At 37.1% G+C, this 72,089-nt stretch overlaps 6 protein-coding genes across 7 annotated transcripts; 1 reads left to right on the top strand and 5 right to left on the bottom strand.

Moving 5' to 3' along the window:
- Nucleotides 1-12,152: 12,152 nt before the first annotated feature.
- On the top strand, nt 12,153-14,824 carry LOC104118620 (uncharacterized). 2 transcript variants are annotated; one of them, XM_018778328.3, is made up of 2 exons: nt 12,153-12,284; nt 13,893-14,824. In XM_018778328.3, exons 1-2 carry the CDS (start codon nt 12,215-12,217, stop codon nt 14,519-14,521), a joined length of 699 nt encoding a protein of 232 aa, XP_018633844.1. In that variant the 5' UTR covers nt 12,153-12,214; the 3' UTR covers nt 14,522-14,824. The 2 variants fall into 2 exon arrangements, with proteins under 2 accessions (XP_018633844.1, XP_009628204.1); XM_009629909.4 differs by having other exon boundaries at nt 12,184-12,284; nt 13,959-14,824.
- A 4,703-nt stretch (nt 14,825-19,527) lies between these two features.
- On the bottom strand, nt 19,528-19,857 carry LOC108948889 (uncharacterized). The gene has a single exon (XM_018778324.1). It carries the CDS (start codon nt 19,855-19,857, stop codon nt 19,528-19,530), a length of 330 nt encoding a protein of 109 aa, XP_018633840.1.
- A 4,675-nt stretch (nt 19,858-24,532) lies between these two features.
- On the bottom strand, nt 24,533-27,898 carry LOC104118638 (uncharacterized). The gene is made up of 3 exons (XM_009629929.4): nt 27,102-27,898; nt 25,243-25,314; nt 24,533-24,967 (listed from the first exon to the last, which is right to left on the bottom strand). The coding sequence occupies exons 1-3, from the start codon at nt 27,687-27,689 to the stop codon at nt 24,965-24,967; spliced, it is 663 nt and encodes a 220-aa protein (XP_009628224.1). The 5' UTR covers nt 27,690-27,898; the 3' UTR covers nt 24,533-24,964.
- A 566-nt stretch (nt 27,899-28,464) lies between these two features.
- Nucleotides 28,465-35,444, bottom strand: LOC104118644 (protein ROLLING AND ERECT LEAF 2). The gene is made up of 4 exons (XM_009629941.4): nt 34,205-35,444; nt 33,641-33,816; nt 30,190-30,413; nt 28,465-29,645 (listed from the first exon to the last, which is right to left on the bottom strand). The coding sequence occupies exons 1-4, from the start codon at nt 35,229-35,231 to the stop codon at nt 28,853-28,855; spliced, it is 2,220 nt and encodes a 739-aa protein (XP_009628236.1). The 5' UTR covers nt 35,232-35,444; the 3' UTR covers nt 28,465-28,852.
- Nucleotides 35,445-38,680: 3,236 nt separating this feature from the next.
- Nucleotides 38,681-45,092, bottom strand: LOC104118657 (uncharacterized). The gene is made up of 9 exons (XM_009629960.4): nt 44,774-45,092; nt 44,219-44,329; nt 42,108-42,181; nt 41,712-41,814; nt 40,870-40,920; nt 40,145-40,295; nt 39,858-39,996; nt 39,063-39,168; nt 38,681-38,966 (listed from the first exon to the last, which is right to left on the bottom strand). Exons 1-9 carry the CDS (start codon nt 44,967-44,969, stop codon nt 38,809-38,811), a joined length of 1,089 nt encoding a protein of 362 aa, XP_009628255.1. The 5' UTR covers nt 44,970-45,092; the 3' UTR covers nt 38,681-38,808.
- A 6,938-nt stretch (nt 45,093-52,030) lies between these two features.
- Nucleotides 52,031-55,299, bottom strand: LOC104118666 (vacuolar protein sorting-associated protein IST1). Its single transcript, XM_009629965.4, has 6 exons — nt 54,947-55,299; nt 54,670-54,802; nt 53,940-54,043; nt 53,700-53,844; nt 53,451-53,588; nt 52,031-53,192 (listed from the first exon to the last, which is right to left on the bottom strand). Exons 1-6 carry the CDS (start codon nt 54,985-54,987, stop codon nt 52,275-52,277), a joined length of 1,479 nt encoding a protein of 492 aa, XP_009628260.1. The 5' UTR covers nt 54,988-55,299; the 3' UTR covers nt 52,031-52,274.
- Between the last annotated feature and the right edge of the window lie 16,790 nt (nt 55,300-72,089).

Here is a 72,089-nt window from a genome sequence, read left to right as displayed (position 1 = left end):
TCTTGAGAAGGATTGCACCGTACTCCCTTTGAATTGCAAAATCTCGTTGTTATTACGCAATGCAATTTCGTATGAATTTCTTTACAAATCTAAGAACTGTCGTAGCTATTGTAACATGAAGTCTCATATGAATTCCACAATTTCCTCACTTTCGTTCCTTGTTTTGCCTTTCTATATAATTCCCTTGCCAAAAATGAATTTGATATCCCTTCAAGATAAGTTAGAGATGACTAATATAACTCCACTTCTTACGTGTAAATGGCTTAAGAATGTTGTCCATATGCCTACTAATTAAATTGTCTAAGGCAAGAGCCACTTAAATCTTACTCCACTTGCTGCCACGGGGGGGGGGGGGGGGTTGTCCCCACCTACAATTATTCACAAATCCTTAATTACATGGTTAATCTTCCATTAAACTAATAATTAACTAATTACCCACATAATTAAGAATTGTCTCAAATTACTTAAAATATTACTCATTTTTAATACACTTTATACATAATACTATAATGGTCATATGGTACCTTGTATGGTACTAGTCCATAAATACGGGGTATTATAGCTCGGATCGTATTTTATCCCAAATTGCCAAACTTTGACGAAACTTATTTTCTTCGATTCGCTTACCCTCTTACCTTCACAAATTTACTTATCCCTTATTTGAAATAGCATAATACTTGTAATCTCAAAATAATTTTCTTCCCGAACTTATGTCGATTAACTTGCTTCGAAACTTTAACGTATGAAAACGCGAGATGTAACATTCTTCCCCCCTTACCATAGTCTTTTTCGTACATTGGGAAAATTTTACCGGAGTCTCTTCCGTACATTAAATTAAAACCAACCTGTATGCAACCAGAAAACATACTATACATGCCATACATGGCCAATGTCTATAAATAGAAACACTTGGCTTTACACAACTGTCCATTATAAATTCTGAAAATCAACAATAAGAGCTTACATGATGACCTACTGGCCTGAATAGAGCTGTGCTGAGGTATCCCACCTCGAGCCATATCTTCAGTTTGAAATAGGTGGGGGTATTTAGACTTCATTTCTTCCTCCGCTTCCCACGTCATCTCTTACACATTCTTTCTTCTCCATAAAACCTTCACGGAGGCTACCTCCTTATTCCAAAGCTTGCGGATTTGTCGGTCTAGGATGGAAACCAGAATTTCCTTGTATTACAAGTCCTCTGTAATCAGTACATCATCCGTGGGCACCACCCGGGTAGGATTGCCAATGCACTTCCGTAACATAGATACGTGAAAAACCGGATGGACAGACTCCAATTCTGACGGCAATTCTAACTCATAAGCTACTTGGCCCACTTTCCGAATGATCCTATAAGGCCCAATATACCGTGGGCTAAGCTTGCCTTTCTTGCTAAACCTCATCACGCCCTTCATAGGCAAGACTTTTAAGAATACCCAGTCATTAACCACGAACACTAAGTCTCGTTGCCGCACATCAGAATATGACTTCTGACAACTCTGAGCTATCAACAGTCGCTCCCGGATAAACTTTACCTTTTCCATGGCCTGATGAACCAGGTCTGGCCCATGTTACCCAGATTCTCTAACATCAAACCACCCTATAGGAGATCTGCACTTGCGCCCATACAAAGCCTCGTACGGAGCCATCTAGATATTGGAGTGGTAACTGTTATTATATGCAAACTAGATAAGAGGTATATGTTCATCCCAACTTCTTTTAAAATCCAACACACATGCTCGTAACATATCCTCGAGCATCTGAATGGTGCGCTCGGCTTGTCCATCAATCTGTGGATGAAAAGTTGTGCTGAGATTCACCTGACTCCCTAGACCTTTCTAAAATAACCTCCAAAATATGATGTAAACTGGGCCCCACGGTCAGATATAATAGATACTGGTACCCCGTGTAGCCGCATTATCTCCTTAATATATAACTTTGCATAGTCTTCTGCTGTATATGTAGATCTGACCGGCAGGAAATGAGCTGATTTCGTGAGCCTATCGACTATCACCCATATGGAATCGTACTTATGATGAGAACGAGGTAAACCCGTGATAAAGTCCATGTTTATCGCCTCCCATTTCCACGTCGGGATCTCTATAGTCTGCATTAGCCCTCCGGGATTCTGGTGCTCTACCTTCGCCTGCTGGCAACTAGGACACTGAGCGACAAACTCAGCAATGTTCTTCTTCATATCGTTCCACCAGTACACATCCTTAATGTCATGGTACATCTTCGTCGATCCAGGATGAATGAAGTACCACGAATAATGTGCCTCTGACATAATCCCGTCTCGTAGTCTTGCTACATCTGGAACACACAGACAACCCCTATATCTGAGAACTCCATCTCCCTTGATCTCTAACAACGGCTTCTTCTGCTGCGGAACTCGCTCTCTCAACTCGACCAACTCTGGATCCTCGTAATGCCTCTCCTTTACTTCAGCTATGAGAGATGATTTTGCAGTATTTTGGAGTAAAACTCCACCATCGCCAGAGTCTACTAACTGAACCCCCAAACAAGCCAATTGATGAATCTTTCTAGTTAATTTTCTTTTTTCGGCCTCTACATGTGCTAAGCTACCCATAGATCGGCGACTTAAGGCATCTGCTACCATATTAGCTTTGCCTGGATGGTAGAGAATATTAACATCGTAATCTTTCAATAACTCAAGCCATCACCTCTGTCGCAAATTCAATTCTTTCTGCTTGAAGATATATTACAGGCTTTTATGATCTGTAAATTCATCAACATGAACGCCATATAAATAATGCCGCCATATCTTAAGTGCATGGATAACTGCAGCTAATTCGAGGTCGTGGGTCGGATAATTCCGCTCGTGCTTCCTTAACTACCTTGAAGCATATGCAATTACTTTCCCATGTTGTATCAGGACACATCCTAACCCGACACCTGAGGCATCACAATACATGGCATAACCATCTGGACCCTATGGAAGTGCTAGAACTGGCGCTGAGGTCAACCTGTTCTCAAGCTCTTGGAAACTCTGCTCGCAAGCCTTTGTCCACTGAAACTTAGTTGCTTTCTGTGTCAACTTTGTCAATGGTGCCAAAGGGAAGAAAAACTCTCTACGAACCTCCGGTAGTATCCTGCTAAGCCTAGAAAGCTACGAACCTCTGTCGAAGTAGTAGATTTAGGCCAGGATTTCACAGCCTCAATCTTCTGATTGTCTATATTTATACCTCCATCGGATACAATGTGCCTCAAGAATGCTACAGATTTCAACCAGAACTCACATTTAGAAAACTTAACATATAATTTACTATCACGGAGGGTTTGGAGCACCACTTGCAGGTGGTCTGCATGCTCATCCTCTAAACGTGAATAAACTAGAATATCATCAATAAATACTATCATGAACAGATCTAAAAATGGACTGAATAGGCTATTCATCAAGTCCATAAATACGGCAGGTGCATTCGTCAACCCGAAGGACATGACAAGGAACTCGAAGTGGCCATATCGGGTCCTGAAGGCTGTCTTGGGAATACCTTTCTCCCGAACTCTGACCTGGTGGTACCCCGACATCAAATCTATCTTTGAAAAGCATCTAGCTCCCTGCAACTGATCAAACAAGTCATCTATCCTTGGAAGTGGATACTTATTCTTAATAGTTACCTTGTTCAGCTGCCTATAATCGATTCACATCCTCAGCGAGCCATCTTTCTTTCGTACGAACAGTACCGGTGCACCCCAAGGTGAGGTACTGGGCCTGATAAAATCTTTCTCCAGCAAATCTTTTAACTACTCCTTCAACTCCTTCAATTTGGCAGGTGCCATTCTATACGGAGGGATGGATATTGGTTGAGTTCTCGGAAATAAATCGATGCCAAAATCAATCTCTCGCTCTAGAGGAATACCTGGAAGCTCATTTGGAAATACATCTGCGTACTCTTTGACTACTGGAAAAGACTGAAGTGTAGGTATCTCAGCATTTGCATCTCTAACTCGCGCAATATGATAAATGCACCCTTTTGTGATCATTTTCCTTGCCTTCAGATAGGAAATAAATCTACCTCTGTGTGTCGCTGTATTACTTACCCATTCAAGGACTGGCTCACCCAAAAAATGAAATCTGGATGTCTTTGCTCAACAATCAACTGTGGCATAGCAAGCTGCCAACCAGTCCATGCCCATGATATCATCAAAATCCAACATCTCTGGTCTGACGACTACAAACTGTCACCGTACAACCTCGGTAAACCCGCCTAGCAATAATCGATTCTCCGACCGGTGTAGATACCATAAGAGGATCCCTTAGTATTTCAGGCACTATACCAAACTTCCCCGCGACGAAGGGGGTAATACACGAAAAAATAGATCATGGGTCTATTAAGGCATAAGCATCGTGAGAGCAAATGGTCAACATACCTGTCACAACATCAGGTGAAGACTCCTGGTCCTGTCGACCTGCTAAAGCATAGCTACGATTCTGGTTACCACCTGAACTGGAACTTCTACCTCTGCCTCAACCTCTACCAGCCAAAGATTGAGACCCGCGCCCTGAAGGATGCACAAACATAGATGATCATGTTGCTGAATTCGTTAATTGTGCTATACCCCCAGAATCTCTATTTGGGCAATCTCGCATCATATGCCACGGACGTCCACATGTATAACAAGCATCGAAACCGGCTCGGCATTGGCCCAAGTGTCCTCTACCATAGATGTTACACCACGGAGGAAATGACCATGTCTGCCCTGAACCTCATTGTCGCTGTAAACCCGACTCTCGTGAGCTCTCACCCGGTCCTGACTGAGTATAACGGTCATACTTGTAACCCTGTAACTGAGGTGGCGGAGGCCTAGGTGGTCATTTGAAGTACTGGGGCCTATAACTACCTTGAGACTGCTCCTGAGACCTGGCAAATCTCATCCTCTTATGCTGCCCTGACTCAAGCCTCTCCGCACCCAGCTGCTGACGCCTACCCCTTTCTATATTCTTGGTGAATGCCTGAATCCGGGATATATCCATACTATCCTGCAGTGCAGCGGTGCCACATGTCTCCGTCAACTCTGGGTCCAACCCTGCTGTAAACCTATGGATCTTGTCCTGCATAGTAGCAACTATGGATGGTGCATATCGGGCCAATGAGTCAAAACGGAGACTATACTCTCGAACACTCATATTGCCCTGCTTGAGGGCTAGAAACTGATCGACTCGAGCCTGTCGGATCTCCCACGGTAAGTACTAGTCAAGGAAGGCATCCGAAAAATTCTCCCAAATAGCTGGAGGTGCATCACGTCCCCTAGACCTCTCCCATCCCTCATACCAAAGGATGGCTATATCTCGGAGTCGAAAAACTGCTAGCTCAACTGCCTCTTTCTCCGTGGCATGCATAACCCAAAAGATCCTGTGAAGCTGATATATAAAATTCTGCGGGTCCTCCCTCTGATCTGTCCCCGTGAACTCTTGGGGACTCAAAGTAATAAACTCTCAGACACTTGAACTCCCAGACCCCTCAGAAGATCCTGCACTAGCGGGTGCCCTAGCATGTTGCTGGGTAGCTACCAACTGTGTCAACAAATGCACCACACTCCTCAAGTCCTGATCTGATGGAAGCGGAGGGAGAACTGGATGTGCGGTCTCCCTAGGAATCTCCTCAGGTGGTGGAGGAGCCGGTAATGGCTGGGTAGGGGTCTCTCCCTGAGCCTCCGATTGGGCCTCACCTATTGGGGGTACCCTGCTAGTCCCCTCACCTACTGTTATATCTCTTCTCTGGCTAGCCATAGTCTTCCTAGTCACCGTCATCTGTGAATGCAAACGCCAACACGTAAGTTTAACTCAAATTTTCTATAACTCAGTTCTACAACATGATTTAGATTTGAAAGAAGGGTAATCAACTCCTAAATGCCGTGTAGTCCCCTGCTTATATAATGTGGTGCACCACACATCTATAAACAAGACCCTACTAGACACGGCTTGTAGACTCCCTAGGACATAACTGCTCTGATACCACTTTTGTCATGCCTCGAGCCTGGGGGGCGAGACCAGCACCTGGTGCCTCATCTATCCTTGCGTACCAACTTGCGACTAAGGGTCTCTGAACATATAATGTCATACTTTGGCCATGGGCCACATTGCAAGAAAATTTGCCAAGTAAAATATAAAACTGAATAGAAACCAACGCGGACTAAACATCAATATAAAGCTGGGCGGGCAAGGCCATCATAACTACTCAGCTGACAAACCAACAAAATATACATACAAGGCCTACAAGCCTAACATACTGAACTAACTGACAGGTTATGTCTACAAGCCTCTATTGATGGATATACTGTGATCGGAACAGGGCCCCGACCTACCCATAGCCTATATACATATATACACAAGATGTATACTAAACTTCTAGATCCGGCAACTCCGAAGGACGTGGAGCTTACCGATAAAGCTGAACTCGGGAAACACCTACTGAGGAGGTTTACCCGTCTGTCTGTCTGAACCTGCACGCATGAAATGCATCGTCCCCAGAAAAAGGGACGTTAGTACGAAATAATGTACCGAGTATGCAAGGTGATAAAATAACTGAAAGCTGTAACTGAACTGATAATATAATAACTGAAAGTAACTGGGAGTCAAAGAAGATCTGGAGGTATACTTACCTGCTGATACTGACTCAACTCTCTCAATATAGTAAGTAAAATAAATGTTCGGCCTTACAAGTCTCAGTATATATATAACTGCTCTGCCGTAGTAGGCTCTCTCATAGGCGCTCGGCCAGGCTAGGCTCTGTATCTCGACCAACTGAGCTCGCTCATAAGCGCTCGGCCATAGTAGGCTCGGTATATAACTTACCATCTGATCAGAGGTTTCCCAATAGGGGCCTTCCCATCGATTATAGCTAGATGGTAATGAAAATACTGTAATACTGTATATATAGGCTCTATGATCTCTTGACTGGAAGAAGACAATACTCAATTAAATATGAAGTCCCGATAAGGAGAATACTGTAATTTATGAGACTAGGATAATGTATATAAATTCGAGAGTATGAACTTCTCTTTATGCCTCGTTATCAAGCACATGTAATTACGAGATCATGCCAAAATGAAGGAAGGGCTTAGCCTTAACATACCTAGAGTAGAGAAAAATCCGTATGATATTCTGAGAAGGATTGCACCATACTCCCTTAGAATTACAAAATCCCGTTGTTATTATGCAGTGCAATTTCGTATGAATTTCTTTACAAATCTAAGAACTGTCGTTGCTATTGTAACATGAAGTCTCATATGAATTCCACAATTTCCTCACTTACGTTCCTTGTTTTGCCTTTCTATATAATTCCCTTGCCAAAAATGAATTTGATATCCCTTCAAGATAAATTAGAGATGACTAATATAACTCCACTTCTTACGTGTAAATGGCTTAAGAATATTGTCCATGTGCCTACTAATTAAATTGTCTAAGGCAAGAGTCACTTAAATCTTACTCCACTTGTTGCCACGTGGGGAGGGGGGGAGGGGGGGGATTGTCCCCACCTACAATTATTCACAAATCCTTAATTACATGGTTAATCTCCCATTAAACCAATAATTAATCAATTACTCACATAATTAAGAATTGTCTCAAATTACTTAAAATACTACTCATTTTTAATACACTTTATAGATCATACTATCATGGTCATATGGTACTAGTCCATAAATATGGGGTATTATAGCTCGTACCGTATTTTATCCCAAATTGCCAAACTTTGACGAAACTTATTTTCTTCGATTTTCTTACCCTCTCACCTTCACGAATTTACTTATCCCTTGTTTGAAATAGCATAATACTTGTAATCTCAAAATAATTTCCTTCCCAAACTTATGTCGATTAACTTACGACGAAACTTTAACGTATGAAAACGCGAGATATAACATACAATTAAAAAAAATAAAAATAAAAGAAAGCAGTAAAGCTGGGTTGCCTCCCAACAAGCGCTTGATTTAACGTCGCGGCACGACGCGAATCACTTTCTGCCTCCACTTTGAACTTCTGAATTGGATCCTAAGTTTTGATTCCGCTCTATGATCATGCTCCTGGGGTGGTGGAACGAATCTGACTGGCCCAATAAAATAATGTAGTATTCTCCACTTCTTGGCCTTTAGACGAGGTGTGTAATTTCGACTTTCTGGCAAGAAGAATTCTAGAATGTAGGCACCTTGTTCCTCATTCCTTGACTCCTCAAGTGGCTCGGATGACTCTACTTCTATATCATCATCCAAACACAATGTGAAAAAATATTTGGAGTATGGACCAATGCGCTCAACTGCATGAACATTGGGACTGTCCACACCCTCAACACTAATGACACTAGAGTCAACTAAATATGTATCATCAATGTCCTTGGTTAACTCTAGTGTCTCTTTTACAACATCGACATCCTCAAATTCTAGTTTGATTGATTGTTGGTGTTCTACTATGGACCCCTCTATTGGTACCTCAATTTCTGCATCTAATGCATGCTCCTTTTGGCTACTATCCACAATATCAGCTTGCTGAGAATTAAATGCTTCAACTAATTGACTCACTTGTGCCTCCAGGTTATGAATAGTTGCCTCTTGCCTTTGGATAGTATCACATAGCCTTTGTATTTGCAGTTGTTTCTCATTACTTTGTTCCATGAAACACTTTAACATATCTTTGATCTCATTCAGGCCGGCTTCCCTAGGTTCTTTGTTCCTATTAACTTCACCAAAAAAGTAGAACCATCATAGTAAGTGATTGGGGAGGATAAAAAATATAAACACAACCATGAAAGTAACCATCTTGACCACCACACATATCACACACATTCCAAACATAAGATTGAGTTGGTGCACATAACTCACTCTCGGAAATATTTTGATAATTTTGCCATGGGTGGTTTCCTCAACAATATACATAAGGATGATCAAAAGTAGAATTACCAACATCAAAACTCTCATAATTCCAAGATGCCATGTTTCTAAAATAAACAAGTAAAACAAAAATATAAAAAATCAAATACAAGAAAATAAAAATAAAAGTTCAAACTTGCAACCTAGCAATATGTACACCTACAACTACACCGTTAGTTCTCCAGCAACGACGCCAAAATTTGATCACGCACAACTATGCCTTATAAAAAGGACTAAGCAGTCGTTGCAAATATAATCCGGTTTACAAGTTCGGAGTCGAATCCCACAGAAAACTAAGGCTTAGCTACAACGGTTCAATATTTCTAAGAAACACAAGTCCAAATAATTTCCTAATTATAGAGATTATAATATTTATTTCTAACTAATTAACTAACAACTATTATAAAGCAGTAAAATTATCAACTAACAAGGATGAAATTTTAAACAAGACTAAGGAGGTCTAGAGTTATGATTTCCCCAATTATTGGAATCCTTCCTACTATGCCTTCTATAATTTCGCCTAAGTTTTCTCTACCGATCATGAGCGCTCTGAGTGTCGTAACTCTCTCTCGAGTAATTACCATAATTTACTAGACATATTCTCCCGAATTTTGCTAGCTGGCATTAAGTACGACTCACTCGAATCGCACCAAGGTTTTGTTATCTCTAATCCCACATTTAAGCCCTCCGTATTGATCCCTCATATACGTTAGGAGTGATATTGTTCAACAACTACCTAAATATGCACTCTCTCCCGAGTAATACACACTAAATAGGCATAGTCGATTGAGAGCTCTTCAACCAACCACAATATAAACGTAGTTGAACAAATAGAGAAATCCAACGGCTCAATTATATAAAACCATAACAAGAATTAATCCTACAAAAGGTTCTATCAAAATTCTAGATAACAAATTAATTATTCATAATACTATGCATAACTACAATACTATAATTCATAACCAATAATGAAAATAGGAAGAAGGAAGTGAAAAACTCGTAGAAGAATTTTCCGCCTTGCTCCTAGTGTGTTCTTGCCTCCTTAGGTCGAATCTCCGGTCTAATGTCGGTCTCCCTCTCAAAAATTATGTTTAATAACTATTTATATGTGTATTGAAAAGGTTTAGACGAAATAACCAAATCCAAAATTAAGTAGAAGACAAAATAGATTTTAAAAATCCGAAACACGCGTCGTCTCGCGCCAGACCACGCCTAGCCTGCTCAAACGCACTCTCCAGCTCGCCGCGAGCTCTAACGCGAGCATTGAGTCTCGCGTCGCCTGGAAGGCTGACTTTGATTTGCTGCCTAACATTCCATTTCATCGTTGTCCTTCTTTTTCAACTTCTCAATTCTTTCACCTTTTTGTCCTCCTTGTTTCTTTTTCAATTGTTCCCTTTTTTTTTCTTTTTATTTGTTACACTTTAATCCATACATATCCACTAATCAATAATCATAACTCGATTTTTGTAGTGTATAAAATACACATAAAATCTCTACTTTGCTCAATTTTATTTTCGACGTATCTACACATAAAATAAACTCAATTGAGCACAAATATAATATAGTTTAGTATTAAAGCACCTAAATATAAAGTAAATAATATATTAAAATAAGGAATTATAGTCAAACATCACGGATCATGAATATAGTGGAGTCTAAACTATAAAATTATTTAACTTGTATGAGTTACTACCCTATATTTAGAAATGAGCAAATTAAGCCGCTATATATTACTAGTATGATAATATTTGGATGATGCACAAAATACTAATTTGGTCAAAGAACATTCGGAGAAAGACTATTAAGCGAGAGATAGAAATGTGAATTGTTTAACAATATTTAATTTTAAGTGATTCCCATTTTATGAGTTAACTTTTGGGATTAATTTATTCTTTTTAAACTCAAGAGAGAAGCTCTAAATTCGTAAATGAAAGTATCTAAATGCAAGTAAAGCAAGGAGTCATAGATTCAAGTACAACAATAACAAACCCACGAGTCATAGATTCAAATGAAAGAATAAAAAAAAAAGAGTTGCAAACAGGACAGGCAAATAGAATGAAAAAGGGAAAGTTACACATTTGTCCATTTAATAAAAAAAAAATTATATTCTCTAGTTAATATATATAATTATATTTGCCGGCTATTATCTTTAGGGTCGTTCAAAATCGAACCGAACCGAACCGATGACTTATTGGCTTATTGGTATCGGATTATCGGGGTAATGGATGGTGGACGAATTGAGATTTTATAATTAACGGCTTAACGGTTTGGGGCAGATTACTCAATTTTCTTATCGGGTAAACCGTTAAGAATTTTTATATTTATACTTTTACGGATATGTATATAAAGTACTATTGAAACCCTAAATAGCTAAATCCCTAATCTCTATTTTCTAATTCTCAATTGTCTGCAGCCACCAGAGGTAGAGAAGTCGTCAGTCTCGTCTCTCATTCTTAACTGAGAACTGAGAATTCGAAAAATCAAAATTTGAATGATTAATACGTGTATGTTTGTATGAGTAGTCTTGATGGTATTAAAAATTTTAATATTGATTTGAAACTGTTTAGTAATGATTGAATGATTGTTCAAAAATTTTCTATTTGGTTTAGCCGATAAGCCGCCCGATAATTGTTAATCTGATATCAGTCTGCCCGTTGTCTTTGGATGGCTAGCGGATTATTACATTTATAATCCGATAACCGTTAACGCGAACCGTTAAGCATAATTATCCGCCCGATAAGCACCCCTAATTATCTTAGGAGCCGTAGTTTTTGGAAAAAATTCAAAAATAGCCAGATTTACAAGTGGTAATTGAAAAATAGCCACAGTTTCAAAAGTAATCGAAATTTAACCAACATAATATACCGGAGTTCCAGTATAATATACCGGTCCAGCATAATATGCTGGAAGTTACACAAGTGCTCCAATCTCCAGTATATTATGTTGGAACTTTTCGCGTGTTGGAGTTCTAACATAATATGCTGGAAGTTCATACACAGGTGTACCAATCTCCAATATATTATACTGGACCGGTCCGTGTTGCAGCAAAATAGTGGCTATTTTTTTATGACTTTGCAAATACGGGCTATTTTTGAATTACCAGTCCGAAAACTGGCTAGCCCGTGCTATTTAAAAGGCCGGATCACAGTTTGTTGGGCCCCCAACTAAAAAATCTTTACTCGACAGTCGACAGAAAACGGCCCAATTTGAAACTAGCCTACACCGGTCTCAGAGATAACCGGAGAACACGACACGAAGCACATAGAAACAACAATACACGTCAACAAATTTTTGTGTTTTTGTATTAAGGATTGACGGATTGGGTTATATTATGGAAAAAGAAGAAAGAAGGAAAAATATAATGGAGAAAGGTTCGGATGGTATAGCACATTTATCATCTGGTAATTACCTCCCATTTCATTCTCATCATAATTTGTTTTCATGAAAATGGATCCTGGAAATTTGCTTATCTTTTGTTGAATTATAATAAGATCATTTTTTTGTGTGTTTTTATATTTGAATAGATGTAATTTGGTGCAATTGTATCTCATGACATTGTTTATGACGGGGGTCTGTAATTTGCATGGTAATTAGAATTTAACTTTTTAAGATGAAGTGTAATTGTAAGAGTTAGGATCCTTCATGTCCTTTTTTTTGGTCTCAATCAAGAGCTTGTGCTTGATCAAAATATAAAACTAGTTTATCATATCAAAGTCACCACACTTTCTGTTTTGTTTATCATTTTTTTTTTAAATAAAAAAAAAATCTGTTCTCATTCTCTCTATTATGAGGCTCACAAAAATTCAAAATCAAAGATTTTCTATACCTTATTCTGACTAAGAAGCTTGCTGATTGTCCAGCTTAGGCAAAATAAGAGGTTGTAAGAGTTATCCTATTGCTCATTTTCGTGAAGCTTACGTTGTTAACAGACATGGAACAAATGATCTTTCTAATTCTATAGTTGTAACGGCGTAGAGTTTTTCATTCCATTTTAATTGGAAGCTCGGTCTTTTATTTCAATTTCCAAATTGAAAAATAGTGGTCATTAAGTTCTATATATGTCTGTTTATTGGTGTGCTTAGCTACTTCAGTTTGAGCATCTTTAGCAAACAGTAGGTGATACTGCTTTATTCATTCGATTAGTAATATTTGGTTTTGTGTTAATTTAATCAGATCAGCTTCTCTTTAATGAGCTCCGTTTCGCTTCTTAAACCACTACCTCGCGTAAGAGTCACCTCCTCGATCTCCTACTTAAGTTCTTTCCATTAAGCGTGGGAATTCATTTCTTCGTCCTGTTAATACTCATGAATGGATGGATATAGAGTCTTCATTGGCTTTTATGGAGTACCTTTTGCTATAAAGGTTGGAGATACTATTTTGGTTCTTATATAATTTTTGGTTAGTCTATTTTAGAGCACCTTAGTTACAACCAGTGGCGGAGCCGGGATTTTCATTAAGGGAGGTCAAAATATAAAGAAATAAACTCACCAAGAAGTCAATGAGTGTCGATACATAGTATATATACATTTTTTTAAAAATTACCTAGGTAAACAGTATAATTTTCGGACAAAGGGGTGTCGGTTGATACCCCTTGAGTGCATGTGGCTCCGCCACTGGTTACAACTACTGAGAATTGTAGATGGAGAGATACTGAGGTAGAAAGGGTTTATCAGCGCATCCTACCAAAGCTTGGCCGAGCATCCTGTGTGTAATGTAGCAGGATTCTAATTCATTATTCTGCTGTATTTGTTTCTTCATGTCAGACGTGGTTCAAATGCAATTTTGCACTGCCTTATATCAGGGTACAACTTGTCCTCATTAAGTTCCTTGTTTTATTCTTGAAAAAATAAAGGATTGCTGGAAAATAGTGAACTGTTTATTATCAACTTCAATTAAATATCTTAGTGTTGCCAAATTATTGCTAGGAGAAGATCTTATAGTTACAAGAAGAGTAGGATGTATGTTGAATAAATGATAGTCTTATCTAGTGGAATTTGTTGGTTTTGCAGCTAGCTTAGAAGGTGTGCAGGATTATGAGATAGAACAACTTTCTCAACCAAATAGTTCTGATTTAGTTGCAGGAGTGGAATCTCAAGTGCAAAATTCTGATGGAGAAGTCGAAGCTAAAGGGGCTACAGCTTCACAGGCTAAGAATGAAGTAGAATCATTGTTAGTCAAGCCATCAGTAGCTAAAGCATCAGAAGATGCCGAGGTGCTTCCAAGAAAACGCAACGGTTTCCTTCATTTATTTTCTCTTAGAGATATCAATTCTTGCATTTTGATATCTGAGAATAAAAGAGTCATTTGTTCTGTCATGATTTCGTTTTTAGTTGTCCTGTCTTATGCCCATCTCCCACATAGTATAGCAAGGTCAAATAGCTTCATTGCCTCAAGGCCCCTTTATATACTGTTGCTAACTGATTTGACGATAGTAATTGCGCGAATTATTCGCAAGGAAGTAGTTCCTGATGAAGAAAGACGCGAAGACAGACAAAGAGTGAATGATTTCGGACACAATTGGGATGGAGCTCTAACGATATTGGAATACGGTTTGGTTCTCTATCAAACAATTCGTGCCATCTTCATAGACTGCAGTTTCTATTTGGTCATTGTCATATGTGGTCTGTCTCTCATATAATTGTCTTTCATATACTTTCCACAGAGCTAATTTTGCTAATTCTTTTTAAGGTAGTGAAGGAGGAGTTCAAGAGAATTTGCGTTTTACCATTTATTCACTAACTTTTTGCTTGTAAAATATGACATCAGACCTCATGTTGTTTGTAGTGGGATCTGTTTTCTTTTGCAAACTTGAGCACTTTCCAAAACTGTTCTTTCGTCTTTTTAACTTTTCTTTTGTAAAGACAAAATCAGTGTTTCAGCGTTTCAGGACATCCCCTGTATCATGAATAATCATCTAGCATACCAAAATATGCTCAACACAGCCTTTTTCTCTTTTTTACTTTGTAGATTCATATTTGAATAATTTATAGAGGTGACTGAAGTCTTTGTTGTTCTATTACGCATTTAATATTCAATCAAATAAGCATCTCACATTCGTGACTGTATCTGTATATGACGTATTTGAGGCAACATGTAGTGGCAGATTAAACTATGGGTTCGTGGATTGGGTAGTAATCACTGTTTTGAGGTCAAGCCTTATATTATATGAAAAAAAGACAAGTATATACGTAGTTGGATATACATCTTCTTAACTCAGAATGTACGTCTAAATTCTGCATAGTGTATCTACCTTTATATCTTGAGCTTGAAGCTTTGTTGCTATGAGCTTGAAGCTTTGTTGCTAGGTAGTATTCAGTGGCGGAACCACCTTATACGAAGGGGTGTCAAATGACATCCCTTCGCGGGAAAAATAAACTGTATAGTTAGGTAAAAAAAAATAAATTATATGTGTATATATACTATGTATTAACTCCCCTTAATTTCATGGTATGTTTAATTTTATATATTTTGACACCCGTTAACGAAAATTCTGGCTCCGCTACTACTAGTGTACTATATGATAAATTGACAGATCAGGAGTATGCATGTCAGGGTTAGTTGCAAGTGTCAGATATGTATAAGAGGACAAGATTGTTGGTAAAATTTCCAGGTTTGATTAAATGAAAATGGGGGACCATTAGAAACCATTTGGACGATTCAAAGATGGTGGAAACCCAAGCTGACAACTGTATGATAAAAGGGGAAATGTTGAGCTTTTAATTAATGCGTGTAAAGTTGCTGGTAAAAATTACAATAAGAAGATCAAAGATTTAAATGCCTCGACTACAAAATAAATCGATGTAGTTAAATTCAGCGACTGGGAAGGATGAGAGGGGATGCCTAATTGTGAGTTATGCAGATATTATGTACCAAATTGTTGAAAATTGCATGAAGAAAGAACAACTGCAAGAGTTACTGAATGCAAAATTATTGCTCGATATGCTAAAACGTGATCAATTATATTCTTTATATCCTATTTTATACGAATACTATTATTATTTTTAAGTCAAGCAATTTTTAAAATATCCTGTCTTTTAAAGATTTGTAATTGTTAAATTTATTTATAATTGTTTTACATTGTTTGTTTTGTATTGTAAAAGAAATTAAAAGTTAATGTCCAAATGCACATTGATGATTAGTTACGCCAAACGTTAGATTGTTTGACCCTTGTACTCTAAAATCCCTCATCCTTTATTTTCGTCCATTTTCTGAGACAAAAAGGTTCCAGCTTAATTATTCTTTGTTAAGAAAATTCCAAAATTGGACAATATTTTTGTCGTCCACTACTCTTCTACGCATGAGATGTGACGTTTTATTGTCTTAGGACATCAAAGAGAACACATTTCAAGTCTTAAGAAAAAGAAGAAAATAACAATTAAAGCCTTATCTTCAAAGTTCACGGGAGAGAGGGAGGATAGTGGACAAATAGACGCGAATTACTTAAATTGTGATACATGTTCCCTATGAGTCTATGACCTACATCTCTATCACATTAGGCTGAGAAACTTACTTGCTCTTGGTCTTTATGATGTATGTATTCTTACCTAATTTTATTACTTAACTATGATAATTCATATGGTTTGGTAGAAATATCAGGAGGTTCAGACAATTTTTTCGGCACCCGAGTATTTAAGGGGTCGTTTTGTACGCGTACAGACTAAATTATCCCGGGATTCTGGACTAATTTATTCCATCCGGGAGGTAAAATAAAATAATATCAAGTTTCATGGAATAAGATAGAATATATAGAATTAAACATGAGATTATATTTATACTATATTTGGCCGTCCACGATTGGTGTTTAGCAAAAGCCATATTCTGCGATACAAAGGGTTAGAATTCAGTAGAAATTAACGACCTTTCTGGTTAAGCAAAGATTGATTAGTCTTTTCCGAGGTTCAAATTATAGGATGAATGCATAATGAGATTCAGGATGTCAAACCTTATCAAGTTGTTACCTAGTACGTACGTTGACAGATGATTAAATATAACAAAATCTTTTCACAAGAAACAACACTTGGCCATGCCCAAATAGTAAATAGCCCTACTCTTAAGGAAAACGTCAAGTTCACTGAACTTGGTTTGTTGCCTGTTGGTCCGGTCCTTTCAGATAGTGAATAGCCCTTCTACTTTTACATCTACTATTGTTCTAATTACGCCTTAATCACAAATAGCCGTAGTCAATTATTGTATTACTATTTTGCTCTATTCATACATTAATATTTTGAAGTAAACTAGAAGTTACCTCAAATTATAGATTCTTTAAGTATCGAGTCTTATACTGACATACAAATCTCTAATCGGATTAAAAAGATTTTTGGCATACACACAAAGCTTATACCAGAGTAACAAATCCTTAATCTTAAGTAGTTATTGGTCTCACCTATGTGGATCTTTTTGCTTCTATCATTTTCTACTTTTAAACAAACCATGCATGTATCTTCCTAAATTGAAACTTTGACGCTTGCATTTTCAAACTCAATAAATTACACTAAACACGTATTATATTACAAAAATAACAATATAATTATTATACCTAAATCTTAAGTAAGTTGATCCTGATTATATAAATATACTCATTGACCATATCGCTACATTTAAGCTATGTTAGATTCAATTAGCTAGCACTATTAAAATAAGAGGGAAAATTATTAGTTAATGGTGACCATTATATATTACAAATGGTTTAGTTTTCTTACTTTCACAAGCCCTCACATGGCCACAAGCACTTCTTTGGGATGAATCTGCCGCTTGACCGAACCCACCCTGTCTACCTTCTTTCTAGCTATGCTCCTACTTATAATTATGAGTGTACATATGTCGGATTGGTTCAGATTTTTCAATTATCAAACCAAATCAATGGTATCGGGTTTTTAAATTTATAAACCAAACCAACAAAGTTGGGTTTTTCAATCTTGATTTTTCTCAGGTTTTTCGAGGGTTTTCGGATTTTCGGATTTTTTCCCGATAAAGTTTTCATAGCATAAAATATGTAACTTGTGCTTCAAATATTTCTTAAGTCCTAGTAAAATACAACTATATAATGTGTTTTCCAAAAACTAACACAATAATATGAGATAAGTCACAGCATTGTACTAAAATATTCAATAACAAAGATAAAATAATAAAATTACATAAAATAAATATTGTTAATTAATAAGCCATAATGAAAATTAACCTAATCTGAAAATACTATATATGTCATGCTAAAATAAGTATGGCTAATAAATACTAATATTAAGCACTAAAGAAAAAGATAAACTAAGTTATGCATTTTCATTATAAACCATTGTAAAACTAAAATAATTATCCAAAACTTTCGTCATTCCTAGTATTGAATTGAATTTTTTTTGTTAGCATTAGTATTGATTTGAACTTTGTTTGAGTTACTACATTTATAAGTTATAAAATTTATTTACCATTCAAGAATATTAAGTCTAAACTTGAAATAATACGTTAAAAGATAAAACTGTGAAAAAGTTTAAGAAATATTTATAAATTACATTATAATAAATATTATATGTATAAAATATTTTTAACAATTATATAAATGTACTATCGGGTTGGTTTGGTTTCGGTTTGACTTTTTAAGTTAAAACCAAACCAAACCAATTATGATCGGGTTTTATTGTTCAATACCAAACCAAATCAAATCAAACCGGGTTTGTTTTTTCCGGTTTGACTCGGATTATTGATTTGGTACGGTATATCGGTTTTCTTTATACACCCCAACCTGTAATCACACCTACTATTAAATTCCAAATTAACCATTTCGGCTGCCGAATTCATTCTCCTATTAGCCTATTAATTAAATAGTAGGCTATACCCTATAAGATAATACTAAAAATAGTGCCTTAAATTAATACAAATTTAACGGCCACGACTCGTGAACTAATAACTTCATTATCACCTAATCTTGTTGAATACTTAATTTAGGCAATAATTCTTCTAACCAGTGGAAGTGGATTAGTATTGTTCCGTTTAGACTTCATAATAAGAAAATGAAAGGAAAAAAGAGAAAATTTCACGTTTGGTCTTTTAACTTTATTCACTATGACATTAAAGTCAACAATTATTTTTATCACAAAAAAATAATTAAACTTTATCCAGAATAACAGTAAAGTTATTAAGGTTATCCACTATAAAGACAAAAAAATTACTATTATAAAGCGCAAGATTTTATGATTTAACTGTTATAGGAAATAAAATTTGGTTATTTTAACAAGGAAAACCAATTTTATTAGCATTTATTGTTATACTGAATATATAAAATAACCATACGAGAAAATTTATCCGAAAAAGAGACTGAAGATTCCCATTGACGTTATGGGTCGGTACCTTCAATATCAATAGAGAGAAAAAGTCAAGATTAAGAGGATCCAATGCAAATATTCCTTTAAAAGCAGAGCATCGAGACAAAAAAAATCCTAAAAAGCAGATTTTATCTGTAAAGCATCTTCCTTTCCTTGTTAATGAAGGGAAGACTTAAAATCACTATGTAAACAAGTAAAACAGAGTCAACACATTTCTAAATATTTTTCACTAACACCGAATTAAGAAAAATTACATTACTATTACAATCGAATGGCAATAATGCCACACTTGACTCCTTTTTTTTTTTCTCCATCAAATTAAACCACTAATTCATTTTTTGGGGAAAATCCTAGAAGGAACAGCAAAACGAGCAGAGAATGATCTAGAAAGTTCATCATCATCAGCAAAAATAGAACCCTGCTCATCAAAATTCTGTGAATAAGAATGCGGATCGTAAGTAAACCGCATTGAATTAGAGCAATCGAAAACTCGCCTTTTGTCTTTCCTGATCTTCTTCCATAGCAATCTCCAAATAGGTCCTCTGCTCGATCTGCTCACCGGAAACCTATAGGTGACGAACGGATCATAGTCTCTGCCGGAGTAGCTCCGCCACCAGCAGATGTTAACGGCGTCGGAATCGCACCAAGCTCCGATATCCATAAGAGTAGACAAAATGGATTGTATGTTTTCTGAATGTGAATTGAAGTTTTTTTTTTTGACTTGTGAGTTGTGAGTGAGTGAGGATTTTAATGGATTTAAAGAGATTAAAATGTTAAATGCATGGTGGGGGAACAAAGTGGGCTATTTATATAGAGGAAAACGGTGTATAGTTACACTCCAATTGTATAGTCTTGTATAAAATGGTCCAGCTCAGAAATAGCACGTGACTTGTTCAAGGGTAAACTAGTCATTTTAATACGTTATACTATGGGCTGTGGCTAACATTTTTTAATGATATTTATTACATTATAAACTTATTTACCCTCACTGTTTAGGTTTTAAGTTAATTACAAGTTGGTATACAATTTATTAATTATATACAAATTAGTATTAACGAGTATCTCATTATATTAGGAATTGAATAGGTAATTTTCTCTTCGCTCTCTCTCTCATTCTCTATCAGTATTCTTATATTAATATCTTCATGTGGATTAACTCAAGAAATGATACTACTATTAAGTGAAAAAAAAGGAGAAGATTAGTACCTAACAAAGTTCTTGCTTCAGATCCTATGAAAACGAGAAAATAAATAAGAAAAAAATTAGCTATGATGAAGAGAACCATTTTAGTTATCATTCTTTTAGCTTTTTGGAATCAATAAACAAAATAGTATTAATTAGAAGCGAGTAGATTGAATTGGAAGCTACGTTAATCCATTAAAAACTTCATTGACAACCATTAAAAAGTTTCAAAACTTTGAATTCGAAAATGAAATTTCATGAAATTATTTTTTGTTTGGATTGGGTGTTGTTGCAAATGTTTGGGAATATCCTTTGGAGCTTATATCTCAAATTTGAGACAATTTGGTGAAGATTCGAGGTGGTTTTGGTGAAAATTTCAGATTGAAACTCGAAAAAGAAGACATGAACAAATTGTATATATTTTGTATGTCGAATGTAGAAACGGAATACAAAATATCTACAACTTACATAATTGTATATAAGTTGTATATAAATTGTATGTAAATTATAGCTTTTGACCTAATTCTGTACAAAAAAATGTGTATTTATGTGGTAGATAAATTATAGATTTTGACCGGATTTGTATATATTTTGTAAAAAACTTTTGTTACTTCCCGTAAATATAAAAACTTAGACAAAACCGGATAAATAATTTTAAAATTTTGTATATATATATATGAAAAAGTCCCTTTTTAAATTGGGTTGTGATTAAGTGATGATTAGTTGTTTTTATTCTTCAGTTGTGGAGGTTTAATAGGTCTATAAACTATATTGTTATTATTCATACAGATATTATGCAATTAAATTGAGATGTTTGACTAGAACATTTGATGGGATCACATGGCCTTTAATTTAGACAACTCAGATTATGAACGTTGGATTCTATTAGAGTTGATATTTATGTTTATATTTTATAACACTAATAATAACCCCGTCTCACTTGCAGCGAGTGTGTACTATATTTGGAAAGAAATAAACCAAAGGGTATTCCAAAGTAAGCAATCAGATTCAAAACATATAATGAAATAAATTATCCAAGAGATATGTTGTAGAGGAACAATGCAGACAAGATTAGCTAGGAAACTTGATCAGTTAAATTTCTATCCTTAACTTTTGTGGTTGTAATAGTTAGCCATGGTATAATTGTGAGATGATATGGTTGACTTTTGTAGATTCTGATGATGTTGGGGCATCATGTCCAACAGTCAGTTTTTTTTTCCTTATGTACATATAGTTTCGATTGGTATTAAAAAAACAAATTACCAAAAAATAAAATAAAAATAATAGCCACGTCTCAATTCCGAAAAATTTAGATTGATTATATGATTTCTCAAATTTCATGTTGGTCCATTTTATCCGATCTTGTTCATGCTAAACTAATAACAATAACTATTGCGTTTTAATTCCAAACAAGTTTCAGTTTACTACTACTATGAGTTTACATTATTAATGTTGTTCCATTTAACTGGAGCAAATACTTGTGCATAGTGAGCCTAAATTATTGAGAGAAAGAGAAACAGGATCTTGCTTTCATTTTTTTTTCCCCTTCACATTCTCTTTGTACTTGATCTTATCTTTTCTCAGTTTCTGTTACGCCTAATAAAGCAAAAAGAAATCGGAAAGATGAATAGCGGGAAATCATTTACAAAGGAGTCAAGGACTGGTCTCTTTCTCTTTAGGTCGGGGCCTGGAGAAAGAGTGAGACAAAAAGAGGAGACATTTATCAAAATTAAATAGGCCAGCGGACGTGGTCCTTTGAGAGGGTATCAAAGTAGACGTAACAATGACTGAACATGATCGAGATTATTACATAAATAGTCGGTCAGATTCAATATTTATTTTTTCTAGCCGCTATAAATAGATTATATATTGATTATCTATATTAACATCCGTCAATTATTTTTAGTTTAGCAGATTAGATAAGCGGTTATTTGAGTTAATTCTTCAGCATCATCAAAGTAGATGTAAGAATGGGCTAAACATGTGATTTTCTCTTGGGCTAGTGAGAGGTGATCCCAAATAAATCTATTGGGCTTTCTCCAACTCTCTTTCTTTCTTTGTCAATACGAATTTGCGGTGCATAACTGTATGAGCTTGAATAGCTTTTATGTTTGAATTGAAGCGAATCCAGATCAGTTGAATTATAGAAATTCATATGTGAGGCTATGAAATTGAATGAGAGATAAATAGCTTATATGTTGCTCTATCTCAAAAATATCGTATACTCATGAAAAATTCACAAAGAGATCATCTCGAAAATTTCATAAATTCATGTGGACATTCTCTAACGCCTATCTAACTATTAACCAGTGGTTTACTAATTTTACGAATGCAATTATATTCACCCAAACCCCCAAATTGTCAATTCTTTTTTGTGTACATGTGTGTAGATTTTTCCTTTTAGTATCATAATACGTATTTTCTTTTTCTTCATTTATGTTATTTGATTACAGAAAATTAGACAGTATTTATGGAGGTAAGAATTATAAATAAGTAGTAGTCATAAAATTCTTTAATAACATCAAACGATAAAAGAATAATGAGCGTGGCAAAGTGAAAAGAATAAAACTAACATTCGCGTGGCTAGAAGTAAACTAAAGAAAAAGAGAGCTCAAACTCAATCCTAAAGCTAAAATAGAACAACAATAAGAAAATATTGCACCAACAATTATACAACCCAATAAAAAAGAATCTACAAATCTTTCAATTCCACATTTTAAATTTTCACTTATTTTCATGTTCTAGTAAGAGATTGTCCACCTTCAAGAAAGTTGTCGATAAGGGTGGATTCATCCCTTTATTATCGGATTCATTTGAACCCAGTACGTTCGACGCGTAATACAAATTTATATACAAAAATTTATTAAATTATAACAAATATAATATATATAAAATTATACTGCTAAAAACTTTATAAGCTGAATCCATAAAGTTTAAATCCTGGATCTGTCACCCTTATCGATAATGCTTCTGGAACCTTTTTCTACAAACCCTCACGTATAATTGACAGAAACTTCCAAACTCAGATTTCAGGTACAATTTGGGCTAACGAACAGCACTTGTTAACAAATTTTAGCCTCAGCATTTCATTTTGGAACTTAGTATAAACAGAGAACAAACGAATATAAAACAAGTGGCTGGAATCTCCGGCAGCCGCGTCACCAAATCTTTCAGTCACAAACAACCCAAACCAAGCCAAGTGTACTCATGCAGATAAGTCTTGTTAACAGAAAAAGCCACTTTGATTCTTACAGCATTTTCTACAAAAAAAAACAATACCGTATTTCCCACTTGCAAAAGCTAAAGAGAAAAAGCAAACCCCAGTCCTTATCCGTGATAAATATGAATCAATCTAAAGCTTCTTTTTACTAAAATAATAACATCTCCACTTTTCTTCTCCTCCTTTCCTTTCCTTCCATGCGATCGATACTCTCTAGTCTTTAGCTATATATTTTACGTGGTGAACTATTGTCAGTTAGGTTTTTTTCTTGAAATAGAAGATCATGTGTTACTCGGGGGTTCCTTATTGGGTTGGTAACCAATGCAAAAGAGAAGGTCGGGGAAGATATCGTCCTGTTGCGAGAGAACAAGTAACGTCAGTATCAACTGGAATAAGCATAGGAGCTGGAATGAAGAAGTTTCAGTTTCAGTTTCAGTGTGTTTGTTCCCCTACAAAACATCCAGGCTCGTTCAGGTGTAGGCACCATCATTCTGATTATAAATGGGTTCCTGTTCCTCCACTAGGAATTAAGCCTAACAATACTTCTGTTGCTAAGGCTCTATGACAATTCTGATCTTGTACAAGTTTGCATTAGCCTTTTAGTGTTTTTTTTTTTTTTACTTTATCAATAATACGTGGATGATCTTGTTCATACCATCTCTAAGATCATTTTAGTCTGTTTTTACTTTTTGTGGTTTGTGATGTTCAATGACTTGCCCTTCTTTTAAAACAACATGCCGATAATCCCTCTTTTTCCTTGGTGATTGAATTGCTATTATATTATATAATAAATTTATTCACAACGCGTCTGTTCGCGAAGGTAATTGTATTGCCCAGTTAAAAATCTTTTCCTGGGTTGAAGTTTATTAATTTAGCGTTGTCTATAACCTTATGTTTTGCATGAATATCTCAACGAACGAGGATGCTCAAGGAATTGGGAAAAGGGATTCAAGGTAGGGACAATGTTTTCTCATTGTTTTGAACTGGCGAACTTTTCTGAAAAAGACGCACAGGATCAGACATACACACACAAACACACTCACCTGAGAGAGTGTGTGTCTGCACGTTGCTAATATTATGTCGTTATATTACCATGATTTTCCTAGAATAATGGTAAATACTACTATTACAGAAAAAACACGTCAGACGTATCAATGTTTTCCCCGCACAAAACACGACAGCCCTTCATAACTACATTAATGGGGAATCCAGTATCCAACTTACTAAATATTTCAGATATCCAAAACCCTTGAAACACATGAATTGAATGACCAAAGAACATTTACAAGGAGAGGGTCGAGCAGAGTCGGTTACTTCCCTCATTTCATCATTTCCATAATTATTCACAATTCCATCACGAACCGAGTCACTGTCAGGAAAAGACAACACTAGTTTACTTCTGAGAATATCCGGCGATAACGTATATGGTAAATGAGAAACAATTATTTTACATTTTGGCTTCATGTAACACTGTGAGCTTGTAAGCATAGAGGAGATTGATTTTATAAGTTGGACAAAGTGTACTTGAGCAGAACCTTCTAGGAAATAGCTAACCATTTACAGCAATTCTCCTATTTTTGGTCGACATACCAAAAAACAAATATCAATAAGTAAAAAATTAAGCCTCAGAACAAAATATCATACCTCAGGGTAACAGTTCTGATGAGAAATCGTTTCGTTGCGTGTGTCCACAACAATTTCACACGACACTTTTCCCTGCAAGAACATAGAGGAAGCTGCACAATAAAGCTTATTCGGATTTGCAGGTTGAGAACTAAACGAACATAATGACATTTCCTTTCGGCTGTCCAATTGCCCACCACATAACATTACAGCTTAGGAGCATGAGTTCGCTTTTTTTGGAAACTTGGGTTCCAGGACAAAGCTTCGTCCTTCCCATCCAAAAAAGAGATTTAAGAGAACATTTAGAGTCAGCAAGTTTAGAGGCTTCTGATTAACCAAGATGATGCTAATTCTCTATTTAACTTATATGACATTAAGTGTTAACGAATTTGGAGAAGGTTATCACTTTTGAATTCCATTAGGTACCTATGCTAAAATTAGATCAGAAATTCTAAGAAATCTATTGGACATGGCCTTTCTACCTTTACAAGGTAGGGATAAGGTCTGCGTATACATTATCCTCCCCAGACCTCACTTGTGGGATTATAGTGAATGTGTTGTGGTTGTTAACTTCAAAGAAATGATGAAGGAGATTCCATTCCCCCTCAGACTAAAAAGAAGGAACCCCGTCAAAGACAAGAATTCCCACATCGTCTATTAACATGTTCAGTGATCAAAATAGAGTACATTGTTCAAGATTACATATCTCAATTACTCGTTGAGGCAACAAGGCCACCAAGAAAGACAAAGAATTACCAACACGATCAAGTAGAGGAGAAGATCCCTCGAATATTTATAAATTTAAAACAGATTCACCATTAAAGCTGTTGAATCAGATCCATAGAAGAACGATTTCTTAAGACCATTCTCTTGTACCTAGTTTTTTCCTGCTAGTATCAAGCTATTTTCTTAGTAAAAATCAAGTGGAAACGGTGAAATGTGGGCTTCACTAGAGTATCTCAAAACAACAACACTAGTAAACATTGCAAATGAGAAATCTAAACAAATGAAATATATCAAACCAGGAAATGATTCAGCAGTCCAATCCTGTAATGTCAACAACCAATTACTTTTTCAAATGTGGTTTGGTTGTCCAGTTCTAATATGCATGATTATTAGGATAAGAGATAAAGATACGAATTTTTTGGTATCTGTTGAGAAATGCGAAGGGGGTATCATGATTTTTCTGTTGTAAGAAAGTAGAAAAAAAGATAACATCATATCAAGAACAATAAAAGTGAGGCTCTTGAAACCTTTTTTCGGTATTTAAAACATGCAGAAACTTCTCGTTCAACAAAACTAGACAGCATTATGGAATAACCAAAAAACTAATGAGAAGCATTTTGCGACAAAGGGAGTAGTACTCTTCATACAACTAAAGTTTCGTGTTAAAGAATATATAAGCTAGAAGAAATTGTCAGCTCCACATGGCCTTTTGAAAAATTAGTCTAAATAATATCAGCAGAAAGATGCAAATTTTGAGTATTCTACAGGAAGAAGGGATCTTGTAGAAGACATAATAAGGATTGGGCAGATTGAGAAGGGAAGATTTACTATTATCATGAAATATCTCAAAAATCCTAGACAGCTGAAATCAAAAGAGCAATTACAAGCAAAGCTTTGCATTAATATAGTTCCTCAACGAAAACTATATAGTACAGTTCAGGCATATCTACACATAATAAACTCTCAATCCTTTTAAGCGCAAATATGACAATTTCTCCTCTCTAAAGTTATTTCTAGTGAAATAGTTGTATTTTTCGTTTTCAACCATACTATCATTTAACAAGCATGTTAATACAAAAGCTAATAAACTGAGAGAAAAATGTTAGTAAGTAACTAAGTAAATGCAATAGCAACAGAGAGTTGGAGTAGCATACCTTTATAGGAATATCAAAGAGGAATAAACCAAGCTCACCACCAATCTGCGTTACAGTATCAAAAGTAATAGAACCTCTCGCCAAGTCCTCAATCAAAGGAATTATATCAGAGAAAATGCTAATATCGTTGAGCTCCAGCGTGGCATTGATGTAAGAAGACGCCCTGGCCCTAATTTTACCATAATCGGAGGTGACGTATCCCAGCTGCTTACCCCTGTACCCTATAGCAACCGCTACGGAACGAAAATTGACTGAATAGAAGTCTTTATTACGAATCCTAACAGTGACGTCTAGGGTAACGTCGAGGGCGATTTTGGGGAACGTGTGGATTTTGAGGTGGCGGAGATGGAGCCGGGCAATGGAGACATCGGGATCAGAGGGCCAGAGAAAGAAGACTGCGGCGGCGAGGAGGATGAGCACGGCGGCGGAGTAAATGTACCGGCGGCAAGCGACGCGTAGCAATTGGCGAGGGCTACGGTAGTAATGAGGTAGGACGATGATGTATTGGGGTTGTTGAGGGGGTAGGGGATAGGTGGGGAGGGGGTCGTACAGGGTAGGGGGTGGATCGGAGAATTTAGAGGAAGTCATTATAGCGTGAAGGTTTTAGCAATGAAACCGAATTGGGGCCGGAGATAAAATAAGGAGAAGAATTGAAGAAGACGGAGGAGGAAGGTGAGAGGCGGCCTGCGTCCGTCACCGTCAGAAATCCTGTGTTTCTGTCGGATTAAGACTCTTCTATTTTACTCATGTTCTTTTGGCGTGGTTTAATGACTGATGCCAAGGTTTTGCTGCAACAACTGCATGAATTAATTTGACACGGAATTTAAGAAAAAATAAAATTTTTGAAATTTGTATTACTAAATAATTCAAAAAAGATCCGACGTATTTGTATGGTTATAAAAGATTCTCGTTAAGAATATAATTAAATTTAAGTTAAATTGTTTCCAAATTTAGAAATGAGTCATTTCTTTTGAAATAGATTAAAAAAAAATAAGTTCACGTAAATCGAAATAATGAGAGTAATTAAGAATGTATAATTATATTGCCACCACATAGTTTGGATTATACATGTTGATAAAACTAACAATCGATTTTTGAGCTTTTACATTTTTTTTCCTTTTTATAACTCAGAACTTTCTCAACATCCCACTCCATTTGCATTCATTTGCAACTCCATCAAATCAACCATGAACTATTCGAAAACCAAAATCAACTATGTCATAATAAATCATAAGAAACTACTCGAAATCTCAAATCACAGAATATAATGCCAAAATTCAAAATGATCGGTCGAGTCATTATATTCCCCCACTTAAACACATGTTCGCCCTCGAATCAATAACACCTCCCGCATCTACACCAATTGTGGAGCATGAAGAGAAGTTTCCTCAATTTTGAACTTTTGCAATTATAAATCAAATTGTTCCAAATTCTCAAGCATTTATTTGGACTTCTAATTTCTATAAAAATTTATAACAAGAGTATTCTAGGCAAACGTCATTTATATACGAGAAACTGTTGCCGAAGTTGCTGTTGCTCTTTAACGTTCTACTTGGGACAGCAACCTCTACGGAGAGCACATAAGTCTGAACTTGCTGGCTTCTTGACAAATTCTGCCAGAAACTCAATACTTCTTTGATCCATATACGAGAAACAGTACAAGTAATAAAACAAATCACACCTCTCATAGCTGTTACAAAGAAAATGCATACAGTACACTGTTTACACTACAAGCTGTATATATTCACCGATCATGAGTTGCCATTTCTATTACGATGCTTTGAGATAGACCTCAAGTCCCTGTACATATCTGCACAGGCAAGGGAAAATTCTGACATTGCCCCGAAAAGCTCAGGCAAGCGGCTTCTCAGGCTTGTCAAAGATTTATCTCTCACCTGAAGACATTGCCTCTGGTATGCTTCCTCCTCGTCTTCCAGCTTCTTCCTCAGTGCCTCCAACTGTAGCTGCCGATCAACCACAAGACTATCAACATGAGCTTGATCTGGATCCATTTCATCCGGGGGCGTTCTACGCTGCATATGCCTTTGATACCAATCCTCATATTGCCTAGTCTTCTTGTTAAGCTCTCTCCGAGTATCCTCACACCTGTCCTTCAGCTTCATCTCCTCCTTCTGGTATTCAAAGATAGTATTTATAACAGCTGAAAAGTTATAAATAGCAGTTCTAGCCAACTCGTCAGGAAGCTTGTCAAGATAATCATGCCAAGCATGTATAAGTGACAGAATTGGCGGGTTTTGGGGTCTTTGTGGCGACGAAACCTTTTCCTTCAGATTTGTGTCTATAGGAATAAGATTTAACTTTAACCAATTGTTTAGAGCTTTGATATACTGTTTTTGGTGGGTAACCAATTTGTCAAACTGTGAATGCCACTCTTGGACAACAACATACAACTGCAAAGTTCGTTCATGATGGTGCTCGGTTGTTTCTTTAGGGGATTGGGATATATCCAAAGACCTTACCGCTTGCACAATCTTAGACTGACTTACATGATATCCTCTCATGGTCTCCCACATTATAGCCATCCTGCAATTGATAACAAAAGTTCAGGAAAATCCTAGGGATTAATATCTCCGAGTCAGCAAATTTGAGTGGCCAAGGTGGAGAAAAGAATAAATATGCAAACAGATTGGCTGCCTAGTTGTTCTTGGTATTAATCAAGTTACCTTCTTCATAAAAGAACAGCTGCAACAACTTGGAACTTTTTAATGTTTCATTCTTTTTGCCACAAACTATAAATGTTTGGGGACATAGGAAGGGAATGGAAGAAATCATTCAAACAAACATTTCTTCCACAATTGAAGGATATCAGACGAGATACATAACTGACACCAAACAATCATTTAGTCACATATTTCAGGTGATACAGACCTTGTCTCAGAGAAACTAGGTTTTCCAAAAGATAAAATCAACTCAGATGAAAGCTAAAATTGTTTTTAATTAGAAAAAAAAGAGTTTAATGGAAGAAAAATCTGCTCTAGAAACAGCTGTCAAACAGGCAGTGTGTGAGTCCATCTAGAATAACAGATTGCAATATGGCTTAGCCTATGCACACATCTAAAAGACTTACCCATCAACCAGAGCAACCAATTTTGGATAAAGTTGCTCATCGCGTAACCGATTTATCTCTGAAACAGTAGAATCCATAGACTGCATGTCGACAATGTATCTTGTGTGGAGGTGACTTACTGTAGCTTTCACTCTCTCCAAGGCCTCTGTATTTGTACCACGTTTCTTGAGCTTATTCAATGAGGCAACCTTTTTCTGATATTCAAGTTTCATTTGTTCTCCTGCCTGTGGAGGATCATCAGAAATCCATGAGAAAGGGCATATCAGACAGGATAGTTCAAAACCCAAAATACAATTTATAATTCCTTTTACAAATTACAACTTCATAATATAATTTAAAATGAGCAAAAAGGCCAGATTTGTCCCTCTACTTTAGTAAATTATCCACGTTTGTCCCTAGTTCTACTATCCGTCCAAATACGTCCCTACCATTAAGAAAGTAGACAAATTCGTCCCTAACGCTAACAGAATTCCAACGTGGCACCCGGGGCCCTTCTCCTTGATTTCCAACAAGGCAAATTTAAAAACTCAACTCATATCCATTCAAATAGCCCATTACCTGGGCAGACCCATTTTCCATCTTAAAACCCGTTTCTTCTTCCACCCCACCTAAAACCACCTCCAACTGCCATTACAATTCTAAAGCAAATGATTTTCCATCAATGTGAAGCTTCCTCAACAACTTACAATGCCTAGCCAAATAGACAACTCAGTATCCATGCATTCAGGAGCCTTCACCAAAAGCAAAATCTCCAAAGTGAGGTTCACGCACTTAAGAGAGATGAGGATAAAGCCTTCGTTATTTATTCTAACCGAATTTCTGTGACAACGGAGAGCGAGTTTGGTGATGGAATCGAAACAAGAGAAGATGGCAGGTAAAACCGAGATTATTTCAGCTTTTGCAGTGAGGGAGAGCCTTTTATGGTTTTTCCCTTCAACTGAAAGCCATCTCCGGCAAACGAGGGAGCATTTTCTACGGTGGCCGGAGGTTAAGTATTGGAAAATTATGGCTAAACATTTGTCGGGGAAAACGTCAGAGAAGATTGGTCCATTCAGTCCGTAAAAAAGTTTTTAAAAAAAATGACTTTGTATTGTGCCAATCGAATTTTTAACGTCATGAAAAATATATTATGGTGGATATATGACGGAGGTGATAACTGATTCTAATGGAGCTCTTTCGTAATTAGATGGGAAATTGGGGCAGGTCTCTTTAATATTGAGGAGGAAGAGTGGCCTCTAGGCCTTTTTGGGGTTCTTAGAATACTTGGGTTAAAAAATCAAATCTTTTTTTGTTATTGATTTTCCATAGAAACAAGGGTTTTGGCTAATCAGGTCAGATAACATGAACGAGTCTTTTTAATTTGGGTTTTTAATTTGCCTAGTTGGCAATCAAAGAGAAGGGTCCGGTGCCACGTTGGAATTTTGTTAGGGTTAGGGACGAATTTGTCTACTTTCTTAACGGTAGGGACGTATTTGGACGGATAGTAGAACTAGGGACAAACGTGGATAATTTACTAAAGTAGAGATACAAATCTGATCTTTTTCCCTTTAAAATGCCACAAGTAAACCTGGACGGCTAACTTTTGAAAACCAATTACTACTTATAACCTAAGTTGCTCCGACACGGCAGTTTAGGTGCCGCACCCTTGTCGACACGACACTAGTATGGGTGTGGGTATGGGATCCGTACCGGATTTGGTCAAACAATTTAGGTACTTTGACCACGACGAACAGAAAAATTCTAGACGAGATACAATTTGATTCCCGAAATCAGAATCAAAACTAGGGTAAATTTGAAGAAAATAGCATATCTTATCTAGGAAATCAATCTTTTACTTATCTACAACTTGAGAATAAAAAAGAAATCCACACTTTACAAGCTAGATGTAACTACTCCACAATTTCTCATAAATATTTTATATTTTTATTTTTTGAATTATTTTTTGCCAGATCCCCACATGTATCCGTACTAGGATCGGTACCCCCGAATCTTAGAATTTACATCTCGAAGGATTCAACCTCTAGATCTGCACCCGTGTCGGACTCCCGCACCCGTGTCCGAGCAACTTAGCTTATAACCAAGGGTACAGGGCGTGAAACTCGGTATACTACATCACTTAAGACTTTAAAGCACCTTTAGTATGCCGAAAGTAAAGTTTCAAAACAGAAATGGCATCATGGCACACAAAGCAATACATCTTTGTTGACCAAGTTGCTCACATAAGGAAACACAAAGCACCAGAAGACATTATCCTAAAATAAAGGGGCTTCTACTAGGCTACTTGTCAGAAACCAAAAATGATTCAGGTTCTAGAACTCTCAAGTACAAAGATAAATACTGAGAAGTCAGAGTTTAACGAGAATTATGCTTTACAACATCGTCGTTGGCACTCAAGGGCAGCAGATTTTGGAAGTAACTCTAATCTAAGTGCTTTACATCGGGTATCATTATCAGAGGCCAAAACATCATGCTGACCTGGTATTTTTTAACCTCAATATACAGCTAACAATACATTTGAGTGGAGCAGCTTCTTCGGGTTTTCTAGTAGGACACCTTAGTTTAGCAAGAACTCCATGCTACACAGATACTTCATTTGCCACTTATCAACACCCTGATATACCTCATATGTCCCAATATTGATGCAACGCATTATAAGAAGTTTTAGATTCCTTTAAACGTTGACCTATGTTCATTGAAGAGTCAGAGGCCCTTTATTAAATTATCATTTTGAGGTGCTTTATAAGTGTCTAGACTTCTAAATTAATTTTTGCAATTTCAAAACGTTTCTTCTTAGCTTGATTAATTTACTCTATACTAGATGCTAACCAGTATGTATATTTAAACAAGCTTAGTTTAACTGCATATATGATATCATCATATCGTCAGTCATGTCCTATGTTTGTGCTCAAACTTCACAAAACATGAAACATTCAAAGTGCTCCTAAAATCCCATAGATGAAGCCATCAGGAGCTGGGAGAAAAAACCCAGGATCCTATGTTCTAGACATTGCACCCCCTCCCCCCAACCCAACCCCAAAAGAATATAAAAAGGGAGAGGAAAAAAAAAAGGCATAAAGGAAAAGAGGCAAAGAATAAAACAAGAATAAAAGAAGTAGATAGATGGAATATCTAAAGTAAAATCAGTAATGGCAAAAGAAGAACAAATAAATCAGAAGATTTGCCGCAATGGAAGTGGAAGGGCTACCCTTCCAACTAAATAGAAAAAAACATTCAGCAAAAGCAAATATACTTGGCTAAATAGAATATCAATTTTGAAATGATCACTCAACAAGATTTGATTATGAGGAGACCAAACAGGCGAAGGGAAAACGTGGAAGAAAGAGAATGCACCTACAAGACAATATAATGCAACAGAAAGATAAGAGAACTACACAGAATTCATTCGTGATGATTAGACTCAAACCAAAAAAAAAAAGTTAGATAAACACACCTTCACTTCATCGTACAGTTTTTTCTCCCATGCGAGCATCTTGTCTAACACTGTTGCATGAGTTTCGTGTTCTTCTGAATCAAAGTCATCCAACCCATCATCAGCATTTGGCAAGCCTCTGAAGGACCTATTCCATGTTATGACACGCATGACCCTTGCAGAATGATCAATGTGTCCTAAAGAGAAAATTACAGAGATTTAAACATTGGCATTAACATTTAACAGACAATTCAAACTCCAGGAATGAAAGTTTATTTAAAGAGTAACACATCCTGGAGTATATTTAGAAAGATGGCAGTTTTACGAGTAGCCATCATATAACACTGTCATTGAGCACGATCGATCAGTGTCAACTGTCTATTAACAACCATTGCACCATCGACTAAAAAGCAAAATTTAAAAATCTATTTTTAAAATCACAATTACAAAATCGGCCTATCCATTAACCATAACTTGATCAAGGTATGCAACTTAAGTAACATTTGAATAACAATAAAGATAATCCAGCAGAAAAATAATCCACTATTTAAACTGAATCTTTCTTATAGAAAACACATTATATACCTCTATTATCGGCAAAATTTGAGTGATAATGCAATCGATTTGCCTCAAGCATCTTAGATACTTCGTGAGCACTCTCGGATGCCTTAAGGAAACAATCATCCAGCTCAGAGAATATCTGCAGAAGGTTAAATTGACCTCCTTTCTTTTTACTCTCTCCTGGAACAACATTTTTCACTCTTTTCAAAACTTTAGCGGCAACTTGAGGTGGAGGAGGTGGCTCTGACGGAGTCTCAGCTGCCGTTTCTACCACCTCAGCCTCCTCTGGCATCTCGCTCTTCCTCACTCTTTCAGTTTCATTAGCGTTTTCAGCTCTCTTAGCCCTTTCGTCATACATCTTCCGCTCGAGTTCCTCTCTTTCAATCCTACTCTCGTCCACCTCAGCTAGTGTAGGGCCAGGTACGTTGTCCATTGAAGGGAAGAAAAAATCCCATGACATGGACGCCACCCCCTTGCTATCCGGCGGCGGTGGAGGAGGAGGCGCTCGATTATTCTGCGGCGGTGTCCGTGGTGGAGAAGGAGGCGTTTGCAATCCCCCAATTCCACCACCGCCGCCGCCGCCGCTACTTTTACTACTACGATGTCTTAAACTATGAGTGCTTTCAGTTTCCATATCATCCTCGTTTTCCTCCTCAATAATCATATCGGATCGCTTCGGCTCCGGTACGGGGATGGATATTTCGGGCATAGTGGCAGCACGCTGAAGAGGGGAAGGTGGGAAAGAAGGATTGGAAAACGGAGGGAGGGGAGGGGGAGGAGGCATGTCTAAGGGGGTGGAGGAGAGGGGAGGAGTAACACCGGATAGGGGGGAAGAGGAGGAGGCGGCGACGGCGGCCGTAGAAGGGAATTGAACTTCGCCGTGAGCGTAATCGCTAAGGGCAGCACCAGTGTTTTTGAGAGACATAGTGTAAGCGGAGTGGGCGGCGGCGAAAGCGTTACGGGCCGATACAGCTTCTTTCATGAAATGCTTTCGCTCTTTGCATCGGGTCACAGTTTCTTCATTCTCGATCTTCGATTGTGTACACCCCATTGTTTCTTTCCTTTCCAATTCACAAGAAAAACTAACAGTCTAAAACTCTGTATATGTGCATAAATTTACAGAAGAGGAGATTTTACTTAGAAATTCATAGAGAGAATTGAGATCGGATCAGCTTTGAAGAATTGTGTAGAATTGTAAAGAGATGAGCAGGACTTGGAAATTCTGTACAGAGTGAGAGAGAGAATACTCTTTTGCTTTTTGTTTGTAAAGAAAAGGGTAATAAAGGAAACTACAAAAGGAAAAAGGAAATTTCTGGTTTAACGGCACCGTCTACTTAATCTTCAACAACGACGTCCGCGTTGACGTATCAGTGAATCAGTGATCCCCTCTCTCCCTTCTGTAGCCCAAAAGAAAAAAGCAATACAACATGACATACGAAAAAGACTTGGTGGTCGTTTGGCATGAGTTATATAACTAGACATGGCATAAAATTTTAATATCATCTTAATATTTTATTTGATTAATAATTTGATATAAGTTATCTTGAGATTAAAATTAGTATGGAATAACTTATATCTTATAAGAGGGGAGTAATTAGTGTTGAGATAACTTATATATTTTTTCTTAAAAATTATGTAATTATTATTTTTAATATAATATATCAAACAATGGATAAAAACAATATCAGTAAAATTAATCTTAATATAACTAATCACAGTATAACTTATCACACCATAACTTCATTTAAGTATATTTCATTTAAACACTTTAATAACTTTTATCATGTCATTTAGACACAATACGCTGACACGGTGAAGTAAGTAACTTTCACATTTTTCAAGCACATGAAAATGATATGAAAAACAAACCTTTCATACTTCTTGCCGGAAAATGAATATTTTTGACAAAAACAATTTTCGGAGAAAATTTCTTTTAAATTTTTAGATCTTCCAAAAACCCTTCAGATCTGAAAGCTTTGCGATGAGACCAAATGGGTCGCAGGTGAATTTTGTCGGCACCAATTTATTCCGGCGATGCAATGTCGAGTATGTGCTTAACTTGTTTGGTGCACTAGATAAATCAACTAACACCCAGAAATTTGTTCCTATTGCAGCAAATTAACAAGAAATTTTTTGAATGTTCAAAGGTTGTTTTTGATTAATTGGTCATTAAGAAGAAGGTATTTTTGGTTCCTCTTATGTTGTGAGGGGCGGGGTTTCGCGTGAAGATTCGACGCCGAGACGTTATCGTCTTCTCTTTGCCCCATTTTACACAGATCTGAGCCTCAAGGATTTTCAGTAAAGGATGGTCGCCCCTCTGTGTCATGTCCATGATTTCTTCATTATTAAAACCAACAATTCTTTGAGAAAAGAAGAACAATAAAAGGAAAATATTGAACCATATCAGCAGTACTCCTTTATCTCTGTAAAAAGGGGCTATTATGCTCTTTCTTTTTCTGCTTCTGCTTCTGTTGTTACAATAACTGATTTGCACAAATAGCTGATTTTCTTCGCCAGAAATATTTTCTCCAGCCATTTTGCTTCCAAAACTCTCCGTAGTTTTAACCTAGAAAGGAAGAATGAAGAAAAAGAAGAAAAAACTAAATTTCTGGAGGAGAAGAAAGAGCTGGAAAAGTGATGGCCGGAAATTAATTTTTCCGTCGAGGAGGAACTGTTGTGGAAGATGACTCGTTTTAATTTTTTTTAATTTGATTAGGTTAAATCCACGTGTCCTCGTCTTATTCGTTATTGAGATGTGCGAATTTCACACACCTCTTGTGTTTGGCTGGTTACAAATTTTATGTATAAACGACACAGTAAAGGTCTCTGGTTAAAGTATTCAAATGGAACATACAACAACAACAATACCTGGTTAAAGTATTCAAATGGAATATACTACAACAACAACAATAACTCAGTATAATTACACTAGGTCTGGGGAGGGTAGTGTGTGCAGATCTTACCCCTATCATGAGGTAGAGAGGTTGTTAATCCTTTCCTCCAAGAACTCCTCATCTTGCTCTTGGGGTGATTCGAACTCACAACCTTTTGATTGAAAGTGGAGGTTATTTACCATCAAAGCAACCCCTCTTGTCCTATGCATTTAAAATGGAACATAATTAAAATAAAATGTCTAAGGAGAAAGTACGTACAACTTTAAGAATCTGTCAATGCATTTGACCTATTATAAAAACATTAAACTTAAAGAAAAAGAGGCTTTTCCTGACTACTAAAAAGGTTCTCAGAGCTCATGTTTTTGACATTTTTCTTTTAAATAAACGAGATATTTGTTTAGATTATTGGTCATAGAACCTACAACTCGCTAAAATGGCTGTTGAATAATATAATGGAACTTTCAGCTCCAGTTGTTCAACAAACGTTGGAGCAACACTTTATCATTCGACAACATGCATTGGTAAACGTTTTCTTCCTTGGCCTCTGTATCGGGTAAAATTGGTAAGTGACAGCCGGACGAACGACGAAGTGACACGCGGAACTAAAGACAGGTGGAACGTGAGTCACCAATAAGCTGGCCCCGGATCCGAGCATGCAATTGGTGCTGAGCGAATCCCGAAGACAGAGTAGCCTGTAACAAAGATTCCAAGTATTGCCATCGGATAGCATTCAAAGAGCAACCGTTACAGAAAATATCTGTATTTATAACCAACCGTTATGCAACTATTAATGACGGTTTTATTCTCATTCAAGAGGAGATTGATTTGGTGATCTTTATCTCCCTAAATAGAGCTATAAATAGGAGGATTAACTAGGAAGAACTATAAATTCAACTATACCGTTTTAGGGGTAAACAACTTCCCTAAGGTCAACCCGATGCACGGTCCGGGGCAGGACCGTACTCCAAAGGGTAGACAGCCTATCTTGACTCAAACATCAGTGATTATCAGTGATTGATTTCACGGCTCGAACCCATAATCTATAGGTCACACGGAGACAATTTTATCGTTGCTCCAAAATTCTCCTTTGGCTTTCCTCTTTCCTTTATTAATTTATTTTTAAGTTGGAGAAGGAAGCTTTCAGTACAAGTTTGGGTAGGAATGATTAATGAATCATGGTGCACTTAGTAAAAGCAGATATTCCAGTGTTCGCATCCAGTTGTTTTATTTAGGCCTTTTATTTGGTATAGTTGAATACTTGGAATTAACTTCCCTTAAGCTAGAGACTAACGACAACACCACAAAAAGGGAAAAAGATGACTGGAAAACCTTTTCCCTAGCTTTTGCACAGCTAAAGTTATAAAGTGGGTTCTCAAATGGAAACAGCATCATTCAAAGATTCTAATATTGCATGTGACGCGTCTTCGGATGCCTAAATCTGTAATACTTTGCGAAAAGTCAGAACCATATTTCTGTAACCTCTATTATTCTAAGAGTTATTTATCACTGCAAATTGCTTGTTTGCTGCCTTTTTTTCCACATGAACAAACCATTAGCACGTCTACGAATCTGTTTTGCAAAAGTGACAGTTGATGCTTACAGAGCATGAAGATGAATTTGAAGTTCATAGCAATGCAATCACAAGGCCTATTTAGTACTGATTTTTACTCCTAAAAACGAATCATAAGGTAAGTCGCTGAAGACAAATGTTACCAATAAGTGTGTTTCTGAAATTCAGAAGAGTGCTCTATGATTTAACTTAATTTTCCAAATTTCAATGTCATTCCCTCTGTTGTAATCCCTCACATAACATGGAATGCATCTCAAATCAATCTGCTCGCCAACAAAGAAGGGCTCGGATGCACTATAAAGCTGCTTACATCCTGCATCATCTGCTCCATAGTAGCATATCTTAAATATATAGTGGTGACGAAGTGCCAAATAAGAAGTAAAAAGAAGTTTTTATCTATTTGCAGCTTCCTGCTTACCTTCTCCGGTGATCAGGTGACTGCGGAAGTGTGAATATCCATTTGCAACAACATCAAGATCATCAAGCGTGAAGTTGTAACGTTTTTCCAGAGCCAAGTATAGCACCTGAAGTAAAGGATAATTACCAGAACCAATCAATCACTATGCTTTTATCATTTTTAACTCTTAAAGGTGCCAACAACATAATACTTTAAAGCTTTTGGAGACCCAATATGAAAACCAAAAAGTGTGGGAATTTCTTAGGTAAGTGACAACCTGGAAGTAACAATAAGCAACATAAGACCTAACATGCAGAACCTAAATGGCAAAATGGCAAGAAACAAGATTTCGCCTCAATTACCGCTACTAAGGATACTTTACACTTCTCTTTATGCACATTCAACACCTTACAGCGTTTCAAATTCTAGGACAAATATGAACTGGCTCATTTCTGTTTGATTTCACATAATGACCTGCTAGCCAATTCTACATACCATGCTATCAAGATAACTTCATGAATTGATGTCCAGCTTCTTCGTAGGTTTTCATCATCTTTTGAAGCAACAAGTTGAACTTTCATTTACAATACACTTCTCTATTGATTTAATTCCAATTTTCTGTCAAAGATCTGCTTAATCTTGGTTATAATCTTAGGGCGTGAAAAGAAGAAGAGAACATATAAAAATTTGTCGTGATGCTTGTACGTTGTAGCATGAAGCCCGATGGATAACTCGAGGTAAGTGCAGGTTGACCCGATACCACTGTCACCCAAAAAAAATAAAAAAAATAGAGTACTCCAGCTTCATTCAAGGTACCTTCTCTGGGTTGTCTAACATTAATTTCTTTAAGATGCTGAAGAATGCATGAGTCAGGTCATTGCTGTAAATGACATCAGCAGCTAAAAGCAAAGAAGCTTTCTTGAGTTCTTCAATTTCTGATCGAGTCCAGCTGTACCTGGACAAATATGGCTAACCTGCTTTAGTACTTACATTCAAATGTTTATCATCATTCCAACCACCAAAAAAAGTCAGCAAAAGGTGGTTAAAGAGCTTTTTTGAGATGCAATACTAGCTTTCCCTTACAGTATAGACCAATCAATTACCTTCCTTTAGATGGTGAAGTTTTCGCTTCTTGAGGAGGCCATGAATCTTTCCAATCAAGTTCCCGTACGTGAACAGAAGCCTTCCCATGGAATATTTCATCATTAAGATCCACATTTTTCTCACAGTTCTCAAGTACTTCGTCACCACGGTCTGACACATACAACTTAGGGCTAAAAGAGATAATTTGACAAAAGCATGCCAACCTTAGTGCTCTAACTCAAGGATAGACAGTTCAAAGCAACAGCCACGGAAAGACAACAATAAACTGATGGTGACTAGTTTAAACTCCAAACTATGTTAAATGAAGCATTGATAACAGTAAGCAGCTGACCTAGCACAAAGATCCTACACTAACCAAATAATATTTCTAGGCATTGAGCTCTGACCACCCAAATATACCGCAGGGAAGTGCCAATTGCTAGACACGAAGTGCAGTCTCACTTAACTACTTGCAGAAAAGTGTGTAATACTTAGCAGCCTCCTAAACAGCATTAAGATCTACTTTTCACAGTTGTCAAGTACTTCATCACCATGGTCGGCCACACTTGATATTTAGCTCAATGATAGACAATTAGACATAAATTACAGCAACAGCCGCAGAGAGAAGGATGACAAAAGCATAACATCGATGGTGACTATTGCAAACTTTAAAATATGAGAAATGAAGCATTGGTAATAAGAAGCAGTGAAAAGATTAGAACTTATGCATTTCAATCTTGTATACCTGTTATGAAGACAGTTTTAGCAACACGGGCAAGCAAAATACCAACTAACCCTGATAAAAACATTGAAAGAATATCTGTCATACAGCAGATACTAATGCTTGAAACTTGAATAAATCTAGATACTTGAGCTCAGTCTGCAAATTATTCAGTTACAAGCAAAAGAAAACATCAAGAGACTGTGCATGGTTGAAATCTACAATTTCAGTTATTCAGTGGTAGGGATGGAGGTGGGGCAGGTTTCACACAAATACCAATGACTCTAAAACCAAAAGGATACCTGAGCAGAATCAAATGTTTACTGACCCAATAGGATACTGTTTATTGATCCTGATAGGGCTTGCTAGGTACCTGATAGGCTCTGGGACCTGGATCCTGCAACTGAACCCACATAGGTATCCCTTTTTTTTTTATCAAGACCCACATAGGTATTTCTTATCGTATAATAAATAAAAATATGGATGTGTTGTTGATAGTTGTTTAGTAAATATGGAGTACCTACAATATGATTAGGTGTCCATTAATTAATAAATGTAAATAAGGCTAACAATTGAAATGGGTTCACATGGAGAACAATGGATACTGAAATACATATTGCCCACCTCAACAAGAAAATTTAAATTTCTTCTTTCTCCTTGAATTTTTGAAAAAACAATATTGATAATGAATTTTTTTCTTTCTCATTTTAATTTTTAAATTACTTTTATGGTTTAAGGTGAACTTTATCAGGCAAGTACTCGATCTTGGCATCACCATTCAGTCAATGAGGAAGTTTGCAATGACTAGAGGTACCAATGCTGATGCTACAAACAGAACAGAAGAAATTAAAGCTGATGAAACTTACCTGTACCAGCCCCAAGCTCCAATGCAACAACTTCATCAAAATCAGATGATATAGACATCACATGCAACACAAGATCAGCAAGTACTAGTTCTGCTCTCCAAACCTGATTAGGAAAAAAATAACTAATTGAATAGCGCCTAAAAACACTCAAAACTTCAGATAGCCTAATGAGGACAATAGTGATTACTGACATTTAGGAACACATATTTACACTATAGGAAAAGAGATGTGCTCATACAATTTTCAGTAATTCCCGTCATACAAATTGAGGAGAAAAGGCATCCACAGGAAATGTCATAAGCTCTTTAAATAGGGGGAGAGAAGCTGAATGGAGGAATTATAGATGAAGTAAAGAAAAGATATAAGGCCCAACGAATGCTGAAATTTTTGGATTACCTGCAAACCAACTCTAGGAATCGATGAAGTGATATTGTGTTGGATGGTCAAAACAAGATGATGGCTAGGTAATTCTGCAAGTAAAAGGAAAATGACACATTACATCTACGGCTATTTAATTTGAAATGGTTGGTGGAGGGAGCGATGAGGAGCTTGGGTTCATAACCAGGGACACCATATAACTATTCAAGCCAAGTAGATGTGCATCTTTCTTAAAAGCATTCATCTGAAGGTTAATTTAGGAAAACCAATATTCCCTATTTTACTATAAAACCACAAAGAGAAAATACACTTCTTATCTAGGTAATCTTTGTGCTTTCTCTGAACTTTTCCTCCTGAATTAACTGAAAAAGGTTGGCTAGAGGTGATCAAGAGAAGAAAGTGTGTGTTGTGGTATTAGAGTTACAACAACAACAACAACAACAACGACGACCCAGTAAAATCCCACAAGTGGGATCTGGGGAGGGTAGTGTGTACGCAGACCTTACCTCTACCCCGAGGGAGTAGAGAGGTTGTTTCCGATAGACCTCCGCTCAAGAAGACGAAAAGAGACAATATATCAGTACCGTCAACAAAAATCATAGAAATAATACATCATAAAAACCAGTAAATAGATGGAAAGCAAAAACAATAACCAGTAAATAAGGCCCGGCACTATGAAAACGTAAGAGTAGTGTGAACACAACATTGACAACTAGCAGTCTAAGACAAAATCCTATTAGACTAGCCTCACACTGGTACGAGTTAGAAATATGCCCAACTACCTCCTAACTTACAACCTTAATGCTCGACCTCCACAACTTCCTATCAAGGCCATGTCCTCGGAGAGCTAAAGTCTCGCCATATCCCGCCCGATCACCTCTCCCCAATACTTCTTAGGCCGCCCTCTACCTTTCCTCGTACCTACCAACGCCAACTGCTCGCACCTCCTTACCGGGGCATCTGGGCTCATCTTTTGTACGTGCATGAACCATCTGAGCCTCACTTCCCGCATCTTGTCATCCATGGGAGCCACGCCCACCTTCTCCCGAATATCTTCATTCATAATCTTATCCATCCTATTGTACCCGTACATCCACCTCAACATCCTCATTTCTGCTACTTTCATCTTCTGGATGTGTTAGTTCTTAACTGGCCAACACTCAGCCCATACAACATGGTCGATCTAACCACCGCTCTATAAAACTTACCTTTGAGTAGCGGTGGCACTTTCTTGTCACACAGGACTCAAGATGCTAACCTCCATTTCATCCACCCTACCCCTATACAGTGTGTGACATCCCGTCGATCTCCCCACCCCCTCGATAACCGACCCAAGGTATTTGAAACTGCCTCTCTTGGGAACGACCTGCGATTAGAGCTAGTTGGTGATATTTTGAAGTAAGGGTGGAATATACGAAGGCAGTGTAATGACGCTCAATTATGTTGGAAAAGTAACATTAACACATCAAACTCTATCCAAATTGTACATTTTGAGATTGAGCAAAGAGGTCATTCTTTTTTAGATGTACTAAATTAAAGAGTAGGTATGTGATGGATGGAGTATTTTTTTCATGAAATTCCAATGGATTTCTGGTCTTGTTCACTCTTCTCTGAAGAGGGGAAAATTGAAAGCTTATAGTGGAACACTTGAGATGAACTCCAGACACTTCTATTATGATCAAGATAGATCCAGGTTCAGAAACTCAATGATTTTCAAACAGATTGCAGAAATCAAAGCCAGAGATAATTTACTCACAGGCTGAACCAGCCTAAGTTCACATTAAACACAAATTTTCATGTTTTTGTATACCTCCATTGGTATACCATCTCTAGCTAGTAACACTATTAGATCTCAAAAGCAAACGAACGATCATCAAAGTGTATGCACCGAGATGAAACGCTCATAAACCAATACATTTTGACATTGAAAAAAATAGTACTTCGTAAATAGATGAAAGGACTGCCAAACAATTAAGATGAAATGAAATCCAATGACTTAAAAAAGTACAAAAGCAAATGAAAGTGCTGTAAACAAGGATTCAGTATGTTATAGCGTATGGTGGACAAATATACACACACAAAGGATAATTCTTGATGAAAGCCTTAATTTTGAGATGCAGTTAACTTACTTTTGCGTCGTGTTAGAATAAGATCACCATCTTCATCCAAGTCAAACTTGGTAGATGTTGAAATTGATATATTATCAACTGCATCAGTATGTTGTCTCAGTGGGGAATTATCTGCAAAGTTGAAAAGAACACTAAATCTTTGATTAATGTTTTCATGAGGAATCAAGATCCTACTTCATCCTGTCATGTGTCACACCGAGAAGTCCAAATATGTACACACACTACAGCAAGCTTCTGTAATCACTTCAGACATTTTAGGCTATTCTAACAACAAGCAAATAGTGCTTCAGTTCCTATAAGAGGCCAGCATACGAGTTAATATCATCACTTGTTACTGTACTAATTGTTAAGATCAGAAAATCCACTCAGTTCAATAGTATCTCTAATTTGCAGCAGACATACAACAACCGTGATATATTATATCAAATATTTATATAAAAAAGGTTACCAGTTATTATATTATCGTAAAAAAAAAGTAGAAATAAATCAATTTCATAATTCTCCAAGAACATATGAAATTTGATATGAAGAAGAAAAAGAGGAAATTTAAATTACCGTAGTGAGGTGGTAACGAGATAGTAAAATGGGAGACATGGGGACCGGAGTGATAAGGAGGGCAGCCGAGATGAACTTCGCTCATCACTTGGTCCTCCTCCCTAAAGCTGACAACCGGTGACGAGGACGGTGACGGTGACGGTGACGGTGGAAACGACGATGTACGCGGCTGCTGCCCACCGTCTTCGCGCTCCATTGAATCAATAGTGTAGCTGCAAAGTTGATGTATACGCCGCAGCCACTCTTTGTAGCTCCGTTAGTTCTCTCCGGCAACGCTGTTCCTTTTAAGTTGAACTAAAACCCAAATGTGAGAAAAAGGGTTCAAATTTGTATTCGGAATAAAATATTTACACAACTAGATTATTTAAAAAAAGTAATAGTAGCAACTATCGCAATTAAAAATTATTGATGGATAATCTAGAATAACTATTAAGAAAAATGTTATAATTGTTATAAATATATTATATTATGTATTTTCATTTAGTACTCTGTTGTAAATAAACTTTCTGAAGAAACTTATCCATATGGGACTCCGCCATAAATATGTTTATTTATTTAGTACTTTATTGGAAATAAGCTTCCTGAATAAGCTTATCATTTCGGTACTCCGTTATGGATAAATATTAACTCTGGTAGAAGATTATATATATTTGGTACAGTAGCAGCTTACATAACAGCTTAGAGTAGCAGCTTACAGTAGCAGCTTACACATTAGCTTACAAGCAGCTTGCAGTAGCAGCGTACACAACAACTTCTTTTCTTCAATAAATAGAGGAGAATTCAGTTTATTATGTACATAAGTTTGAAGTTTAAATAATATATCAGTTTCTCTATATACTTGTCTTTACTTAGTCTTTATTTTATAACACGTTATCAGCACGAGTCTCTAATTTCATCATCACTACCTGACTGTGAGGCAACATACTGCCCTTGTGCGTGGTCAAACCGAGTTCATTCAGAGCATTTTGAGGAAAATTACATCCTTGGAGTGGTGAACAACACGTTGGTTTTGTTAATTTCCAACTGTATGAAGAGATGAAATCTTTCTGATGTCATTTCTCAAAGATAAGGCTTATTAATTTATAATGTTAATTTGATTTCCTTCATGATCTTGAAAAATTATGCTTATTATCTATTATCTATGTCCATCACGTGCTAATTCTAAGCATCTAGTGATGCAGGACTTGCAGGTATATTGTGATTTGAAATACAAATTTGAAGGCTAAGAAGACAATGGATATTGAATCAACTTGCTATATTACGTGCTCTGTATACGTATTAGCATATAACAACTATTTTTCTTATATACTTGTTTTCATCATGTTGTCATCTCCGTAAAAGATTACAAAGTAAATAACAATGTCAGATCCATCTAAACTCCAGTAGAGTTTATGAGAAATATATAATTACCAACAATGGTAATATTTCCTAAGTCTCGTTATGACTTAACTTCATGGTTCACTTGAACTCCAGCAGAGTACGGCCACCAGAAGCGGCTATGTTTCATATATCTCATTGTAACTAAATTTTGTTAACCACCAGAAGTGTTATATGCCTATGAACACCAGAAGTGATAAATTAGGCTTACTATAGTTACAATGAAGATAAGTTAGAGAAAATTCTCTATATTATATTCATACCTCGATTTGTTTCTGAAGTAGCAAATATCTTAAAAGAAGTTCGAAACATCACAATTTGATGTGATTATGCACGTTCGGATAATTATGTTCTATCTCCTGAAGGAAGAGAACTTTTGATAATATTAATTCATTTCATGAAGTGAATGTGACAATTTTAAATATGAACGCGCTCTTGATGTAAATATATTACGATTCACCTCCAGAAGAGGTAATACGATTGAGAGAATATATTCTCAATATTTCATATTCCAAATTTCTCTTGAAGTAGTAAATAATTAAAATTTCCTCCTAAAGTAGGAAAATACTATGTAGTGGTAAAAACAAATATTAAAATTCTTAATTTTCGTCATTTATAAATTTAGAATTGTCTTTATATTGTTCGTTTGATTATGATTTTCTCTCATGACACCAGAAGTGTCTGAACAATATTTGGTAGTACAAAATTTATCAAAAGCTCCTGAAGATTTAACTGTTTGTCTAGAAGACACATGACACCGGTAGTGTCGGATAAATATTAGATTGTTGATAATAAATAAAGGCTCTCGAATAGCTTATATACAAATATGGCATTCATATTATATGAATATGGTCAAAATATATGTTATAGTAAACCTGAATTTTGCTAATAAATGGCTATCATATTGAGACTACAAATGACTAGAAGATTGAAAATCTTCATATTTCCACAATCATATAGGGTAAAATAATATGTATGTGAGAAGTGACCCGCCTTATTCTTTAATTTGTACTATATCATGTATCACAGTAAACCAGAAGTTTACTAATGCAAAAGCAGTCACAGTAAACCAGGAGTTTTACTGAGGCAAAAGTAGCTACTGTAAACCAGAAATTTACTGATACAAAAGTAGCCACAGTAAATGAGAAGTTTATTGATGCAAAAGTTTATGCCATAGTAAACCAGAAGTTTACTTAGAGATAACACATGCCATGATAAACTTGAAGTTTTCATTTGCCATTTTTAAATGAGCTATTTGAGAATTCAGATAAGCATATACTGAAGAGCTAGAAGATTATTCAAGACTTCTCTTGTGTTGCTTGTTCTCATAATAAATTGATTATACCATCTAAAGTTGAGACTAAAATCCCTAAATTATGGAATATATAAAAGGTGAATATGGGCCCATTGACCTATCATGTGAACTACTTATAGATACATATATGAGATGGTTACACGTGCGTTTATTGTCAACATGTTGTTTGGCATTTGAAATTGCTTTTCTTAATTAAGAGCATAATTTTCAGATTATGAAATCAAGATAGTTCATCTTGATGATGCTGGTTTATATCCTAGCTAGTTTAGCATTGAATACCTCATATTAATGGCTAAACTATTGATTATGAGAACAAAGCTTTATATGTTGGCCTAAGATTTTTTAAAATGCATACAACAGCACTTGTATGCATCATACCAACAAAATATGATAAGTCCTCCCCTCACAATTGGTTTAGGATCAGAAACTAATATTTTTACCATCTAATAACTTTTGATGTGTGGTATATGATTAATTTCTCTACCACAATGCACAAAGATAGGTTTCCCAAAGAAGATTGGGGATATGTGTTAGTTTTTCTAACATTTGGGTGATGGAATAAACATCAGAAAAATATGCTATATGAATCGAGTTACCGTTAATATGATCCTCACTTAGAAGATAATTCAAGTCAAATGCCAGAAGCATTTGCTGATCCAAAATTAAATATCATATTTCAACTGCAAATGCTCCTATTAAAATTAAAGTCCCTGGAGGATAAAGTATATTGCATGCATGAAGCGTAGTAAATCGATCGGCTCCAAAGGTAACAATCCTTGAAAAATGATAGGAGCAAATGATCATAATGAAGAGGAAATGAGCTCTAGAAGAGCCCATGGCATAACATTCCATGAAACTCCAGAAGAAGTTCAGGTACTTGAAAATAAAGAAAGTGATGAGATCTCAACAAGTTATGTCGCTTAGGAACCGATACAAAATGATTTTCGACGATATATTTGATACAATATAGTTCACAATATTGTAAAAGATTGTGAGGATCGAACCTGTAGTCCAGACACTTGAAGATGTCATGCCATCTAAATGCAAGTCATAACCTATATGACTCATTTGATTAAGTCCTATATATAGATCCCTGGAGGATTTAAAATGCTTGAAGCATATAGTTCAAAGTATCGTGAAATGTACTCAATCAGATTACAAAGATATTTGTACAGTTTAAATCAATCTGGGCGCATGTGATATAATCGCCCCAGTGCATATTTGCTGAAAGAAGGTTACATAAAAGATGTTATTTGTCCATGTATTTTTATAAAGAAATTGGCATCAATTTTTTTTATACTTGTTGTTTATGTTGATGACATAAATCTTGTTGGAACTCCAGAAGAGCTCCAAAAGGCAATTGAATAACTTAAGAAAGAATTTGAGATGAAAGATCTTGGAAAAATAAAATTTTGTCTTGGTCTGCAAATTGAATATTTAGCAGACGAGATCTTTATCCATCAATCTGCCTATATAGAATGGGTCTTTAAACGCTTTTACATGGACAAAGCGCACCTATTAAATACACCAATGGGTGTTCGATCACTTGAAGTGAATAAGGATCCGTTCTGACTTCCAGAAGAGGATGAGGAACTCCTTGGTCATGCAATATTCTATCTCAGTGCAATTGGTTCACTCATGTATCTTGCTAATGCTAACAAAGGTAGTGCAGATGCAGGTTATTTATCTGATACCCATAAAGCTCGATCTCAAATCGGGTATGTGTTTACATGTGGAGGTACTATCATATCATGGCGCTTCACAAAGCAATCTATTGCTGCTACTTCTTCAAATCATGCTGAGATAATAACTATTCATGAAGCAAGTAGGGAATGCGTATGGTTGAGATCAGTGATTCATTTTATTCGAGAAAAATATAGGTTGGAATGTGATAAAAAAAAACCACAATATTATACGAAGACAATGCTATATGCATAGCCCAATTAAAGGGATGATTTATAAAAGGAGATAGAACGAAGCACATTTTACCAAAATTATTCTACACATATGATCTTCAGAAAAATGGTGACATCAATGTGCAATAAATTCGTTCAAGTGACAATCCAGCAGATTTGTTCACTTTGCCAACTTTAACTTTTGAGAAGATGGTATACAAGATTGGAATGCGGAGACTCAAATATTTGGAACAAAGTTTTCATCGGGGGGAGTGAAATACGCGTTGTACTCTTTTTTCCTTACTAAGATTTTTCCCATGGGGTTTTTCTTATAAGGTTTTCAATGAGGCAGCTAGAATTGCGTATTACTAAATATGTGTACTCTTTTTCCTTTACTAGAATTTTTTACACTGGGTTTTTCCTAGTAAGGTTTTAACGAGGCACAATATCTTTTAATGAACATCCAATGAGGAGTGTTATAAATATATTATATTATGGATGTTCATTTAATACTCCATTGTAAATAAGCTTCCTGAAGAAGCTTATCCATATGGGACTCTGTGGTAAATATATTTATCTATTTAGTACTCTATTGGAAATAAGCCTCATGAAAAAGCGTATCCTTTCGGTACTCCGTTATGGATAAATATTAACTCTAGCAGAAGATTATCTATATTTGGTACAGTAGCAGCTTACACAACAGCTTACAAGAAGCAGCTTGCTGTAGCAGTTTACACAGCAACTTCCTTTCTTCTATAAATAGAGGAGAATTCAGTTCATTATGTACATAAGTTTGAAGTTTGAATAATATATTAGTTTCTCTCTATACTTGTCTTTACATTACAGTCTTTATTTTATAACAATAATGACATTATATAGATGGTGTAAAACAAATAATTATATTGCAGTAGCTATAAATAACTCTGCAATTTAAAATTAAATTATCCCTAACGAGAAAATTATGCAAATTATTGATAGCTTATGATTTATATGAAATAGGGCGATTAAGGGTGCATTTGGTATGAAGGAAAATATTTTCCGAAAAATATTTTTCAATTTTTCCATGTTTGGTTGGCTTAAATATTTTGGAAAACATTCATGAACTCATTTTTCTCCAATTGGAGAAAAATGTTTTCCCTGTCAAAAGAAGGAAAACTATTTTCTAAAATTCTTTTTCAATATTCTCCACCCTATCCCTCATCCCCACCAACACCCACCCACCTTATCCATCCCACCCTCCAACCACCCTACCCATCCACCCCAACCCCTACTTTCCTTTCATGTTGTAAATAGATTTTTTTTTTATTTCAACAAAATGAGTATATTCTTTGTATGATGTAGAAAAAGTATTTTCTTTCATTTCAACAAAATGAGTATTTTTTTTCATGATGTCGAAAAAGTATTTTCTTTTATTTCAACAAAATGGGTACTTTCTTTTCATGATGTGGAAAAATATTTTCTTTCGTTTTAACAAAACGAGTACTTTTTTTCATGATGTAGAAGAAGTATTTTCTTTCATTCCAACAAACTAAGTATTTTCTTTTCCTAACGTAGAAAAAATATTTTCTTTCATTTTAACAAAACGAGTAATTTTTTACATGATGTAGAAATAATATTTTCTTTCATTTCAACAAACTATGTATTTTCTTTTCCTGATGTAGAAAAATTATTTTATTTTATTTTAACAAAACGAGTACTTTTTATTCATGATGTAAAAAAGGTATTTTCTTTCATTTCAACAAAACGAATACTTTCTTTTCATGATGTACAATAGTATTCTCTTTCATTCAACAATATGAGTAATTTCTTTTCATGTTGTAGAAATGATACTTTCTTTTTCAACAAAAAAAGTATTTTCTATTTAGTTATCGAGCTCAACGTTGTTCTTATGTGAAAAAATAAAGTAGCACATTAGTTCCTTTGGGTTTGTGTGAATTTTGAAAAGAATAATTAAATTTTTGAAAAAAATAGAGTTCCAGGGGGAGGGGAAGGAGTATAGAAAACATGAGGATTTTGGAAAAGGTGTGTTGAAGAGAGTAGCATAACTCTAACCAAACACTAGAAAATATTTTCCGGAAAAAGCTTTTCACTCACTAACCAAACAAAGGAAAATAAGTGAGAAAATCACTAATTTTCCATGGAAAACATTTTCCTTCATACCAAACACACCCTAAGTGTCTCATTTTAAAATACAAGGGGTACATTTGTAATTTACTCGTATTAAAGAGGTGTTAATATGATTTATATTTGTAAATTTCAATAAGAAATTGTTATTTTTTAAATCAGAAAACTTTTTAAATAAATTTTCAGTTGAAAGTGCCATCCAAAGCAAATTTCCAAGAACATTGGCAAAATTTCAAAAGACATTTATAATTTTCCACACATTTTGTTTTGAGCAAACTTTTCCTAGAAAACATTTCTCAAAAAAAAAAAACATTTTCAAATCTTTAAAGCCACCAAGTTCTTCTCTGCAGTCTGCACTTGTTATTATGGATTGAGTCATTGTTTTCCTTATTGCGCATAACTTTAATCTTCCATATCTCCCCTTAATGCAGAAGTTAGTTTGTGCAGTTTGCAAGTTAACTCCAATAACAGTTGTTCAAGATGCAGCATAAAAGCAAAAGCTTGAGAGTAGGTAAAACCAAGCTCCACATAATTAAAACAATGGGATTTGAATAATCAATAAGACTTCAATATATGGGATTTGAATAATCGATAAGACTTCAATATAAGGACAATACACACGTAAACTTTATCCAGCTAGTGTATTTACAACAGAATGTGATGACCTATTTCTATACTGCTTACAGATAACAATCCTAACATGTAAACAAAGAATATGATAACCAATGCAGTAACTAGTAATATGATGGACTACATATTGAAGGGATATAGGTTCATCTAACTAAACTTTTTATTCTTTTGATTTCTCTCTGAGAGATGCTAGTCGAGCCACAAAGTCATCGTAATCAGGTAGCTTAGGATGGACATGTCTATTTGGACCCAACATATCAGGTTGAAATGAATTTGCTCGATTGTGCCCTTGGCTTAGCTCCCTTGGACTTGTTTGTTCCAGTTCAACTGGAAGGGATGCTGCTCTATTCCCCATACGTCTACGCCTCGACACTTCATTAGTACTGTCAACTCCAGCTTGATTAGTAGGTGTCTTAACTGATTCTGGTTTCTTGATGTCCTTTTGGAACCTTTTCCTGCTGAAGTGCATCAATAGCCTATCCATCAGTTTTTCCTCTTCATCTCCATTTTCCTTATCATCACCAGTTGTGACTTTTGTGCCACGTCTCGTCCTAGCTGATCTTGGTTTGTCCTTGGATTTTTCAGCTGTATCACCCTTGCAATTTTCTTCTTCATTGGCCACTTCTCCAGTGGAACTAGGAGCAGAGGAATCCAAACTGTTTTTTGTTAAGCTCAGTCTTGATTTGATATAAGGAGGGATAATTGACCTATAATTGAATGGCTTCTTGTCATCAGGTTCTTCTTCAGGAACAATCTCAATCTCTGGTTTATTTTGTTTCCTTTCAATGCCTGTGCTATCCTCTTCAATATCTTTTACTGGAGGTGAATCGTCTAATTTTCTGCTAAGACTATTTCTTTCACTTCTGTAACTCTCCCTTCTCAAAGGCAACTTATCTTCTTCATCAGGGACCACCTTTCTGCAATACGATGAATTTTGCTCCAATTTATCCTTGGAAGTGGTAAGTTGCTTCGCCTTCTCGCGATTAAATCTAACAGCTTCATAATCTCTCTTCTGAGCTGATCCATCCATCTTATTGTGCAGATTGTGCTTCTGATCATTCTGACTCTTGGTCCAGTCCTGCGAAAGAATCAGACAATACAAATAGTGTGCTTATTAGGCAGGGAAAATATATGTAAAATGTGCATAGGCCAGACACAGAGAAAACAGAATGGTACACTTCTTACTACTGGAAACTCCAGACAGAAAGGATAACAGAATCTTAAAAAATAACAACTACTATCAATTCGTTACACGCCAAGTTTACTTTTAAACAGAAATTCAAGTTGGCTTAAATGCAACAAAAGAGGAGATTATGAAGTCCTATCGAAGGCTTACTTGTTCTGATACAAGTGGATTATATAGCTTCTGCTCTAAAGCCTTTGAATTCCATTCAATACCAGATTCTGATGCTATATCTTTCATCAACTGAAGCTTCATCTCCTTTGTAGCTACTGACTTCAAGTTTTGAACAAACTGTCAAGAAAGAAAATTTGTTATGTTTTTTTAGAGCTAGAGGGAAAAAAGTAAAGCTGCATTTGTAAGTTTAAGCACAAATATTATGACAGTGAAAAGATGAGTGAGTACCTCTTTACTGACATAACATTCAACGGAATTTTCATATCTCTCAGTAAATACACTTCTTAGTTGGCGTAATTCTGGCACGTCCGATAATCTTGCTGCTGCAAATATCAAAGATGATACAGCTTCTCTGCATTCCTCAGGACAGTCCCTATGACCAAATTACCCAGAAATTGAGGAAACTACTCGCAATGTTTTATGGCGCCTCACGATTATACATATAGTATAAATAAAAAAGAAAAATACCTCTGTTTATACATGGTTACAAGATTATTTGAGATGTGATCACAATATTGCTCCAAGAGATCATAACAGCGGGAGCGATTGAGCTCAACCAGAAGGCCTTCAGCCTGTTGCAATCAACCGAAACTCCAAATTAGAATAAATTGAGCTATGCACAGTTTAGGGAAGAGGGAGAAATATAACAATTACTAGCCTTTTAAATTTTTAGACTCACGATTACATGAAATAAGTTAGAATAAATTGAGCTCTGTCAACTTTGAGGCTTCACTCATACTAGTAATTATGAAAAGTCAATCTTTTTATCCCAATAAGTTTAACATAGTAGTATAGATTCCTATGGGAGTTCTCATTGCATGCCGTATCTTTCAAAAGTTTCAAAATCTAAAATCTCCATTGACTCTTGAAATCAAGTTAATTATGTTCCGAATGCATAATTTTATGGACAGAGACCTTTATATTTGATGAGATATCAAAATCTAACTGCCTCATCAGGAAACCTTGAAATTGGCCAGGAAAATCGATTACACCAAAAGAATGAAAGCGAAAATGTTAATATTGGAACACTTTATAATCCATTTGATTATAACATACCCGCAAATAAATCTCAAACAAAAAAGACTAACAAAAAGGAACCGCAGATTTGGGATGATTTCTCATTGAAACAAGACGAAACTTTTTGAATCCCAGAAATTCAAAAAAAAAAAAAAAAAAAAAGGTAAGGAAAGAAAATTACCCTGCTGTAGGCGTTGACATCCAATCCAGTTTTAAGGAGATCCGCTACGTCACTCTTCAAATATTTCAGCATTGCATTCCTCTTCCTCTTTACCATATCGATTCGAGTCTTTGTCAGCTTGATATTGGCCTTGCTGTACCAGGAAAAAACCCAAAAGAACATGAGCAGAACAAATAGGCTAATAACAAAAGAATTAAAAAAAAACCATCACAGAAAATTTTCAAAACAAAAAAGAAGGAAAGAAAAACAGAGAGCCTTGTAGAATTATCGTTATTACCATCTGGCATAGAACTTGCTTTTCAGCCATGCGTCTAACATCTTGAATTTCTTGAAGTTAAAAACCAGGGATCACCAATTTAAACAACCAGCAGAGAGTTGATATTGAAAATGCGGTTGAAGTCAAGACAAGAATCAACTTCGAATTTTGACAAGAAAAGGTAAAGAAAAGAAGCAGCTGCTTTGTTTTGATAAAGGGGAAAAGAACCTTTATAATGGAGACAATAACTGAAGCGAACCTTTCTGGTTGAGTCTTACAGAAGCTAACGCTTATCCAAAATCTAAAAGTTGGAATAGAAATCAATTTAGCTGTTAGCTTTAATACAAAGCGAACGAGAAACACATGAAGTTGATGGCTGGAATGTACACAAAAGAATGCCTCTATTTATGGGGGAGGAGAAATAAGAGAGTTAGTAGCTGGCTCCTGAGAATATCTGGGTGCCACGTAGGACTCCCACTCACAGTAATTTTTGGGTCTGATAGCTGTAAAAGCTGTAGTTTTACTGTCTCCCCAGTCCCCATATGTTTTAGGACGGGTACACTAACGATTTTGACGCAAAAATAAGGGTAAATTGAGATGTGGGGAAACGTTGAGGCCATAACATGCGCTTATCGATTACGAAGTTGGCGGGTCTATTATGGAATAATGGGAGTGAAAACCGCGAGAGACATTGTCGAGGATCCAGCTCTTTATTTCTCACCTTTTTTTTTAAATAAATAAAACACTTTTCTGAGGTTTTTTATTTGCAATAACAGTTTGATTATTGAATAATTCTCGCGGTTTAGCTAGTGCATTTTCAAAATTTGAGGTTTAGTTTTTTGTCTATCTCGTGATTTGAACCTGTGTAGGTTTATCACGACCCAATTTCCCCATGGTGTGACGTCGTGACGGCACTTAGTCTCTATAACTAGGTAAACCAAACATTTTTCGGAATAATGAAATAAAAATATAAATTTAATCAACTATTCAAAAATACACAACAAATCCCAAAACCCAGAACATCGTGAATCACAAACTACAGAAGGAAAAAAAATTCAGTGTCTCTATACATCAGAGTCTAACAAGGTAAAATACAGAAGATAATGGACATGAGAAAGAGTAGAAGGGAACTCCGAGGTCTGCAGACGCGGCATATATACCTTGAAGTTTCCAAAGCTGTCCCGGCTCACTGATAGTGCGGCTGATAAGGTGCACCTGGATCTACACACGAAAAACATATGCAGAGAGTAGCATGAGTACATCACAATCGGTACCCAGTAAGTGCCAAGCCTAACCTCGGTCGAGTAGTGACGAGGTCGGGTCAGGGCCCTACTGATAAATATATAATAAAATAATATAGAGTGTAATACCGCAATAAAATTAAGGCTGAAATTTAACAACAATGAAATCATAGAAGGTAACAGCTCAGTAAACAGAAACACAATAGGGGATCTCCCGAGATACCGTCTCGTAGTCCCAAACGTAAATCTGCAGGGGGATCTCCCGGAATACCGTTCTGTAGTCCCAAAGTAAATGTGCAGGGGGATCTCTCGGAATACCGTTCCGTAGTCCCAAAGTAAATATGCAGTACAAGGGGATCTCCCGGAATACCGTTCCGTAGTCCCAAAGTAAATATGCAGTACATGGGGATCTCCCGGAATACCGTTCTGTAGTCCCAAAGTAAATATGCAGCGCGAATGATAGAAATACAACTACATCACAAAATTCTTATAATTTAGACTAAGTACCAGTAAGGAAAGAAGCAGGAAATTCACTAAGCATGCTGCACATAATTCACATAAACAATTAAGACACGTAGACATGTTGTATTAGACTAAACATGATAGCTACACATATTGGAATAACTCAATTAAGAATGAAAATAGATTAGTACTTATTAAAATGGTATAACTCAAAATAACAGGAAAACATGTTGCTGCTCGGTTAGAAAATCGGGTTTTACCATAACTAGCCAGTGTACGTACTCGTCACCTCACGTACACGGTGCTCACATAACACAATAATTCCAAATCTTAAGGGGATTTCTCCAACACAAAGTTAGGCAAGCCACTTACCTTGAACCAAGCTCAATCAATCGGTCACAATGCCTTTCCCACGAATATCCGGCTCTGAATGGCCCAAATCTAGCCAAAAGAAATTACATATCATAAATACAACAATAATAGACTCATCTAATTAACGAAATCAACATTTTAACAAAAAATCCGAAATTAACTCAAAAATCGCCTGTGGGGGCCCACGTCTTGAAATCGGGTAAAAGTCATAAAATACGAACACCCTTTCGCTCACGAGTCTAACCATATAAAATTTACTCAAATCCGACCACAAATTCACTTCAAAACACGAAATCTTTGTTGAAGAAGTTCTTCCAAATTTTTCCTAATTTCAACCCCAAAATCCAAAATTAAAGAGAAAATTAATGATAGATTATTGGGATATAACCATAAATGAGTTAAGAATCGTTACCCAATCGATATCTCTAAAAATTTCTCAAAATCTCGTCCAAATCCGAACTCCCTATCTCAAGTTTTTGTTAAAATGGCAAAACCCCCATTTTTGGAAACTTTAACACTGCCCAGCGATTCCTTAATCGTGATCGCAGATATAGCCTCGCGATTGCGAAGAACAACTTTGCTGCCCCAGAAATTACTCTACGCGATCGCGTAAAACACCACGCCAACGCGATGCTTTGGCTCCCCTACTCACGCGCTCGCGAACATCCGCACGCGTTCGCGATGAGCAAAGCGTGTGGTCCAACTTTGGTACACTTAACCCTGCGCGATCGCGACCTTGTCTCTGCGTTCGCGAACCACCACCTCACATCACTACATGTTCGCATGCCCATGTCCGCGAACACGAAGAACAATTTCATCCTCTGCCCAGCTAAGCCTACGCGATCGTAGATCACCCCACGTGATCGCGTATAAGGAAACCAGAACTTAGACACCAGAAAACTTCAGCAACCTCCTAAGTCCAAAAATCGATCTGTTAGGCATCTGAAACTCACTCGAGGCCCTAGGGACCTCAGCCAAACATACCAACCAATCTTAAAACACTATACGAACTTAGTCGAACTCTCAAATAACATCAAACAATGCTAAAATCATGAATCACCCTCCAATTCAAACTTAAAGAACTTGAAACTTCAAAATTGTACAACCGATGCCGAAACCTATCAAATCACGTCTGATTGACCTCAAATTTTGCGCACAAGTCATAATCAACATTACGGACCTACTTCAACTTCCAGAATCAGAAAAAGACCCCGATATCAAAAATTCCACTACCGGCCCAAAACTCCAAAAATTCGACTTTCGCCATTTCAAGCCTAAATGAGCTACGGATCTCCAAAACACAATCCGGACACGCCCCTAAACCCAAAATCACCTAACGGAGCTAACAGAACCAATGGAATTCCATTCTGGAGTCATCTTCACACAATTCCGACTACAATCTAAATCCTAAGGCTTAAGCTCTCATTTAGGGGCTAAGTGTCCCAAAACACTCCGAAACTCATAACCAATCATCTCGGTAAGTCACAATAGCAAAAATAGATATGGGGAAAGTAGTTAAGAGGGGTTCGGGGCTCTAACTCTCAAAACGACCGGCGGGTCGTTACATCCTCTCCCTCTTCAAATAATTGTTCGTCCTCGAACGAGCATAGAGACATACCTGAAGTGGTGAAAAGATGAGGATAACGGCTGCGCATATCCTGCTCGGTCTCCCAAGTCGCCTTCTCGACCGGCTGTCCCCTCCAATGAACCTTCACGGAAGCAATGTTCTTTGATATTATCTTTCTGACCTGCCTGTCTAAAATAGCCATTGGCTCCTCAACATAAGATAGATCCTTGTCCAATTGAACTAAGCTGAAATCCAACACATGGGACGGATCGCCGTGATACTTCCGGAGCATAGAAACATGGAATACTGGATGAACTCCTGCTAGACTGGGAGGTAGGGCGAGCTCATAAGTAACCTCCCCAACTCGACGCAACACCTCAAATGGACTAATGAACCTTGGTCCCAGCTTGCCCTTCTTTCCAAACCTCATAACGCCCTTCATAGGCGAAACCCAGAGCAAGACTCGCTCTCCAACCATGAATGCCACATCGCAAACTTTCCGGTCTGCATAAATCTTCTGTATGGACTGGGCTGTGCGAAGTCTATCCTGAATCACCCTCACCTTTTTCAAGGCATCCTGAACTAAGTCCGTACCCAATAATCTGGCCTCGCCGGGCTCGAACCAACCCACTGGGGACCGACACCGCCTACGGTACAAAGCCTCATACGGTGCCATCTGAAAGTTAGACTGATAACTGTTGTTTTAAGCAAACTCCACAAGTTGCAAGAACTGGTCCCAATCACCCCTAAAATCTATCACACACGCACAGAGCATATCCTTTAATATCTGAATAGTGCGCTCGGACTGCCCGTCCGTGTGAGGGTGAAATGATGTGCTCAACTCAACCCTAGTACCCAACTCATGTTGTACAGCTCTCTAGAACCGTGATGTAAACTGCTTATCCCGATCAGAGATAATATATACTGGTACGCCATGAAGCTTGACGATCTCACGGATGTAGATTCGAGCTAGCTGCTCGAAAGAATAGGTAGTCATCACATGAATGAAATGAGCTACCTTGGTCAGCCTATCCACAATCACCCAAACTGAATCAAACTTCCATTGAGTTCGTGGGAAACTAACAACGAAGTCCATAGTGATCCACTCCCATTTCCACTCCGAAATCTCTATCTTCTGAAGTAACCCACCCGGTCGCTGATGCTCATACTTCACCTGCTGGCAATTTAGACATTTAGCCACATACTCTACTATGTCTCTCTTCATCCTCCTCCACCAATAATGCTGCCTCAGGTCCTGATACATTTTTGCAGCACCCGGATGAATGGAGTACCGCGAGCTGTGAGTCTCCTGAAGAATCAACTCACGCAAACCATCTATATTGGGAACACATAGCCTGCCCTGCATCCTCAATGCACCATCATCTCCAATAGTGACCTCCTTAGCATCACCGTGCTGGACCGTGTCCTTAAGGACAAGCAAATGGGGGTCATCATACTGACGCTCCCTGATACGATCATAAAGAGAAGACCGAGAGACCACACAAGCCAATACTCGACTCGGCTCAGAAATATCCTATCTCACAAACTGGCTGGCTAATGCCTGAACATCCAACGCCAATGGCCTCTCTGTTGCTGGTAGATATGCTAAACTCCCCAAACTCTCTGCCCGGCGACTCAAAGCATCGGCCACCACGTTGGCCTTCTCAGGGTGGTACAAAATAGTGATATCATAATCCTTAAGCAGCTCCAACCACCTCCGCTGATGTAAGTTAAGATCTTTCTGCTTAAACAGATGCTGCAAACTCCGATAATCGTTGTAAATCTCACAAGGAGAACCGTACAAATAATGTCGCCATATCTTTAAGGCATGAACAATAGCTGCTAACTCAAGGTCGTAGACATGATAGTTCTTTTTGTGCATCTTCAGCTGTCTGGACGCGTAGGCAATCACCCTACCGTCCTGCATCAACACCATGCCGAGACCAATCCGCGATGCATCACAATAAACAGTGTAGGACCCCGAACCTGTAGGCAATAATAATACTGGGGTTGTAGTCAAAGCTATCTTGAGCTTCTGAAAGCTCTCATCACACTCCTCGGTCTACCTGAATGGAGCACCCTTCTGGGTCAGCCTGGTCATAGGTGCTGTAATGGATGAAAATCCCTCTACAAAGTGACGGTAATACCCCGCCAAACCAAGAAAACTTCAGATCTCTATAGCTGAGGACGGCCTGGGCCAACTCTGCACTGCTTCAATCTTCTTCGGATCCACCTGGATCCCCTCACTCGATACTATATGACTCAAGAATGCCACTGAGTCTAGCCAAAACTCACACTTTGAAAATTTTGCATATAACTTCTTTTCTCTCAAGGTCCAAAGTGTAGTCCTCAGGTGCTACTCATGATCCTCCCGACTCCGAAAGTATACCAGAATGTCATCAATAAACACAATGACGAATGAGTCAAGATAAGGTCGGAATACACTGTGCATCAAGTGCATAAAAGCTGCTGGGGCATTGGTCAACCCAAAAGACATAACAAAAAACTCATAGTGACCATATCTGGTCCTAAAAGTAGTCTTCGGGATATCCAGCTCCCGAACCTTCAACTGATGATAACCTGAACGTAAGTCAATCTTGGAAAACACTTTGGCACCCTGTAACTGATCAAATAAGTCATCAATACGAGGCAATAGGTACATATTCTTCACTGTAACTTTGTTCAATTGGCGGTAATCAATACACATCCGCATAGAACCATCCTTATTCTTCACAAATAAGACAGGAGTACCCCAAGGTGACACACTGGGCCGAATGAAGCCTTTATCAAGCAATTCTTGTAACTGCTCTTTCAACTCCTTCAATTCAGGAGGAGCCATACAATATAGAGGAATAGAGATAGGCTGAGTGCCCGACAACAAATCAATGCCAAAATCAATATCTCTGTCAGGTGGCATGCCCGGAAGATCAGCTGGAAACACATCTAGAAAGTCCTTGACTACTGGAACTGACTCAATTGTAGGGGTATCAATATTGACATCTCTCACATAAGCTAGATACGCGTCACACCCCTTCCCAACCATTCGTTGAGCTTTAAGAAAAGAAATAACTCTGCTGGGAGTATACTCTAAGGTGCCTCTCCACTTTAATCGCGGTAAACCTAGCATAGCCAACGTCACAGTTTTAGCGTTATAATCAAGAATAGCATAATGGGGCGACAACCAATCCATGCCCAAAATAATATCAAAGTCCACCATGCTGAGCAATAATAAATCGGCTCTGGTCTCAAAACCACTAAGAGCAATCAAACACGACTAATACACGCGGTCCACAACAAGAGAATCTCCCACATGAGTAGATACATAAATAGGGGAACTCAAAGAATCTTGAGATACGCCCAAATACGGGGCAAAATAAGAGGACACATAAGAATATGTAGAGCCTGGGTCAAATAATACTGACGCATCTCTATGACAAACTGGAACAATACCTGTAATGACAGAATCAGAAGCAATTGCCTCTGTACGAGCAGGAAGTGCATAATATCTCGCCTGGCCTCCCCCTCTAGGGTGACCTCTACCTCCCCGACCTCCACCTCGAATTGGTTGAGCAGGTGGGGTGGCAGCTGGTGCTGTAATCATAGTGTAACGACCCGATCGGTCGTTTTTAGAGTTATAGCCCCGTTTTTCCATTTCTACTTTTTTTTGTTATTCAGCTATATTATATTATATCGGGTTAGTTGGTTCGGGACCGGAGTGATTTTAGAGTGAATTGAGACACTTAGTCTCTTAAGTAGAAACATAAGTTGGAAAAGTCAATCGAATGTTGACCTATATGTAAACGATCTCGGATTTGAATTATGATGGTTCCGTTAGCTCCGTTAGGTGATTTTGGACTTAGGAGTGCATCCGAAATGTGATTTGGAGGTCTGTGGTAGAATTAGGCATAAATTAGTGAAATTGGAAATTTGGCGATTTTGGTCGGCAGTGAAAATTTTGATATCGGGGTCGGAATGGAATTCCGAAAGTTGGAGTAGGTTTGTAGTGTCATTTGTGATGTGTGTGCAAAATTTGAGGTCATTCGGACGCGGTTTGATTAGTTTCTGCATCGGTTGCCGAATTTAAAAATTTAGAAGTTCTTAGGCTTGAATCCGAGGGTAATTTGATGGTTTGATGTTGTTTTGAGAGATTCGAAGGTTCGACTAAGTTGGTATGTTGATATATGACTTATTGGTATTTTTGGTTGAGGTCCCGAGGGCCTCGGGGTGATTCCGGGTGGTTAACGGATTTGTCGAAGTTGGAAAATGTAGCTGAAGCTGCTGCTACTGCTATTTTTGCACCTGCAGAAGAAAGAGTTGCAGGTGCGAGGCCGCTGGTGCACGTGGGAAGTTCGCAGGTGCGGGAAATGCTGGGCTAGGTAGGATGCGCAGGTGCGAGTCGGAGATCGCATCTACGAGCCCACATGTGCGAAACCTAGGGCGCAGATGCGGAAATGGGGATGTTGGGCAGGCTTCGCAGAAGCGGAGGAAACGCGCAGGTGCGCCTTCGCAGGCGCGAGGTTTTGGGACGTAGATGTGGAAGCTGGGCTCCTAAGTGAGTTCCGCACCTGCGATGGATTTTTCCCCAGGTGCGGTGGCACAGAAGCGTGAAATTTTCCGCAGATGCGAAAAACCTGGGCAGAAACCATAAATAGAACCCTTCGCGAATTTGGTTCATTTTCACCATTTTTCAAGTCGATTTTTGGAGCTTTTGGAGTGATTTTTGAAGGGTGATTCAAGGTCTATCAGTGAGGTAAGTTTCTTGAGCCCTAATACTCGTATATATGGTGATTATTCCGTTGTTTAATCATATAAATAGTGAAAATGAAGGGTTAGGGCTTGGAATATTTGGAGAGTAATTTAAGAATTTGAAGGACCAAACGATGTCGGATTTTGATGAATTTGGTATGGTTAGATTAGTGGGTGAATGAACTTTCTAGTTTTGTGAATTTTGTCGGATTTTGAGACGTGGGCCCGGGGGGCCGGGTTTGAGCCAATTTCAGGTTTGGTCTAATTTTGTAGCTTTTCTTGTGGAATTCATTCCATTAGCGCGTATTGATGGTATTGTACTGATTGTGAATAGATTTCGAGCATTTGGAGGCCGAGTCCAGTGGCAAGAGCATTGCGGGGTAGAGATTTGACCGGTTTGAGGTAAGTAACGATTGTAAATCTAGTCTTGAGGGTACGAAATCCCATATTTTGCATCATTTTACTATTTTTAGTGACGCACATGCTAGGTGACGGGCGTGTGGGCGTGCACTGTTGGGGATTGCGACTTGGTCCGTCCCGTAGCAATTGTAAAGTTACATACTTTGTTGAAACTATATGATACTTATATGTTTTAGAAAGAGTTTCTATAAATTGGGCTGCCATGTTTGGGCCTTGTGCCATTGTTGTTTGGACCCTTAAGGGCCTTTTCTTACTATCCTCTCACTGTTTTCGATTGAAAATCTAAACTCAGTCATGTTTATACTTGTTTACCGCATAACTCAGTTTTATAACTCCATTTTGATGCATATAAATGTTTTGGGCCGAATGCCCTATTTTACTGAAATGCCCGAGTGGCTTGAGAGGTTTATGACTGAGTGAGGCCGATGACCTGATTTGTGAGGGTATTTATGGGATCGGGCTGCACGTCGCAGCATGTTACACATTTATGGGATCGGACTGCACGTCGTATCATATTTGGTATCGGCTGAGGGCCTGAGCGATTTATGCCATGATTTGGCTTGATATAGCGCTTGAGCTGAAGGAGCCCCTCCGGAGTCTGTACACACCCCCAGTGAGCGCAGATACCTACTGAGTGCGAGTGCCGAGTGCCGAGTGCTGAGTGACTGGGAGGCAAGAGTGATTGTGAGGTATGCCCGAGTGGCACGAGTGACTGTGAGGTTTGCCCGAGGGGCTGTATATAAGCGATGTTTTGCCCGATGGGTTGTTATGATTTCATCTTTTATGCTCACCTTTGCTTTTTTTCTCTGTTTGAAAACTGTTGAAACCTATCTTTAAATGATTTTACTGGAACTGGGTTTACACGAGATGTTTTGATTCAAATCCTGATTTTAAAAGCATGTGATATTTTACTGAGATTTTCTGATATGAACGTTATATGCTTTATTACTTGTCACTACTGCTCAGTCTTTATTTATTGTTGTTACTTACTGAGTTGGCGTACTCACGTTACTCCCTGCACCTTGTGTGTAGATCCAGGTATAGCTGGATACGGTAGCGGTTATTGATTGTTCTGATTGCAGATTTTTTCGGGGATAGCAAGGTAGCTGCCTCGCGATCGCAGCCCTGCTCTTCTCCTTTTTATCTTCCTTTAGTTGTATTTAGCTATTTTTCAAACTGAGTTAGTCTTGATATTGTTAGACAGATTGTAGTAGATGCTCATGATTAGTGACACCCCGATGTCGGATTTTTCCTTCCGCACTTTTATTTTGATTGGAACTCCTTTACGAAGGTTTTTATGTTAAATAACATTAAAATTTTCTTTGAAATAAAAATATCGATTATTTTGGAAATGAGTCGGGTTGCCTAGTTCCACGATAGGCGCCATCAAAACAGGAGTTAGTTTGGGTCGTGACACATAGCCTGAGGAGCCGGTGGAGCACTCTGTGGCTGAAAAGTCAGTAGAGGTGTACCCCTCCTAATCCTGGGGCAATTCCTCACCATGTGGCGAGTGTCGCCACACTCAAAACAAGCTCTGGGAGGGCGTGGCTACAGTGACTGTCTCGGGCCAGGTCTGCTGGACTAGCCACTAGGAACACCCTGTGCAGGAGGCACACTAGATATTGGCAGTGCATAATAAGGCTCCTGGCATCTAGAAGGAGCTGGAACACCGTTGGAGTCCAGAAGAGCTGAATGAACGGGGCGGCTCATATAACCCCTACCATGGCGAGCTGTTGGGGCACGAGATCCCGAATAATAACCAGCCTCTCGAGACCTCTTGGCCTCCCTCTCCTCTCTATCCCGGGTAAACATGCCCTCGAACCTCCTGGCAATACCCACAACCTGTTGATAAGAAATATCCATCTCCAATTCCCTAGCTATACTACTCCGGATGCTGGGATGGAGACCCTCAATAAATCGTCGAACCCTCTCTCGAACTGTGGCAACTAAGGCTGGTGCATTTCGGGCCAAATCACTTAAGCGAACTGCATACTCCAACACAGTCATAACACCCTGACGCAGCTGCTCAAATTCTGCACGCCAAGCATCCCTGAGGCTCTGAGGAACATACTTTTGCAAGAACATCTCTAAAAACTGAGTCCAAGTGAGTGAGGCTGCCTCGTCCGGACTACTCAGCTCATAGGCACGCCACCACTGATATGCCGCTCCCCTCAGCTGGAAAGCGGTGAAAGAAACCCATTCGTCTCCACAATGCCCATAGTGCGAAGAATACGATGACACTCCTCAAGAAAACCCATAGCATCATCTGAAGCTAGTCCGCTGAAAGTAGGTGGGCGGTACTTCTTGTACCTCTCAATTCTGAGCTACTCTGCCTCAGAAACAACTACCCTGGTCTCATGCTGAACCGGAGCCACTGGGGTATAGGAATATACTCTGGCGCCTAATCAACCTGGACCCTCTACTCAGGAGTACGGGTTACGGGAGTCTGTGCCCCTCCCCCGACCTGAGATGTAGAGGGAGATATCAGAAATAGTCCAGCCTGAGCCAGAGTGCTGAACATGCTCATGAACTGAGCTAAAGTCTCCTGGAGAGCTGGAGTAGCAATAGGGATCTCCAGTGCTGGCCCTCAAGCTGGAGCTGCTGGGGGCTCCTCTGACGCAGCTCTCGCAGGTGCTCGGGCTGCAACGCGTGGTCGTCCTCTACCCCGACCCCGGCCTCTGATGGCTCTGACAGGGGGCTCGGGTGCCTGATCGTCGGTCCTCCAAGTACGGGTCCTCACCATCTGTGAGAAAGAATAGAATATAATTTTAGAATTTTTGATGTCAATAACTCGCACGCCAAGGAGATAAAAGAAATATGATTGTTCTTAACAGTTACATAGCCTCCCGAAGATAAGTACGGACGTCTCCGCACCGATCCACGAGACTCTAATAAACCAATTTGTGAATCACGACACCTATGAACTTAGAGCTTTGATACCAACTTGTCACGACCCAATTTCCCTTCCGTGTGACGTCGTGACGATACCTAGTCTCTACAACTAGGTAAGCCTAACATTTTTCGGAATAATTAAATAAAAATATAAATTTAACCAACTATTCAAAAATACACAACAAATCCCAAAACCCGGAACATCGTGAATCACAAACTACAGAAGGAAAAAAAACAATCTAGTGTCTCTATATATCAGAGTCTAACAAGGTAAAATACAGAAGACAATGGACATGAGAAAGAGTAGAAGGGGACTCCGAGGTCTGCGGACGCGGCAGATATATCTTGAAGTCTCCAAAGTTGTCTCGGCTCACTGATAGTGCGGCTGATAAGGTGCACCTGGATATGCACACACAAAACATGTGCAGAGAGTAGCATGAGTACACCACAATCGGTACAATTACATATCATAAATACAACAATAATAGATTTATCTAATTAACGAAATCAACATTTTAACGAAAATTCCGAAATTAACTCAAAAATTACCCGTGGAGCCCACGTCTCGGAATCAGGTAAAAGTCACAAAATACGAACACCCTTTCGCTCACGAGTCTAACCATATAAAATTTACTCAAATCCGATCACAAATCCTCTTCAAAACTTGAAATCTTTGTTGAAGAAGTTCTTTCAAATTTTTCCCAATTTCAAACCCAAAATCCGAAATTAAAGAGAAAATTAGTGAGATATAACCATAAAGGAGTTAAGAATCATTACCCAATCGATATCTCTGAAAATCCCTCAAAATCTCATCCAAATCTGAGCTCCCTATCTCAAGTTTTTGGTAAAATGGCAAAACCCCCATTTTTTTGGAAACTTTAACATTGCCCAGCGATTCCTTAATCGCGATCGCGGAAATAGCCTCACGATCACGAAGAATAATTTTGCTGCCCCAGAAATTACTCTACGCGATCGCGTAAAACACCATGCGAACGCGATACTCTGGCTCCCCTACTCACCCGATCGCGAACATCCGCACGCGTTCGCAATGAGCAAAGCGTGTGGTCCAGTTTTGGTACACTTAACCATGCGCGATCACGACCTTGTCTCTGCGTTCGCGAACCACCACCTCACATCACTACGCGTTCACATTCCCATGTCCGCGAACGCGAAGAATAATTCCATCCTCTGCCCAGCTAAGCCTACGCGATCGCGGATCACCCTACGCGATCGCGTATAAGGAAACCAGAACTCAGACACCAGAAAACTTCAGCAACCTCCTAAGTCCAAAAATCGATCTGTTGGGCGTCCGAAACTCATTCAAGGCCCCCGGGACCTCGACCAAATATACCAACCAATCCTAAAATACCATACGAACTTAGTCGAGCTTTCAAATCACATCAAACAAAGCTAAAATCACGAATCACCCTCCAGTTCAAACTTAAAGGACTTGAAACTTCAAAATTCTACAACCGATGCCGAAACTTATCAAATCACGTCTGATTGACCTCAAATTTTGCGCACAAGTCATAATCAATATTACGGACCTACTCCAACTTTCAGAATCGGAAAACGACCCCGATATCAAAAAATACACTACCGACCCAAAACTCCAAAAATTCGACTTTCACCATTTCAAGCCTAAATGAGCTACGGACCTCCAAAACACAATCCGGACACGCCCCTAAATCCAAAATCGCCTAACGGAGCTAACGGAACCGGAAATTCTATTTCGGAGTCGTCTTTACACAGTTATGACTACAGTCCAAATCCTAAGGCTTAAGCTCTCATTTAGGGACTAAGTGTCCTAAAACATTCCGAAACTCAAAATCAATCATCCCGACAAGTCACAATAGCAGAAATAGATATGTGGAAAGCAATTAATAGGGGTTCGAAACTCTAACTCTCAAAACGACCGAATGGGTCGTTACAATGTTGCTATCCTACTATTATACTAGAATCGTTGTGTTCTTACTAATAGACCAAAGTCCCAGAGCCAATTAATATCATTGAAGGTGTAAGTAAAAATAATAATTTATATCGTATTGTTACTTTAAATATAGTGTTAGTTTTGATTGTTACTAAAATTTTATTCTATCGTATTGTTGTCGTTACGTAACGGAAATTGTCACTTTATATAACGATCGATTTGGTGTAATCGCGTCATTACCTTATTTTTTTCCCTCTTATTTTGCCCCTCCTTCTTATTAAATAACTATATTTAATCATTTACCCTACATTTTTATATAATATTTTTTTACCTCGTATCCAACTTTTCATATTGTTTATACATGACATCATGAAACGACGATAAATAATATAATTTATCCAAACGTTAAATTTATCAAAATAATATAATACAATACAATACAATATATTATAAAACGATATGTAACAACCTATCAAACAAGCTGTTAGAGAAGGGAGGAGGAATTAATGAAGAACCAGTGAAGTAAAATGCGACGACTGTTTCGGGGTAGATGTCAATTGAGGAAGGAACTAGAGAAAGAAAGAGTCTTAGGTTCTTCGGATATGTAGGGGTTTTAATTTAGTCGTATTGTCTATTCTTTAGGAGAAAATAGAGATGTTCCTTCTATTGTGGAAGAAAGTGGTCTTTGCTGTCTAAGCTTTTGCTGGCTCAAGTCCTAAGCTATATCACTAGATTATACTAAAACACCTATTATTAAAATATCATTCAATTTTAAATTATCAATCTATCCATCTATATTATTATAAAAGTATAAATAAAATATTGGATTATAAAAATAATATTTTAATATTAAGCACAATAACTCACAATAAAAGGGTAATCCTATTAGTTTTAGGACATAATACTATACGTTAGGAATCATACATGATTACATTTAGGAATCTTATTAGTATTATTTTCGGGCATAAATATATAATACTACATGTTAGCATGTAAACCTAACATTTTTAGGAACATGTTAGATTTTCTATTAGTATAATTACATTCGGGATATGAACATATTTTTAGCCATGTAATCCTATTACTTTTAGGATATACTTCTTAAAAACTTTCTATTACTAATTTAATTTGAAAATGTATTATATTGTCCAAATCCATTTAGAAACAGGAAAGCTTATATTATTATAAAAATACGAATATAATATTGATAGACCAAAATAACCCTAAAATATTAAACAGAAGAACTCATATGAAAAGGACATAGTTGTAATAACTTATTTTTTTGGACTACAATAACTTTTATGTTAATATTTTTAATATTTAATATTTTAAAATCAATACAATCTTGTCTATTGAATTCTTATTAAAAATAAGTAGGAATGTTTAATAAAATTAATTTCTTAAGAATCCTCAATATTGGTAATACATTACCACTATATAATATTCAATACCAAGAAAAAATAAAAGAAATGTTAAACGAACTGCATAAAGTGTTGAAATTGAGAAAAATATCTTCACAATAATATATTATTATATTATATTTGAACTTCTTATCTACTCAAATAATATTTTTTATTATTAATTTTTCGTATAATATAAAAAGATATACCCAATTATTAAAGAACAACTAAGATTTTTTTAAGAATATAAATGTGTGAGAAAAGAAAGAAAAATGTTGGTAAGAGCCAATACCACTAATGATTTTGCAAACATAAAGATCTAAAAGTGGAGTGTCAGATCAATCTTTTTACTATTTGAAAATAAAATTTATGGTGGATAAAATTATAATTACGGTTAAATATTCAAACATGAGATGAACTAATATTAAGAATCTAAATCAACAGAAAATAAATTATATTTTATGTTAAAACTAAATAATTAAATCTTTTAATTAATTTTTAGCAAGAAAATCCAATTAAATTATTTTTTAAATTCATCATATGAGTATAATTATTTTTCAAGTTAAAAAAAATCTTAGGGTACATAAATTTATTCCATAAAAAGAGTGTTAGAGATTAAAAAAATAGATCACAAAGTAAAAAAGATTAGTATGATATTAAGAATGTCATACAAGTATTTGATGAAGCACAATCAAAGCTAAATTCTGAACAAGAATAAACTTTCAAGACTATATTATAAAAAGTCAGACTCTGGTATAGCGGGATTATCCTTTGTAGATGCCTCCGGTAGAATTGAAATAATATTATGTCATGCATTACTTGCAAATGTCATATCAAGAGGCATGATATTGTTAGCAATAAGAACAAGTGTTGTACCAACAATGATTTTACTATGAGGTCGTACAACTTAGTTTAGATTTGATATACCTCTTCAAATACGTAAAATAACCTTCACAAATCAATCAAAGCTGAGCAATAGTGCTAAATTTTATAAGGAATGCAAAAGTGATAATATGGGATGAAGCGCTTTTGTCTAAGCGTCAAACTATCGAAACAATCACCTAGAGTTTTAGAGATATATTGGATATCAATGAACCGTTTGGTGAAAAAGTAATAGTTTGAGAGGTGATTTCTGTCAAGTACGATCAGTAGTTCAAAAATTGATCAAAGCGGAAACTGTGAAAGCTAGCTTGCCAAAATTATACTTATGATCTCAAATAAAAAATATTTAAATAACAAGAAATATAAAAGTAAAAACAGATCCAACATTCAGTGACTTCTTGCTTCGTGTCGGAAATGAAGAAGAGCATCAAATAAAAGATGATTTGGTTCTTCTAGAACACTTGGTTATCAACCCCAATGGTAATAGTAATGCATTTAGTAAGGAAAATATTTTCATCATTAGATTAAAACGCAATTTGTGCAAATTACATGATATAAATTAAAGAGTTATCTTAGCTAGCAGAAATGAATATATTGATCAACTAAATAAAATGTTGATTGTTAAGTTTTATGGTAAAAACAAAATATTTTTCAGTTTTGACTCAGCAGAAGATGATACTAATAATTACTACCAAGAAGAATACTTATATACTTTAATTCCAAATGGCCTTCTACCGTACATATTTGTTGTCAAGTTCATTATTTCTTACGTATATTAGTGTCACCATATATATATATAATAGACTAAGTTAAAATTGATCTTCCATTGCATATATGTTGATTTTAAAGAAAAATATGCACATCATGCTACTGAAAACTTAGATCCGCTGAATAAATTATGTAATAGTACACATATGGTATATTGAAGTTTTGACAATAACATCATATATGCAGAACTTATGATACTGGTCAATGTGCTTCTAAGTATGTGTTTATCCCCAAATTTAAATTTCGTCTTCCGAAATTAAAGAATATCCTTTTAAATTTGTGTGAAAATAATTTTCAATATGTTTATGTTTTGTAGTTATAATAAATAAATCACAATGACAAACATCATAAATATTGGACTATATTTACTACAATATATTTTCTTACACGAATAACTATATGTTGCACGGAGTGTTCGGTAAGATACCATCACACTAGATACCTTTAAATTACAACAGATAATTATCTACTTAACATAACTAAA

This window comes from Nicotiana tomentosiformis, chromosome 3 (assembly GCF_000390325.3).
Source record: "Nicotiana tomentosiformis chromosome 3, ASM39032v3, whole genome shotgun sequence".
NCBI lineage: Eukaryota > Viridiplantae > Streptophyta > Magnoliopsida > Solanales > Solanaceae > Nicotiana > Nicotiana tomentosiformis.
The sequence above is the reverse complement of the archived record's forward strand: the minus strand, read 5'-3'. Positions and strand labels throughout refer to the sequence as shown.

Coding starts and splice junctions, on each gene's coding strand:
- LOC104118620 (XM_018778328.3), top strand. CDS start 12,215: ATGGAAAAAGAAGAAAGAAGGAAAAATATAATGGAGAAAGGTTCGGAT. Junction 12,285..13,892: donor TATAGCACATTTATCATCTG/GTAATTACCTCC, acceptor TTGGTTTTGCAG/CTAGCTTAGAAGGTGTGCAG.
- LOC108948889 (XM_018778324.1), bottom strand. CDS start 19,857: ATGGATATCGGAGCTTGGTGCGATTCCGACGCCGTTAACATCTGCTGG.
- LOC104118638 (XM_009629929.4), bottom strand. CDS start 27,689: ATGACTTCCTCTAAATTCTCCGATCCACCCCCTACCCTGTACGACCCC. Junction 25,315..27,101: donor TCTTTGATATTCCTATAAAG/GTATGCTACTCC, acceptor ATGTTCTTGCAG/GGAAAAGTGTCGTGTGAAAT.
- LOC104118644 (XM_009629941.4), bottom strand. CDS start 35,231: ATGGGGTGTACACAATCGAAGATCGAGAATGAAGAAACTGTGACCCGA. Junction 33,817..34,204: donor AAATTTTGCCGATAATAGAG/GTATATAATGTG, acceptor TTTTCTCTTTAG/GACACATTGATCATTCTGCA. Junction 30,414..33,640: donor AACTGTACGATGAAGTGAAG/GTGTGTTTATCT, acceptor GATCCTCCACAG/GCAGGAGAACAAATGAAACT.
- LOC104118657 (XM_009629960.4), bottom strand. CDS start 44,969: ATGGAGCGCGAAGACGGTGGGCAGCAGCCGCGTACATCGTCGTTTCCA. Junction 41,815..42,107: donor TTCCTAGAGTTGGTTTGCAG/GTAATCCAAAAA, acceptor TTTCCTAATCAG/GTTTGGAGAGCAGAACTAGT. Junction 40,296..40,869: donor TAAAACTGTCTTCATAACAG/GTATACAAGATT, acceptor TGTATGTGTCAG/ACCGTGGTGACGAAGTACTT.
- LOC104118666 (XM_009629965.4), bottom strand. CDS start 54,987: ATGTTAGACGCATGGCTGAAAAGCAAGTTCTATGCCAGATG. Junction 53,845..53,939: donor GTAACCATGTATAAACAGAG/GTATTTTTCTTT, acceptor ATTTGGTCATAG/GGACTGTCCTGAGGAATGCA. Junction 53,589..53,699: donor AATGTTATGTCAGTAAAGAG/GTACTCACTCAT, acceptor CTTTCTTGACAG/TTTGTTCAAAACTTGAAGTC.